The sequence below is a fragment of the Cygnus atratus genome, chromosome 5, assembly GCF_013377495.2.
Source record: "Cygnus atratus isolate AKBS03 ecotype Queensland, Australia chromosome 5, CAtr_DNAZoo_HiC_assembly, whole genome shotgun sequence".
Classification (NCBI taxonomy): Eukaryota; Metazoa; Chordata; class Aves; order Anseriformes; family Anatidae; genus Cygnus; species Cygnus atratus.
Window position 1 is genome coordinate 60,973,913 of NC_066366.1, and position 71,558 is coordinate 61,045,470.

At 40.6% G+C, this 71,558-nt stretch overlaps 2 protein-coding genes across 3 annotated transcripts; one reads left to right on the plus strand and one right to left on the minus strand.

Moving 5' to 3' along the window:
* Nucleotides 1-14,836: 14,836 nt before the first annotated feature.
* On the minus strand, nt 14,837-24,377 carry AP5M1 (adaptor related protein complex 5 subunit mu 1). Its single transcript, XM_035551525.2, has 8 exons — nt 24,040-24,377; nt 19,796-20,441; nt 18,170-18,397; nt 17,591-17,730; nt 16,787-16,872; nt 16,494-16,609; nt 16,149-16,245; nt 14,837-15,006 (listed from the first exon to the last, which is right to left on the minus strand). The coding sequence occupies exons 1-8, from the start codon at nt 24,375-24,377 to the stop codon at nt 14,924-14,926; spliced, it is 1,734 nt and encodes a 577-aa protein (XP_035407418.1). The 3' UTR covers nt 14,837-14,923.
* EXOC5 (exocyst complex component 5) lies at nt 24,251-53,168 on the plus strand. 2 transcript variants are annotated; one of them, XM_035551523.2, is made up of 18 exons: nt 24,251-24,402; nt 28,979-29,070; nt 32,712-32,859; nt 33,260-33,454; nt 37,902-37,966; nt 38,448-38,476; nt 38,649-38,758; nt 39,243-39,287; nt 39,389-39,529; nt 40,623-40,705; nt 41,157-41,366; nt 42,564-42,711; nt 44,811-44,919; nt 45,614-45,734; nt 46,519-46,605; nt 49,107-49,215; nt 50,198-50,413; nt 50,798-53,168. In XM_035551523.2, the coding sequence occupies exons 1-18, from the start codon at nt 24,376-24,378 to the stop codon at nt 50,984-50,986; spliced, it is 2,124 nt and encodes a 707-aa protein (XP_035407416.1). In that variant the 5' UTR covers nt 24,251-24,375; the 3' UTR covers nt 50,987-53,168. The 2 variants fall into 2 exon arrangements, with proteins under 2 accessions (XP_035407416.1, XP_035407415.1); XM_035551522.2 differs by lacking the exon at nt 24,251-24,402 and adding an exon at nt 24,833-24,925.
* The last annotated feature ends 18,390 nt before the right edge of the window (nt 53,169-71,558 follow it).

Sequence of the window (71,558 nt, forward strand, 5' to 3'; positions counted from 1 at the left end):
TAACAGCCTTTGCGTAGTCTTCGCTTTGCTGGGGGGAAAGGCTAATGCAACACTCACTGTGCTGCAGCTGCTGGGTGGGAATTGTCAATAGGGCATAAATAAATCTACTGCCGCACAGGAAAGACAATGAGATTATACATACTCCTACTACTGCCAATTACAGTAAGAGCAACAATTATAAGGTAGCACTCCTACAGCTACCCTAGGGAGAAAATGAGAGGAAAATGTTCCATTAGCCTAATGAAGAGAGTGTGGTAGAGCTACAGTCAAATTTTCTCACTATTAGCCCCGACTGCGTGCCACTAACACACAAGGGAAGCAGGAGTCATAGGGTAACAATTAAAGTTTCTGACAATTAACCCCTACGATGTACATGCCTCCAACCCGATGAGAAAATTAAAAAGAGGCACACTTAGATTTTCTCACCATTAGCTCCCAGAATGTACAACATGGCATTTGCTGGTGACAATGAACGTTTCTCACCACTGGGACCTGCGAAATACCGTGCGTGTTGGGGATCTGGTGTTAAATGCTCTTGGGAGCACTGGGGTGACGAGAAGGCGTGTGGAGATGGCTTAACCCCCTCGCTTTTAATGCGTAGGAAGGAGTTACTGGTACATTGCCTCATTAGCTGGAGCAGAGGATGTGAACAATTTTCTGGTGTCCAGGCCCTGCGATATCCCCAGAGGAGAAGAAAGAAGAAATATCAGCTTTGGAAGTAGCCACAGGAAATATAGGCGATACCTTGCTGGATTCACACAGGCTGTTAGTGCAAAAGGACTGCTTGAGCTCAGGTTTATAACAGATGCTACTCTCACTGAGAGCTGCTTCGTTTCGTGCAGGGTGATTTGGTCAGCACATCCTGAAAACCCACCTAGAGCAAATGTTAGGTATATCGATTTTTAATGGTGACTCCTAAGGAGGGTTGTGAAGTCATAGATCAATTTTCACATCAAAAACCCTGGAGCAAAACTCAAAACCTACGCTTGCATGGACCCAGGCCCTCTCTTCACAGCGAAGATGAACCCGGCTCCGTTTTTCATTTCTGTTGTTGCCTCTGTGACAAGTTAATGTTGGCTTGAGGATCACAGCTGGGAGCCAGATTGGCATCTGGCAGGGGAATTTGTCCTGTAATGCGGGTTGGCTTTATTTCCACACCCCATAAAATGTGAGAAGGGAAAAATCTCTTTTCGGGCCTCACACAGGCTTGTGGTGCTGCCGTATCTCCCCGCTGCTCATCCCATAATGTAACAGTCCTCATAAACCCCTCTGCTGAGGACACAGGTGAAGGAGGGACCTTCCTGGGAACACCTACAGGCCCCTGGGGGGACAACAGCCACCTTGGTGGTGGGACCTCAATGCGGTGGGACCAGCAGTGCCAGACTCCCCCGTGCTGAGGCTGAGACAACCACCCTGAGAGGGCTCCCGCCTCGCCGGTTTGGGGAGCAGCCATGGATTAGGACATGCTAATTTCCTTGCACAGCTTTAGATCATCCTCCCTCAAGCTACACCGAACCACAGTTTTTCTAACTTGCTGCTAAGCCAAGGGGCAAGCAGTTTTTGCAGCATTATCCTATTTCTGCCATGCCTACAAACACGAGTCTCTCCATCTCTCTCCCTTCCTGTACACTGTCTGCCTTCCTAAATGTCCATCTTTCCTACAGATTCACTATATTTTCTATAACTTGGCATCCATACATGTGTGAGACGCTGGGAATGAGCCTTTGGACAGGACATCCAAAGCCAGCGGAGAGGTTTAGGAGCGCAAACGAACGTTAGCTAAATCCCATGGCTGATTTCAAATTACCTGATCACAGAGCATGTCCTGGCATGCCTCCTGGATGACTTGCTGCCATAGTGAGACCTGCATGGGCACGGCTGCTTTTGAGCCTCAGTGCTGATGGAAAGAAGATGCAAACATGTAAAAAACATGGGAGCCATGTGTTGCCCAAGTTTGGCCCCATCTGGATGATGTGGATGGCCGTGCCCAGCACAGACCAGCACCCAGGGAAGTGTAGGTCCAGCCTTTGAAACCAGGCTTGGCCACGCTGAGAGCTCCTCTTGCTCTGTTGGCAGTGGTGTTGCACTTCACCTGCTCCTCAGGGCTAATGCCTTGAAGCTGGTTGCTTTAGGGATGGCTCTTTCACTTGAGCTCCATTGCTGTGGAGCATTAACAGCAACTGGAGAAGTCCTAAGGTGCAAAAACCTCAAATATCCACCCTTCTACCCAAGAAGATCCCATTCATTGACAAGGAAAATGATACCAGGATGGGAAGCTGGAGCTGGAGGAGGAAGATGATGCCTATGAGACCACATTGGTCTCCTTGGGAGAACCCTTTCTTCACTTCCAATGAGTTAGAAATGGTGGGGCTAAAACCTTCCCTGCTCTGAGTGATTTGTGTAGTAATTTCAGAGCTGACAAGCACTACATGGCAAATGCGAACTCCACTTTTAGCCCTGTTAAGAGATAAGGAATAATGATTATTATAATTACGATGTGGTTACTTTATTGGTTAAATTAACATTTCGTTGTTGGGGTTGCTGTGCAATATACAATATTATTTTACCTACTGTGCCTTCAAAGTCATCTTGTCACAGCAACAGCGTGGCAGCATGGAAAAAGCCTTTTAACAAGTAGGTAAATACATGCCTTTGGGGAAGTCAGGGCGATAATTATGTCAGCTTCAATACATTTGAGGGTGAAAGAAAAGCTAAAAATAAGTTGAAACAAAAATGATAGAAAATATTGAAGCCTTTAAATAAAGGCACTGGAATTACAAGTGTGCAAAGAATTTAATACAGTGATTTTGCTCTTTGGACCAGGTGCCAGTAGTCCAGCTATTCACACTGCTAAGGTGCATTAAAGTATCCAACACCCATTCTCCAGGGACAAGTTATTGCTATTCCTAGATAAAAAGGATGAAACAATCCCTTGCATATCTGATCATGCTTTTGCAAAAGAAATGCAGTGGATGCCCTTCCTTTGCACCCTTCTTCAGTTTATGATGGTGCTCCAAGTTTCAGTGTATAATAGAATCGAGATGCACACTCGTGGGAACACCTGTGGATTTTCATCGTGAGAGAGTTGTTTTGGTTGTGCTTGTGTGGAACCTGCTGGTAGCACTGTGCAAGACAAGAAAACAAAGACGGTCCTTGCCTTGGGGCAAGGGCATCACCTGACACAAGAGGGAATTAGGGAACGCTGGAGGGCAGCCACAGAAAGGGTGCTGTGTGCCCATTTGGGGCCATCAGAAGGAAGATGAAGCAGCCTTGTAGGCACCTGACCCAAGGAACAGGGACTGGCTGCTGCCTTCGCTGGACTTGCCTTCTACACTGCCCCCAGATGTCAAGGAGAAGTAACCACAACACAATTGAAAAATGTGTCTTTCTGTGAGTAAGAGCTCCCTTGGCTCCTGTCTGTGGGCCAGCAGGCATGAGCTGCAGAAGAGCAGAAGAGGATTTGGGGCTTAGCTTTCCCAAATAATTGACAAGGACAGAGACAGCTTTGAAGCTCTTACTGCGAAAACCATCACAGCCTTCTGCTGCGAGCCCCATCACACGAGAACCGAAAAAGAGGGTGGCAAAGGGTCTTGTACCTCTCTAGCAGCAGTCCCCAGGCTTGTTGGGTGGTGGTGCTCCCCTGCTTGGACATCCGAAGCCACAGCCCTACCCAGAAACATGAGCCCTGGCGTGGGCACCGCTGCACCAGAGCCAGCACTGCCACGAGGGAGAGAAACTACTGCGCTTAATCGCTGTAATTATTCTTCCAGTTGAAATCATTCAGTTGGGCTTTAACTGGGCAAGTTTCCCTATTTTTTTTTCCCCAACATTTTATTCTGCAGATGCATTTATGCTTTATTATCTATAAAGTAAAATCTGGGATGTAGATCTGAAGCAGGATGCTTGATGATGTGCATAAAATTTACTACTTGTCTCTGCTCCCCCAGCTCAGCTTCCCCTCCCTCTCCCTCTCCACTGCTTATTTAAAGTCAAAAGGTTCAGTGGAAATTGCAGCTATGAACATGCAATTATTCTTTTTACAAGCTAACGAATATCCCATGCATATTTGATCACTATATTCAATTACACAACCACTTAAACAATACCCACACACTAGTTTGCATCTGTATAAAGCTTTGATTGGACACTTTGAACTGATTGTTTGCTGTGTACCCTGGACTCCATGTAGGAAATCAGCGGGACTGTTGCATAAAGCACACGTCAAGTCAGCCATATACATAAAATGACATTATTTTCAAGGGAACTTGATTTGGAATCAGGAAAAATCCCCTGCACTGCACTTTTCCTAAAAAGAATGAGTCCTGGGGGAAGAAAGCTTTCTCCTGAGTGTAACCTTCAAAAACCGAATTTCCTTTCATTAGGCTGGGAGTGGGAAATGCAGTTTTTTCCCCCACAATAAACTGCTTGTTTCCACTGGTCCGAATGGGGCAGTCTGGCCAGAGCAGTTGAAGATGAGGCTAATCAATCTCCAGCACTTCAATAAATAAAATGTAAATGTTTGTCATAATAATGCCCCCATTGTTAGCACCAAACCGGGATTTTTCAACCTCTGACTCCCAGCAATGACCGGCTGAGTGGCAACGGCAGAGTGCTGAAAGAATTTTTCAACAGCAATTTGCTTGTTCCAATTTGCTTTTCAGGGCTGCTGATCAGGATTGCGGGCGAGCCTGTAAAAGGATCTCGCTCTATTAATTTGGCCCAGCCTCTCCTCTTGTTCTCCTCATATTTAGTTTCCCCGGTAGTTCCAATGAGTAAGTTAATTGAATTAAGAAGTGCCACCAGGAGCTTGCCTGCGGATCTACAGTTTCATGTAGAAAGCCAGCTCCCTTCGGCTGCAGAAACAGATACGTGCACCTGGTGAGAAGGTGAAGAAATGTTTAGGGATGACTTATTCCCCTGATGATAGCCCCTGATTCGCTTCTCAAATCGGTCTGACAATGAAACTCCCATAAGCTGGCACACCAGGCTGTAGCAGTCATTCTCCAGCCTGTTCTTCAGGTGAACACGAGAGATTGAGGAGCACAAGCAGTGAGTTGGGGAAATGATTGAAACCGCAGTGATTTGAAAGTTGATTCTGTACAAATGGGTTCATGTCACTTCATGTGGCTTGTCTCTCTCTGATTTGAGGGCCAATGTGCCTGTTTTAGCAACAAGAGGTGTTGTTTTTCTAATTGCTCAGTCTACAGTCTCAGCTCACCCACTGGTATCAGGAAATACAGGGATACCAACTGGATTCTGACCTCATGCCTGCTGCTGCAGCAAAGCCTGCTGACTTCCAGTTATGCTCAGGGTTAATTACAGACATGCTTCCATCAGAAAATAGATAAATGGAAATGAAGTCATAGTCTGTGGTTGCCGTTGCATTTTTAATGGGGTTTAGGGGTGAAAGGCACATCCTGAGTCTTGCAGGTGTGGAACTTGAATTCTGGGAGAAACCTTGGAGAAGCCCTGCAAGTGGTAAAGTGATTTCATGGCACTTTGAGAATATAACCCTGAGTCCATTTCAAAAGTGCCTTTTGCACACCTCGTCATAGTCATCAGAGCCTTACCAGCATGACACACCTCTGCTCACCTGGACCATGGCAGAGAGCTGCTGTGTCCCCAGCTGAGGACATGTCTGCTCTGGGCTCAGAAGGGATTGGAACTGCTACAGCATTAAGCTGAGAATGAACCTCACTCTTTGCAGTGGCCAAGCTTTGGTTGCAAAGTCATTCCCAACCCTCCTTCGTCCCCCAAAGTAATCTACCCCATAGCCAGACTCCACGGAATATCTAGCTAGAGGAGCAGTACATGAAAATATAAAATAAAGAGGGATGGCTGGACCCAAGGCAATAGAGAGATGGATTTTGCAGTGCTCATGCCAAAATGTGTCTGCAAATCAGTGATCTGCTGGCTAACCAGCACGACAGGCACAAGCAACACAAATAAATGACAACTAAGAACCGTTCCCTTCTTGCAAGACTTTTTTTTTGCAGCTCTAGCAGTGGTTTGGCATCACCACCGGGGGGCAGAAAAGGCCTTTGAAGAATAGGAGCCTTGCCCATCAAAACTGCAGCGTTTCTCAAGTAACGAAAGTTTTTCCTTTCTTTCTCGCATATTTGTACCCTTTATTGAAATTAGGAGGTTGACCTATTGTGCGCATGGCTCGTAAAGCAGTGGTCTGTGCAGTGGAAGGTAGTTTAAGGCCTTTGTGCTCTAGAAATACTCTTAAGGCAGAATAGCTGCACAGTAATGATGGTGAAGATAACTTCTGTTTTGTGAATGAATGATATTTATTAGGACATTAAGCAATAGATTAATGTGATGAATTAGGAAATAGATTTTAATGTAATTGGGACAGATTCTGTATCATATATCATATGATGAAAGTTTGTTATTGCTTGACTTGGGAAAAAAAAAGAAACTGATTAATGCCCTTCAGATACTTTGTCTTAGATATTTCTCATCTTATTTTTGCTATATACTTATATATGTATATTACATACTTATATACATAAATATTGTATTTACAAGAACACAGACACACACAGCAACTCCAAAGAAAGCTCATCCTCTCCACATTTTTCTTTTTGCTTTAACACGAGTGATGCAGTCAAGGCATTTTCTATATCTTGTATAAATTCAACCCAATCTTCCTAAATAATTTAACCCAGTCCTTAGCTAAATCGAGTAAAAATTATCAACCCCCAATGGGGCAGTGCAGAGATCAGCATGGGGCTTGTGGGGTTTTGGTTTGATTGTTTGTGGTCACTGTGTTGTGTTTGCTATGTTATAACGTTGGGCAGGCAACGTTTTGGCTTATTTTCAAAGCTCGTTTTCTCTCCCTCTCTGGCTTTTTGTGGAGTACATATAGTCATTTTGGTAAATATATACAACCTTTTAAAACTCTCCCTTTTTATTTTCACTGAATCAAGAGGAGATGCAACATTATATTTACCAGAAACACCCTAAGTGTTCCCTCGGCAGTCTTACAAACGATCATGTTACTCCAGATTTTGGCATTTCTTAAAAGGGATTTCTTTCCTAAACCCACTGCACTGTAATGGCTCTTAAGAAGCCGTTACTGTCTAGAGTGTAAATCCTTCTTAGTTTGTGTATTATTGACCTGATCAAGTGCAATGTGGGCTGCACATGAGCCTTAGGGGAGATTTTGTGGCTGTCATGAGCAAGGAGTCTCACTTGGAAATGCTTAGAAATTGGAGGAAAATGAGGAGGGGACAAAATCCAGGTAGGTGGACCCCAGTGCAGAGTGTCTTTTTAAAAACTCGACGTACTTAATATAAGGGAATAAACATACACACTATGTATCTAGAGAATGGTTTACAGGTTGCCTGCAGAACATAGAAATCCCAAATACAGCCTCAATTCTGCAGTAATATACATCCATATTTTGGCTTTAGGAGCTTGGTTTTAACAGATCTTGCTGACAGGAAATTAATTTAAGAAACTATCTAATATCTCAGGATGTGTAAACTATAAAAAGTGGAAATAAATATTTTTTCTTCCCCTCTTAGGCACATAATCAGCATTTACATACAAACAACCCTCTTCAAATAAGAGAGCTCAGAGTGAAAATCCTGGCAGTTGCTTTAACAAAAATAAAAATAATAATAATAAAAAACCCCACAAATGATATTGTTCTGTCCTTCCACTTGCCATAAGAAAATGTAACGTTGTGCCCAATCCTAGCTGACCCAGACAAAAACAGGCCCAGGACCTTGCTCCAAGTCTGGCTCCGTGCAATATTTTGTAGTTTATGCTTGTACACAATGATGCAATAATTCAGCAAAAAGACAACATATTGGTAAATGGAAAAGAAAAAAAAAGTACAAATCTAGCTTCAGATGTCAGATGGTTCGAAATATTTGATTTTAGTGAATGACTTCTGTAATCTGCTGTGATATATTTTCCTTGTATTCATAGGACTGCAGCTGGAGAAGGAGAAAAGAGATTTTTAGCAAAATACAACGTGAATCCTAAGGAACAATATTTGATCAGATTAAACAGGGAAACGGTGTGCCTTATCGGATTTTCAAAAAGGAAAGCTCATTTACATGCGCCACACCCTAATCTGAAATAAAACAGCAGCTTTGTAAGAGCAAGGAAAAACCTGGCTGCAAAGCAAGGCCCCGGACAGGTCAAGTAGCAAAAAATTGCGGCTAGCTGGAATATCGCCTTTCTGAAGACAATGTCCTGAAGCCTTGTTGCCAAAGAGCGAGAGGAGCCGCTTGTCCCGTTATGTAAGAAACAAACCCCATTCGGCATTCAATTGACTTTCTAACTCGGGAGACAGGACTTCACATCTTCAAATACTGAAAATAGATTGCATTCTTGGCCCTCGCTTTGAAAGGTTGGGGAGAATAAGCGCACACCCTGGTCGTGTTCTAGTGATCTCGCTAATCTCAGTTGCACTTTGTCAGAACGAGGTAACTGGTCGTTAAGTGAAATACCTTAGATCAAAGGGGGATTAATCGCCAACTGAATCCTTGCTGAATAAACCTGTCATTCAAGAAAATTATTTCCACCGAACTTAGCAGAGGATTGAAGGTATTTGCATAACAGGGACCCACGTACTTCAGCCAGGTTAAAAGGTTCGGAATTCATCCAGTGTTTAGCTTTTTGGCTCCTTTGCCTTTCAGCGGCCCTGTACAATGGTTTTTAATCTGATAATGCAGCTAACTATCTAAATGATGTCAGAACAGGAAAGTATTGCAAAGTTTGGATGAGGGATGGATCAATTTCACTTTCAGTAACTCCTAAATCTGATTTGTTGGAATTTAAGATGTAATCCTTAAAAAAAGTCCCTTAAACCAGAGGGCTGTTTATTAACATCCTTTTTTTATTTGACCTTTGTCTTAGAAACAATGCTTCTTGCCTGCTGCCTTCCCCGGGGCTCTCCCTGATAATTCAGTATAGGTTTATACATGGGGCTATAAGTGAAGCCCACGTATCTGTGTGCCCACTGCGTCTACGTATCTGCACAAACACACACACACAAACAGATTTTCAGACCTTTTTTTTTTCAAGCCCGCCTTTCTGAGGTCACAATGAATTCAAATGTAAGTGAGATGGGTATAATTAAATAACTGAACCAAATAGGCTTCCATAATTTTCTAAGGTCAGTCCTCGGAAGAGATTCAACCACCACAGCCTTGTTCAGTTTTTGTTGTACAATTGCATCAGTGTTTATAAACTAAATGAATTACCTCTATTTTATTGTGACTTTTTGTGGAAAATTAATTTGCAGTGGAAGGGAGACAAAGGGCTCTTCCATGGCTGTAAGGCAATGGTTTTTTAATCTGCACTATAAAAATTGGGGAAAACACTTAAAAATGCTGGTTTCTGGAAGGTGCTTTCTCTTCAGCCCTCCCTGGGGTTCGTTTGCAAGCTTTTCCACCTCTCCTACCTTTTGGGCATATGGAAGGATGACAAGCTACATGGTGGACGTCAGATTTCATAATCAGATTTTGACAATAAATGGAATTTAGCCACTTCTGCATCTAGAATGTGGCTGACACCATTCATTCTTTCAGCGGGCACAGTTCATATTCACAGCAAACTCAAAGCATCTTTCAAGTTAAAAAAATTGCAAAGAATGGTTATCAAAGAAAATGAATAAAATTCATATTGAGATAATTTTTTAGAAAATGATTGAAGTTTTAACCCAAGAAAGGACTCTTAGAGTTTCTTATAGCTTAGAATAAGAACATGTCAATCACGATTAAGCTTCTGGAATTGGAATCCCTTTGAAATGCAGCTGTTTCTTCTTTAATTGTGGCAGCGGACTCAAAAGAAAAGAAAGGTCCAGCCTTAAAGATGAGTAAGGAATACAAAATAGCTCAGGATTAGTTGTGGAGTTCAAAGGTCGCTAATTACACTAAGGAGTTCCCAGACACAGGGAAAACATTAAACAGGTCACCTACCAAACGGGAAACAGACTTTGACTTCAAAAAAAAAAAAAAAAAAAAAAAAAAGATCCTGAAGAGATAGGTTTCTAGAGAAAATCAAAAGCATCGCAGTGCAACCAGCTGATCTCAACGGGGAGAAAATGGGCTGGGTTTAGTTCTCTGCTGTTACATGTCTCTACAGATGGCATCAGACTAAAAACAAATTATCTAGAGTTTAGCCAGGTTTCTAAGATGCTCCATGAAGGCAGAAAAGGGAAAGGAGCAGGCCTTTGCCCTAAAATACAGGTTTTTAGTTGCTTTGTGGGATCTGAGTCCCTGAAAAAACTCCATGTGGCTTCAGCCTTCCCCATCATCATTTGGCTTGATTCATAGAGGATGAGCCATCTATGTCGACAGGTGCAGCTTGGACAGAAAACCTTTGGGAGAGCCACAGGAGCCACTCTGGGGGTGGCAAGGCAAGGTTTAGGGGACAGCAGGCCACCCCTTCCCCTGGAGGAGCACAGCTACTCTGTTTTCCAGCTTCTCCATGACCCCACCAACTTGTCTGGGAATCCCTCCAGGCATCTCACACATGGTGAAGCTCCTTAGGGACCAGCACTTAAGCTCCAAGGATTCTGGTTTCTCCTGAAAGCCTTTGGGGGACACGCTGCTGTGTCCTATCTGCTGGAAGGGCAGCAGTAGGCCGTGAAACTTTGGTCCTCTGGGCCGGGGTGTGTGGGCAGAGGGCCAGTTGCTTTCCTTCCCATCTGTTCACAAGTAGGAGAATTCACATTTTTAGGAGAACAAAGCTATTTATTTATTTATTTATTTATTCCTCTCAGATCCTCCTCCCCTGCATGAATCATCTTTCCATTCCTGCAAAAATTGGTGGGTTGGAGCATCTTAGGGCAAAAATTCTAGATAATCCTGGAGATGCACCTAGCCAAGTAGCCCACGTCAGGTCCATACAGTGTCTTATTCGTGCCCAAGGAATTTTTAGCATCAACATCAGTGGGAGTCAGACTGAGACTCAAAAGTGTTTTCTATGCCCTGTGCCTGAATAACGTGGGGGTGGCACGATGGGAACAGAGCTTAGGAACAACCCAAGGTGCCCCCATGGGATTCCCACTGACAGCCATACAGTGCTATAGCAGCTACCCCTGCTACTTCCCCGACTGGGATCCGTAAAACTCTTCGTGGGAAATAGTGGCAGTAAAATAAAGCTCAGAGAAATCCAGTCATGGGGACGAGGGGTAACAGGACCAAATGACAGTGGGAGTCTCTAGGCAGTAAGTCAGAGACAAGGCTGCCCAGGGGAATGGGTCTTTTCTAAAGGAAGAGGATGAGAGAACGAGGGTAGAGGTAGGTGATGATGAAGGAGAAGGCAAATGTAATGAAGGACAAACACAGGCTTGCTCACAAGCTGTGCTATGACCTGAAAGTCAGCAGGGCTTGTACAAATAGGACAAAGTGTGGCAGATTTCTAGGCTAGTGCGAACAAGTAGATGCTTTGTTCTTACAGTGTTTACTCATTGCCAATTGGCCAAAGTAATTAACACTGTTGAAAGAGAGCATATAAATGTAGAGGAGGGAAGGGATAAATGGGACAGTATGTAGAAAAAGTAGCTGCTTACAAATTATCTGAAGTAACAGGATTTACCCCTAAGTACTTGAGGAACTGGCAGAGACTATCTTGGAACTGTCACCAAGTAGCTTGGTAGGAGGAAGAAAAATAGAAAAGCAACAGGTTACCTCTAAGAGGAGTGGTGATAACAGGCAGCACAGATTTGACAACATCGAGCCATGTTAGGTAGACTAATTCCTTCTGCAGTGAGAGGAACAAGCCCTGTGGATTTGGGGGGGACACCTGGTGTCTCACACATGTGCACTGGTGGTGTTTTTGGCTTGCCATGACTGACATGACTAGTAAGTGAGGAGATATGGTTGAGGTGACAGAGGTGGTAGGGTGCTCCCAGGGGGCTGGGAAGCTGCTGTCCAGCCATAGTTTCCAGTCGAGGGAAGAGGGACTTACTGGTCCTGTCTTGCTTCTGGTACAGCTCAGGATTTGGAGGGGGAAGAGGTCACACATGACAACCAAGGGGATGTCTCTCCTCACCCCAGCACCTTGGTACACCCCAACCCTTTGGACATCACACTTTGAGGGAGAGGCAGGTCTTACTGAGGGGAGCCAATGGGTGGGGGCATGAAGAACCAAGGAGACCTTGGCGAGGGCTCCCAGATTCTCAGTAGCTTCAGTCTGGACATTTTCATAGAAATGGGGGCAGTGTGGGCTGGTGACAACTGCACTAGTAATAAATGCTCCTGTATTTTTCCTCCTTAAACATTCAGTGATTGCATTGGCCCTTCTGGCCACAGCAATGTGCATCTAAACCTCATGCCAGGTCTTGACGCTTCTTGGTCTCCTCCCTCTCACCATGTATCAATGGCATCTGTTCTCAGATTGGTACCTTTGCACTTGTGCTGGAACATCTACTTTTTTTTTTTTTTTCCTTCTTCCTACCCCCAGAAACATTCAAACCATCCTGAATGAGGGTTTCAGCACATTCAGTAAATATTGCATCTTGGTCTTCGCACCCTCTGTGAACTTCATCAATGCAAATTCTCTGTTTCCTTCCACACCTTCCACTAAGTGCTAAATAACACAGCTGGGATCCAAAACATGGTTGATGATGGTTCCCCACTGCCACTGTGGTTGGAAATGTCAGCCAGTTTTTATATTATATATGGATTTTGCATTATTTTAATTTCTCAGTGGTCTGTTACATCAATTCTCTTTCCCAAATAAATGTGCAGTCTCATTTAAAAACTTTGTTTGGTACTGTATTTTTGTTTTAAATTAATGTTAATTTGCATTAGTTACATTACCTCCAAATTTTTTATGAGATGGTGAGTACACTTTATTAATGAAGTCAGTTCTGTATTAGATTTTTTTTTGCTATTTATGTCCATAATTTTATTTGAGAACAATGTTGGGTTGACAAACAATACTTATTTACATCCTCCTGTTTATTCTTTTCAAAGATTTGCATGTTAGTTTTCTTCTAGTCCTCTGAAATGCAATACTAAGTCTGGCAAAATCCATGGCCAGTTCTTGAAAAACTCTTTGCGCAAAGCTATCTGTATAGAACTCATACAGTTTACACCTGTGATGAAATTATAAGCTCTTCAAGCGCTCTCACAGAAGAAACAGTGCTCTGTACCAAAAGTGAATTCTTATTTTTTCTCTTTGACACCAGATCCATGAGAATGGGCCCTTCACCAAAGACAAGTGCAGCCCCCAGGCCGGGGGAATGGCCTCGCCTGACCCTCTCTCCACCAGCATTGGTGTCTCATGGTTGTCACACAAGACCATTTGATTATGGCATGTGACAATTAGAAACATGGACAAGAGGAAAAAGAAATGGAACACGACTCGTGGAGCCTCCTCCCCCCTCCTTCTATTAATTGCAAGGTGATCCTCCTATTCTAATGCACAGCATTTTGACAAGAGCATTTCTTGGGGAGTTCTCTTTGAACACCTGTGAAGAAGAAAAGCCATTCCTCCACGGTGCTGCAGTGCAGAACAGACAGCTCCCATCTTTCTTAGAGGTAGGCTGAAAGCGAACACCACATACTGAAATTCTGCATTGAACGGTGCAGAACATGATCCACACCCTTTCCAACAGAAAGACCTCTTTCACCACTGACATTGTGGTGTTGAGGCATGCAGACGGCTGTAATGAGTGGGGGCTGGATTCTGGGCAAATTCATTAACTCACCTTTTGTCTGCTAATCAGAACAGATGCATCACTTCTGTGAAACAAGTCATAGCACAGCGCTCTCGTGTATGTTTGCATGTTTCAGCTGAATGTCATGGTTCACATGAATTAATCCACCCTTTAGAACATTTAACCAACCAATTAGATTACTGTCTCAATCTAAGCATTTTTTAAATTATAGCCTAAAACTTTTCTCTGTACATAACCATTAATCTTATTTATCTCACAGCGTACAGTTAAACAAGAGGTATAGCAGGAGCAGCCGGCATGCTCGGTTATTAGACGACATTCTTCTCTTCTTTTGTGCTGCTCTCCAGGTTCTCTCAGTTTTTCACCAGCCTTTCAGAATTTGCTCATTTCCTGATAACTCTCTTAAAGTCCATTTCCTGTGTTCCTGCAGATACCAATTTTCTTCTCAAAATTAGAGGTCTGCCTCTGTAAACTGAGTCCTTTTCTTTCTTTTATGCTTATTTTTCTAAGGTAAAGGGCTCAGTGATGTTTTTTGGAACCTCCAGCAAGCTTAGCTGCTTTTGCCTCCTCAGAGTTAGTCTTGTGATTTGAAAAAATGGGTTCACAGCTCTGGATCCTTACTAATTAGAGTTTGCATGCATGTATGAAAGGGAACTCACCACTTTTGCTGACAGAGGCCATAAAGATTCCTATACTGTCTCCCCTTTTAGAAGCACTGCTCCTGTCATACTGCCTCTCTTAAGATTCTTGTTAATTATTGACTCATATATTCTGTACGTACACGCACAAAATAATCTTGTGAAAAGAAGAGAACTCTTGCTTTTGACTGTCCTGCTAATCAGGAAACTAAGCAGATTCTTGTAACTTCAGGAAGGGAGTAAGACACTGAAAGCTTTCACGTCTTGGTAAGATTTTTGGTTCACAAAACCAATGAAGTAAATGGGTGTCCTCCAGAAGACCTGCCCACACAGACCCGTTTGTATCATCTGTATCACTACGTACCTATATTGCACCAGTTAACGTTAGAATGGAGAATAAAAATGGCCAGGGAAAACGCAATTCAAATCGTCTTCTCTAGGCTGTTATCCAGGACTAAACAATCTAAAATAAACTTATGTTTTTAAGAGAAGTGAATTCATTTGTTTTTAATCACAACAGACATTTTTAAACAAACAAAAGAACGCTGGATCAAATTTATTTTCACTGTATCATGGTATTACTTTAATTTGCTATTTTGTTTAAACACAAAAATCATTCACAATTACATCAGTAATATAAACTTTTGTACATGATAGGTGCTGATGCTTCAGAATTCCAGATGTAATAATCAGATGAAATCAGTTCCCGGGCTAAAAAACAAACGGGGGAAAAAAAAAAAAAGACAAGAAAAACAAACATTACAGGGTACTTTACAATCAGACATATCTTCATCCAAGTTAAGAGGCTGCTAATACATCCTTACTAGTTTACAGAAAAGATATAATGGCCTCTTTAAACTGTAAGACTCTTACTATTATTTGAAAATTATTTCTGATAATAATACATTTAAAGTCTCAGCTTCAATTACCTTTACTAATGTACCAGTCAAAAGCTTAAAATTCAGAGGTTAAGTCAAAAGCAGGTGGATGTCTTGGATTTCATTGAATGAGTATAAATTGCATACTTGATATAAAACACAGTATGAAAATGATGCTTTTTTGTGTTACAGTTTAGGGCTGAATGTGACCCGTCACAAACTTAACAGTGTAGATCACAGTTTTCAAAAGGCATTTACAGACTATTTCTAACATGACCAACAGAAGTTACAGCAGATAGAAAGCAACAAATAAAAATGTTGCTATTAAACAGTAATGCTCAGATTTAATGACTGCCAGATTTAATGACTGTGTTCCCATTTAGTATATTTTTGTATATTTTAGTATATTACGCAGACTTGGAAGAAGTGACATGTTAACTCCAGAACAGGCGGTGGTTTCTGCTCCACAGATTTAATGCAGAACCACATCCACCAACAGGTGTTGGTATGATGGCACTGACAGACAGAAACAGTCTCAGCTTGCATGCAAGAGCTGAGTTCTGTGCCTGCGGACTGTACTTCCAGTCCATACATATCTTTAAATAAAAGCGTCCTAAACAAGAGGCCAGACTACAAAAAGGTGTTCTCTGTCCCCCCATTATTATAAAGTCCTGCCATTACGCAGAACATTGTAAAACACCACAGGGTGAATGGGAGAGAGCCTGAGAGGGATTGACTTGGTCATTTAGCAGTAAGAGCTTTCATCTAAAAGGGTGATGCCAGTCTCTACTCGAAGAAACCATGAAGCATTGCAAGAAAAAAAGTACAAAGCAGAAAACAAAATTTCTGGGATGTCCCAAGGAAACAAGGAAAAAGATTTGTGCAATTTTAACTACATAATTTTAATTATTAATATCTGATTTATTTAACTGAAACTGCATACTGAAGTTATAATTGACATTTTTAGCAACTCACATGCAGTAATTTTGGGTTTTCCTGGTGCAAAGATCTGGACAGAATGCTGGTCTACGTAACATCCAGTAAGTGTGAAGTCTGGGATCCTAAAATACATCTACAGAAAGAGGAAATACACGGTAAGATGCATAGTATCATGGCTGCTGTGCAAATACTGGCAACCTGTGTTAGATGCTGTTGGTGTACAAGCCAACCCCAAAATGACAGGATGTCAAATCTTGTAAGCAAGACAACAGGCGACTCTACACTGAGTACACCTCATTAAAATCAATGTATTTTCATAGCCAGTTTAAAATAATAAAAAATTGGCTATTCAGGCAGCATTTCACAGAAACTATGACTTACTTTTACATAAGCTGTGTTCCCAGTGCAAACATAGTCAGTTGGGTGCTCTTCACCTGCAGCACCAAAAGTCACAGTTCCAGTAAGAGAAACTTCTGAAGATTTAGGGAACTTCTGTCCTAAAGCCAGAAACAGCATCTATAAGAAATTATACAGCTGTGCTTACACTAGAGAAAACCAAGTCGGGGAGGAATCACAGAATTACAGAATTGTAGGGGATGGAAGGGACCTCAAGAGGTCATCGGGTCCAATCCCCCTGCCAAAGCAGGATGAGTGTACAGGGGTATTCTACTTACCAATGACCCAAACCAGTAGGCTCTTCTCTCGTGACAAATCCAGTTGGCCATAACTAACTTTGTACTCTAAATGAGCGATTGGGCCCCTACAGTATGAAAAAGGAGCAATAAAGCCACTGGAATGAATATCATTTGGTTATTTGTTAGCAATAATTTTGTTAAAGAAAGCAACAAATGCTGACAGACATTACTTATGTGCATACAGACAAATCATACATATCTACGCACACTGCTAATTTACGGAAAGAAATTACAGAGCAGGAGGAAATCACTGTGGTTTCAACCTAGTAATCATGAGAGCTGTTGATATTTTACTGTCTTTAGTTCACTGATAGCATTTTACTAACACTATGATCACCATCAGCAACTCTGTATCATTTCATCTATAAATTTTCATTATAATTATGTGACAGTGTAGTCACGGCAGTTGTCAGAGAGGCTTATGTGAAAACTATCGTTTTAATTTTAAATAACTATATTTTTGATAAGCTGATCTGTAGCTAGGATTAGCAGTCTTAAGGAACAGGTAACCCTGGTTTAGTGATCTCAAGACTTAATCCACCTGGAGGATTGTGGCAGCATTTCACATGGAAAAAAATAACACAGGGAAACAGGATACTCAGTGGAAGTATTGAGAATGTTACCAAATAATTCTGGTCAGAAGTTACAAGAATTCCAAGGCTGTTTCCCAATATTTGCAAAGTTGGTGTCTTTGATGGGGCACAACATTGACTCCTGACAGGTCAATTTTTGGAAGATCACAGAGAAAAGGAAGAAATGTATTTAGGATTCCTTTATTCTTACCTGTTGAAAAAAGGTATACGCGCTTCACAGTATTCAAAAGAATTCTTTATGCTTTCATGAAGCTTCAAATTAATTGTTAATTTTAACTGTGATCCCTCTTCAATGAGTTGATAACATCCCAAAATTGGTGGAACAGGCACCTGGAGAAAACCACATTAATTCTCAAGATATGTCAACAATACCATTGTAAGATGAGTTACATGCTGTTTTAATTTCTGAAGTACTTAAAAAAATAAACTTGTTAATTGCTGACTGGTTTTGTACAGTATCCGCCAAACTCTTTGGGCTGCTTACAACACACGGATTTGTCATATATGTACTTGACATCTCAGCCTGGACTCATTCTGTCTAATTCAGGCATCTAAGTTGCTCACAAATTAAAAGCAGTCAAAGGTACTGGCACCTTCTGAAAGTGACGCAGATGACTCAAGTCCTGAAGTGCCTTCCAAGCGGTTTACGATATAAAGAACATTTACCTGCCTGTATTGGACTGAAAGTCATTTAGATGCATTCAACACCACGCGTATTTTTATTCCTGTTTGAGGGCTGGAAAACAACAAGGGTCAGGGATGTTATTACCTGGGAAGTGTAGTAACACAAGTTGAACGAATCTGAAGGAGGAATGAAAGGAAATTTGTAAGGTCCACTATACACAGAATCATCCAGTGGATCAACACTGCTGGACATGAGCATGGCAGGGTCAATGGAAGTCACGCAGTGATGGACCAGGATATCTTGGAGTGGAGAGCCATTAGTTGGGAGATTCAAAGTGAGGGTTACATTTGGCGCAGCTCCCTCTATATCACACTTGAAAAAAATGAAGACAAAAAGTTATTCCACAATATTTCCCTCAAGTCAAAATTAGACGTTCAAAAATCAAATAAAAATATTAAACCTTCACACTAAAATTTTTCACCTGGCTTCAGCAGCCTTAGCTAGATGTCTCTTAATCAACAAGTGCTCTTTAGCAGCAAAACAGTACATAAGCAAGCCAAGGACTTACTGCTATAGCTAAATCATTTTGAACATTACATAAACAGTCTTGGTGACAGTCTGATTAATTCAGTTACTTTTACAACATCCACTTAATGGATTGAAGCATGCTATTAATGGCCACTGTGGTCCCACGTCAGCTTTCTCACAGCAACCATGTGCAGTGCATCCATTGTCTCGTCCCTTCGCGTGCCAGCTCAGCAGCGCATGATTATACCAAGGCTTTCATTTATGTAAGACCATCCACTCTGCAAGATGACCTAGAAACTTGTCCCTCTGAGAGCAGGATGCTGTTCACCCACATAATCCCTACCAGCATGGCTGGTGGGAAAAAAGCAAGTCTTCAGAAGTGCATTACTTAGGTTGGCTTCCTTTGGAGACGAGTATCCCACCTCTTACTAATAATTAAATTAGCATGATCCACTTTTTATTACGTCTTTCTCCTCTTAAAACAATGGCAGTTACAAACACAGTGTACTGTGATAACATACGGAGTATAATTTGGAACAAAGAACGTTAAATACATCAATTATAGATTATACAAAAATATTAATGTATTCTGTAGTAACTATTAATCTATTTAGTCAACATTCCCCAAATTTTAATATTAAACAATAAAAGTCATTGCCATATATAAAAACATTCAAATTAATTGTACTACTGGTTTCTTTCCATGGATTCTGTGTCAACAGTTCCTATGTGGGTTCAAAATTTTGTTGTAATTGAATAGAAGGTTAAATTTTTGTATGGTAAGAAAATTAAGTAAAAATGCTCACGTAGAGACACTCGCAGACTAACTATTTCTGAATGAGTCTTGTAATTATTTATTAGATAGCTGGAAACAAACATGGTGTTAGCACTACTATTTTTTAGTCTTTACATGCAAAAGCTGTACGAAATGACTTCTCCCTATTTCATTTAGAATACAAGAAATGGGAAAATACATGCAATTTAGCTACTGCTGGAGATTTAAGTCCCAAAAATAATTACTGAAAAATGTATGAAGCGTGCAGAAAAAAAACCAGTAAAGACCAAAATAAAGAACACTGCTAACACACTAATCTAATACGCAATAGTTTGCTATGCTTTCAAATTTTACCATATTAGAAATTCACTCACAACATATCAGGGTAAAATGAAATGAGAATTCAGTTTCCTAGTGCGCTTACATGGAAAGCACTTTGGTGAGACTGGCACAAAAAATACTCTCACCTTGCAATTCACCACTCCGTAAACTTGCCACATATCCACAACATCTCTCTTGTCATACTGCATGCACTTGACTTTTTCAGTGATACAGACATTAACCTGAGGTTTGCCTTTATATGTGTTGGATCTCCAAACCGGTTGCTTCTCATCTGTAGGAATAACCTGAATGTCATCAAAAGAGCTGTTTAAACTGCTTATGTTTGTGTTCAAGGGGGTGCCGAGCGGACAGGCCTGTATAAGCAAGTTTCGAAGCTGGCCTATTTTTGCACTCATCTCAGCTTCATTTTTCCGACTCGGAGAAATGTAGTCCAGAATGCCGAACAGAAGAGCAAGTCCTTGCGAGAGCCCACTGATGGTAAGGAGGGGTGGCCGGGGCTCCAGGGTCTCTTCAACCAGCGGAAGACAGGCATAGATCAGACCACTCTTCTGGAAAGCCACCACAGGCCAGAGATCCCCTCCTTCGACGCGAACTGAACGTACCGAAGAATGATCAATTCGGGTACACGTATCCCGATGCTCCACAAAACTCTGGTCATCTGTGAGCCTAAGTTCAAAGAGCAAGGCTTTAAGAAAATCGCTGTCGGATGGGATAGCCACATGCGTCGATCCATTGAAGGCCTCTGCACGTGTTTCAACGGTGGGGTAACGCCTGCAACATGGAAATAAGAGTGTCTTATCTCAACTCTTCCCACCCCAAATATCATACCAACAGGATTCCGAAAAGCAGAAGCACATCATCCCTTTTCTGGCTGTTAGAGAACGCAAAAACACCACAAAAATCTTTGGAGTATTGATGTAGTCAAGGATGTGTTTCAAGTATCAGCGTAACTCCTAAAGGCCAAACTCCTAGAAGTAACCTTGTGCCAGCAGACACTGGCAGTGTCCTGACAGAAAGAATGAGAGGATCACAATCTAAACCACAGTCATTATAACCATTTCTCATTTAATTAGGATTCATACTAGCAGGTGGATTTTCACTGGAAACTTTGAGCAAATGATTTTTCTTAAATGGCATGTGTATCTGTCTGTCTACTGTCTTGTTGCACAAAGGTATACAGGATGTTTAAATGACACTAATGAACCCAAGCACGACGCATCAGTGCAATGAAACTTCAACAACAAAATATTTCTAAGAGGTGAGATCACATGGAAGACAAGGCACTTAAGAAGATGGATGCCACATGTAATCAAATTCAACTACAAGAGCTTTTTCTCTACCTATGGTATGCTACTGCTATAACTCTGCTACTCTGCTAAACACTGTAACACAGTATCACTGAAGTTACTTACGTACAGGCTTTGCATTGCTGTTCTGAACTTGCACAATAGATCTGCAGCAGTTGCTTTAACTAATTAACAAGATTAACTACAAATCTTTACAATACTGTAAAGCCAAAAAGACTTCACTGTGCACAAGTCCAATAATTCCAGCAACAGTTGCATGGTTTTTGTAAGGGGGCAAACTGGATTCTACAGTGCAGGTGCAATATGTGTGACTTAAGAGCTGTTACGACTGTTTGATCATTTTGTTTTTTTGACACTGGAGTATTAAAGATGTAATCTTAATGTTTCAGAGACAAAGCTTTGTATATTTTAAATTTGCTATGTTGCATCAATGTGTGTATTTCACTTCAAATTTTCTAGAGATAATGTTTGCGAAAAATCTTATTCTCTTCTGAAGCAGTATTTTTTTAAAGGAAAGAGGGATGAATTTCTTCTTAAGCTAAACTAAATCTATCAAGAAGAACTAAAGAGTTGTCTTTTAATAAATAGCAGAGAAAAGAAAAATGATTACTTCCACTAACGCATTGGTTTTCACCCTTTTTGGAACTACAGACTCCCCTGACTCTCCCTTAATTTAAGTTTGATAACGGGCTAGCTTTTCTTTATTCTTCTTTGTGGATTCCCATAGTAGTTACGTGTGGACCCTCAAAATTTCTATCACAGGTTACATGCAGAGAACTAGAAAAATCACTTCATGAATCACCTTGCAGTTGATCTGCTCTCAGGCCATATGCTTGTTTGTGCTCAGGGCCACACTTACAAATGAAAATGGGAGAAACAAATCCACGGACACGTGAACCTTTACTTATTCTCCTTTTTAAGCATTTTTTTAAAGACATGTTGACAGGCTGTTTCTTAAATTGCCATGGAACTTGTAATCCCAGCAATGTAGTACTTTGTTTTATCTGTGACCTCCACACGTAATGTCCCCCTTTGGTTCCTGAACACTTGCATGGCTCTTATCCCATTGCCTACAAGTCCCACCTACATCATCTTTTCTTAACTGCGTAGCAGAGTCTTTTGCTGGAGGCAGCTATGCTTCCTCATGCTTATTTTCACTGACTGTGCTTTTTTGTTTGATTCTTAATCAGGCATCTAGGGCTTCTTTTTTTTTTTTCAGTAAGGAAAAGGGAAGTGTATGCAGAGAGAAGCCTGAACTACAAAATTCATAAACAGGATACTGATGACAGTAAAACGCCTCCCTACAGTCTCATGTCTATTTTGAACAGCAAGGAAACTGTGATTTTGCTGCTTGGAAATTTATGAGGACTTCCTGAGCAAGGTTGTTGATAAGCTGCTGCACGAATGTTGGTAAGAATCTCTTATTTTCAGCTGCTGTTTCCAAAGCAAAGGAAGAGGACATATTTCAGTTTAGTTTTGTCTGTCTTCTGTCCCAATCTGCCTGCTGCATTTGCTGAACCCGTCCCCACACCACAGCAACCTTTTCCTCTTCCTACTGAACCTTCTCAGCTTTAGCTGAGTCATTAGATGATTAGTTAGCCCTTCTGATCTTGGTTTTTCAGTATTCCCCTCTAGAAAGTGATGAAAACTTAAAAAGATGAAAGTTTCCATGGATGAATGAGCTTTGGTGATTCAAGAGAGAGACCGTACTTGTTGCCTGAATTAAGTTATGATCAGCTCAAAAAACTGGAATGCTTTGATGTCCCAGATGTCTTCTCTAAGGTTAAAGATCAGGGCTCACGTATCTCCAGCTGAGTGCCTAAGTCCCGAAACCAACAGTTTCCATGTGATCCAGCATTCTTTATATTGTCTACACGCTTTGTTGAATTTAAGGTCAGTTAGGAGGATAAACTTGGGGTTTCCACAGCCCTATTATTTCCTCTGGGAACTTGAAAGATCTAAGTCTGGAAATCACTTGAAGTATCAAGTCGAGTTTGCCCTTTTCAAAGGAGCGCTATTTCTTGTCTCTGCCGCTCACTGTGTGACAAGTTACTTCACATATCCCTGCCACCCGCCCCCCCATCCTCCATGGTGATTACACTCGCAGACTTTTGGGACAAGGCTTTCTCTTTCTCTGTGTTTGTAGAGGGGAGGCCTCATCTCTAGTCCCATAGGTAATACAAGGACTACAATACTAATCCTAAAACAATCAGAGGAATGCCCAATGTGGAGAGCTGTGTCTGCACCCGAAAATGGAAGATACTGCACTTGCTCTTTTTTTCTTTTTCCTTCTAGGTTCTCTCTTCAGCTTTTCTGAATTCAGATGAGGACTGTAAGTCACATCTTTATCCAGGTCCCAGCATTTCTTCTTTCCCTATCCCCCAGTTGTTTTTCCTCTCCTTCTTTGGTACCGAGTCCTCTGGAATCACAGAGTGCAAAGAAAGGGGCACAACATTTCCCAGACTGACAAAACCAACTCTCCTAGCCCAAAGTCTTACTTAAAACTGTGTAAGAGTTCTGAACAGTAACAAAAAAAAAAGTCCTGCTTTGGTTCACTAACTTAAAAACCTCTTTGTATGCAGAGATTAAAATCAAATTGAAAGTTAAATTTCTGCCTGAAAATGCTGTATTTCCAGTACAATTACTGAGCAAGATTAAGAGTTTATAAACAAAATGCGTGCTCTGTGCCCTGCCTGTTCCTCTGACAGTATTTCTTTATGGCTACTTTGGCTTTTTCGTCAATATTCTTATCAAGGCAGAGAGCAGCTTGGCAAAATCTTTTAAAAAGGTTAAGATTTAGAAAAGAAACCAACACAGAAAGAGGAAGGGAGACAAAAGAGCCCTGCGCAAAGTACAGAAGTTGTTAAAAATAACAAGATAACCACACAGCGATAACAGCAGAGCGCTGGGGCTCCGCAAGGCAACGGGGGGCTGCAGAGGGTGCCCGGAGCAGCCTCGCCCCGCTACAAGAGCGGCATCCCACCGCTGCCAGCTTCCCTTTCCCCTTCCAACCCCACACCGAGCACAACCCCGGCGGCAGCGGCCCCGCAGAGGGGTTTTACCTGGAGAAGAGCACCGCGCCGCCGGCCCGGGGGTCGTGCCTCAGCACCCACAGCGCCCGCAGCGCCATAGCGCCGGGCAAAAGGGGGGGGGGACGGCTGCGGGCAACGAGGGGCGGCCGGGGCCGAGCAGGAGATGGCGGCCGGGGCCGGGGAGGAGCCGGGATCTGCGTGCGGCGGTGGCCGCCCGGCGCAGGCCCGTTTCCGGCGGGTGGAGGCGGTGCCGAGGCGGCTGCTGCCGGTGGCGGCGGTGCCGGGGCTCCGGGACACAATGGGAGGCGGCCGTGGGGCGGCGGAGGGCCGCTGAGGAACCCCCCCTCCCCCCCCGCCCTGCGCGCCATGGCCGCCGCGGCCGAGCTCTTCGAGGTGGGTGCGGTGGGAGTCGCGACTGGCTGCGGGTGGGGAGGGCCCGGGGAGGGAAATGGGGCCTCCCGCCCTGATGGGGGGCGGGGGTGTGCACCGAAAATGTGAGGAAATGGGGCGGGTGAGGGGGTTTGGGTGATGGGCGGCGGGGGTGTTGTCCCTCGTCGCCCCCCTGGTGAGGGCTTGCAGCGCCCCTGATGCACGGCACCCTTCTCCTGGGGGTCCTGGGTCTGTGAGGGCCTGGCTGGCTGGTAAAGTAACCCATCTCCTCCTGAACACGCACATCTGGTTGACCCTGGCACCGTAGTGTCCAAGTGCAATTTGTGCCTTTGAGAATAAGGAAATACCTCTGCCCTGCCTTTAGCTGCCGTGGAACTGAGGTGCAAGAAGCCAATTTGCTCGCCCAAGGCCACAAGCAGGAAATCTAACAACACGCCGGCAACTTCTCTTCTGGCCTGGACCGTGGCATCTCGGGATGGGACCTGTGGTTAACAGGCGGTGTTTGTCCCCATTGCTAGTGCTGGGGGTGAGGTATCGGTACCAGATATCCTGTGTTTGCTTGTTGAGTCACTCGAGAGCCTGGCGTTCATTTGGTGTGTTAACACCAGGACTCGCTTTCCCCAGCCTTCAGGAGAGGTCTCATGTCTCGCTGTAGGGTCCTCTATATGCGGCTTACATAAATGCATTGTGCTCGCTTGTATTTATGAATCACTATTCTGACACATGAGTGTTATGATTCATGTCTTTTTGCTTGCCTGGTTTAAAAAAAAAATAACAAGAATAATATAGTATGTTCTAAGCAGGTAGATGCCAGGCTTTATACCTTCTCTACACCTCCTTAATACTCTTCTCTAGGAGTCTGTTCATTTCTCAATGTGACGACTGCGGTTCTGTTCTTTGTGGGATGGTGAATATGAGATGACTTGTATGTGGAAAGAAAACTGTCTGTTTTGGCAGTTCTGGATCTCGCAACAATGTGTTTCATTTTGCAATAGCAATAAAGATGGAGTTGCAAAGTAGGCGAGAGCTTTGCCTAGGGATAAGGCTTGAAATGTTTTTCAATATGGAAACCCAGATTTCTTTCTCTCCTGCTTTCGCTTCTCTTTCACTACAAAGGCAGGAGAGGTTATATGGACATTAACTAAATTAATATTGCCTGGTATTAGTTTGAGGTGACTGCCATAAAGGTTAGAACATGAAGATACTTACTATGGGAGTAATCCTGAGCCAAATACTGAGGGTGGTATTTGGCTTCAGTGTTTACATGAAAGCATGTTTGAAAGTAACTTTCAGTATAGATATATAGAATTATGCAGAAGGATCTGTGCTGAAAATGGACATGACAGGGACTCATTCTCCTACGTATAATTCAAAATGTAATTTAAAAATAATTATCGCTAAACTGGATTTTAACATTGCTAGGTCCAGTTTAGTTTCCTTTATACAGACCAGATCAAACCAGGTTATCATCCACTTCAGGCCTATCTCTTATTAAATCAGTAGTATTGGCTGAATGGATAGGATCACGTTAATTCATCTGGAGCTAGAGCGAAGTTCAAAGCTGTGAAGAAATTGACTGTTGAGGCTCATCAGATAACAGGCAAAGAACTTGCAAATGACATTTGTAAAAGCTGATTTTCAGCAGTTTCTGCAGAACTGGAGAGGAAAATTAAAATAGGAATTAGGCTGTCAGATAGCTATAGGTGACCATATTATCAAGATAACATTAAAAAGTCTATATTAGAGGTATTTTAAACAAAACTAAAACTTTGGATTTACAATGGGAACATTTGAAATCATGGAACCATGTCTTAAAATGATCATCCCAGGCTTCATTTATTCTTTATAAATCAAAGAGATTATTTTTAGTTTACCCTTTGTGAAAATTCAGAAGAAAGAGCTCATTTCTTACTCTGTTGGTCAGCATGCTGCACACCATGACATCCCCTACGGTTACCATTTGAGTAATACAGAACAGGATTTATATGACAAAGGAGACCTGACTTAAAGCTTCTTTTAGTCTATGTAAGTGTTCTTGAGAAACAGACGCGTTCCAGAGTAATGCCCTTTTAAAATACTATGGCTGCATATAGTAGTGATTCTGCCATCATTTAGGTTTGACTAAACTAATTAACACTCTCTGTTGCTGTGTCAAATTGTTAAAACACAATGCAGGTTTGCAATGCAGATGCTGCAGAAGGAGGGAGGCAGGAGGAGCGTTGCAGAAGAGCAGGGCACACGAAAGGACAGCGGAGGGGGCACGGGTGCTGCAACTTAGGTTTGGCCTTGTGGCTGGGCAGCACAGTGTGATTAGGAGTTGACCGAGTTGTTTGTTGCTGGCATTTGGGATGTAGGGGAGGGAGCTGCAGACACTCTGCATTCACGTATATTCAAGGGAGATTTAGAGGAGAACAGAGGCGTAACGGACAGGGTGATGTTGGCACAGTTATTATTTCTTGAGGTTCTAGGGTGTGTATATCAAACTTCCTTAGGAGACAAAGCTTTGATACTCTGGCTTGCAGAAAAGCCCTGTAAATATTGTCTGACCAAAAAAAACATCACTATAAGCACTATCACTATATATATTTATGATATACATATAGAGAGAGTGTGTATATATATGCATCCGTAGATGTATGCGCACAGCATCGCTAAACAGTGCGCCCTCTATATAAGGGTCTTCCACAGAGTTGTGCTTGACACTGGTGTCCTTGTAAGTGGAGCGGTACTCCAGCTGGATTACGGGATCTTCAGAGGAAAAATTGTGGTTGTGATTTTCATATAAAGGAAAAGTGCTGAGAAGAGCCGTAAGGTAATTATGAAGCTGGAGGACTCCCCTGAAGGGAGTGTTACTGTATTGAATGGCTCGTTTCGCCTGTAATTAAAGTTGCAAAAACATTCCCAGACATCGAGATGTAAAGATGACTTAAGGACAGAGTTTATACTTAGTATGAAAACATTGCATTAAAACTTTTGATGAAAAGGACTCAGGTGAAGGAAACAATGTTGTGTATCAGGAAGAACTGGGGCTAAGAGCTGAGTGGCTTGTACCAAGTACAAGTCAGCCTAACTGGCTGAGCGAAACAGTTACTCTGGTCAGTCTTTGAAAGAGGAGTTACCGGGTGATCTGCTGAAGTTTCTGCCCTGTCTAGCAGGATTCTGCAAGTTGCAAAATATATTTTTAAAGCTTTTATGTTTCTATTTAATAGCTGGGCTTGACTGGATGGGGCATAATGTGTTTTAGGAGAACACTATAGTGGCTTTGTTAATGTGAGCAATGACTGGCAATATTTGCTTTCCAACCCTTGCTTTTAGTTATGAAAATACTGTTTTTTCCCTCCCTATTATTTTTGTCTGTCTGTCCCAAGCTTTATCAAAAGCAGTGATGTTGTGTTTGTGTGTTTCGTTATCAGAATGGAGTTGTGGCAAGTACCACTACCAGCCAGAGCCACTCCTGGCTCGGTGTTGGGTTGTGTTGCACAGTTTTAGACCCATTGCTGCGTGTTCTGTAACAGCTTTCCGTGAAGTCCTGAGGTCTGCAAGAATACTTCATTTACCAAGCTCAGATATGCTAATAATTAGCACCAAAGCGATACAGCTGGGTTACCAGTGAATTTGAAGGGATAAATAATAATGTGGGTTTTATTTTAAAGGATAGACGTCATTATGCTTTGTTTTGGGCACTTAATGTTAACTATGTGAAGAAATGTTTGAGCTGATATAAGTAGGAGGTCAACTAGAATATGAGTTCTTGGTTTTATTACGAGGTCTCTGCCTTCAGAAAACATTGTCACGTGGGAAAATAATCTTCTTAGCTCTTCACTGTTGTGCAGTATTTCTTGAGGAAGATCTGGCAAATATTATGGGATAAACTTGTGTAACCTTGTTTTTAGCATCGTTCAGGCCCCGCTTTCTTGGGAGAGTAAAGTCCGTTGTCTGTTTTTATGCTTCCTTTGTTATTTTCCCTTTTATCGGCTTTGTTTCTGCAGCTGCAGTTGGATGTTGCATAGTGTCCCGTGGCAATCTGGCACTGTCCTTGTCACAGGGCAATGCCTTGGTCAGTTTTGCTTGTGATGACATGTTGCGAACTGAATCAGAGAATTGAGCATCTGCAAAGAAAACTTACTTTGCCCCATAATTTTTTAAACAAATCAGTTCTCTCATCTGGTTTGCTGCACAGTGAAAAGCTCTTGGGCTGCAGCAGAGTCTGGTGATCTCTCAGTTCTCAGTGTCTCAGATCAGCGTGGCTGCTGCATGTGTCAGATGCTTTGTAATGACAATCCATAAGCTCACCTGGAAATGACTGCAGGTAGCGTAGAGCCAGCTCTTCAGACTGTTAGCAAAGCACTTTCTGGTAGTCTGACAATTGCTAGACTGGATGTTCAAACCCACCATACTAAAAACAGTGCTCTCTCTTAAATATGTAAACATAAGAAAGAGGTGATGGGGTAATTGTCAATGCTGTACTTGCCCTTGGTTGTAGTAAAGCTTCTAAATACTTTCAAAATGATGCATAAGCAGCTGCCTAAGGAACAACCCTGCTGTGGCACGTTGTAAAGAGTTTTTATTCTGTGGCTAGGAGCCTTTTGTGGCAGATGAATACATTGAGCGCCTGGCATGGAGGACACCTGGAGGAGGTTCCAGAGGTGGAGAAGCTTTTGATCCAAAAAGGTAAAATAAAATCGCATAATGGTCAAAATGAATGCATCTCGAATTGTACTGTTCTATTACACGCACAACAAAAAGCCTGTATGTGGCACTGGTGTGTATCCAGTGAAATACTCATCTGGGAGAATTGCTAGAATTTGTGACCATGAGTCAATTATTCAGAATCAATTATTTAGTAACAAGAGTAGGGAAAGTCACTTTCTGATTTAGACCTTTTGAATAAAGGAGAATTGATGTTGTTTGTCAGACATGAATGTTCCGAAGCACAAAAGTTTCTGGATTAAAGCATAATATTAGGCTTTGCTGCTATGATAGTTAAGTCAATTTAATGAGTTTCTTGCTAGTTTAGCTCCCTACACTGACTTGTAGGACCCAGTAGTTTACAGTATTGGTGCAAATAAAAGGCACAAACAAACAGGATGGGAGGAAAGGCCAGAACATGGCAGTGTTGGCTTAGATTGCTTTGAACTGAATGTGTGCGCTTTAGTCTGAACCAAATGAACAGCTTGCCTCTGCTGAATGGAGGTGGACTTGTGCCCCTTTTCCTTGCACTTAGCTGCATGCTGTGATGGCTCATCTTGAGCCAGCTCTCGGCATGTGATCCTGGGATAAGCTAATCCACTTGACTAAAAAACTAACCTGACAAAAAGTCATCTTCTTTTCTAGCTGAGTTAGCAATTTTGGGGGAACAGAAAAGCCTAGGAACAGGTGTGAAGGGAAGAAGATGGTGTGTCTGTGAGCTGGTGGCAAGGAGGAATGTGTGTGAGGAAAGGAGCAAGGTCAGGAAAGTGGAGAAGGGAGAAGCAGAGCAGGACCTTCTCCTCTTGCTTGTGGTGAGCTGGCTTGGCTCTGTTGAGAAACCTCACCCTAAGTTAAGAAAAAAGCTTTCTGGTTTTTGGGCCAGGAACAGGTGGGAACTCAGATTCATGATTTTATACAGCAGTTTTCAACACGGAAGCTTCTGTGTTCTGCACTTCTGGATCTTCTTCTGTTTTCAAAAGAGCGACCATTTCAAGTAGCGCTGCATCTTAGCTTTTGTACCGGTATTAGTATTCTTTCTGGAGATGCAATTAATTTAAGTGTTTTCATTTTTCAAATGGTTATAATTAAGGAGGTGAGCTTGATCATCCTCCTGTTATTCTTCTGGAATGCTTTTGAGCTAGGAGGCTCAACAAAACGTTTAGCTACCTGAATGTTGATTTACATTATGATGGTGAATTAATTCAAAGTGCAGTGGTTTAGTGACTCCTCATTCACACAGTCTTGTTCCAGATTGAGGTTGTTTGTAGTAACCTAAGCTGGAAGTCTTAAGAAATCTAGGAATTACCAATCGTAGACAATCTGTTGTTATTTGAAACAGATACGAAATGCTTCTTTAGCACAGTCAAAGGACATTCATTCTTGAGCAGTCTGGCTCTATGGAGAAGGGGGGATGTTGCTGGAGTTCCTAGCAAGATGATGAACTATTAACATTGAATTTGAGGCCAGTATCCTATGGAGATCTTTACATGCAAGTTAAGCAGGAAGAAGCCTGGAAATACGTAGCATTGCTTCCTCTAGCTCTTTCTCCACAGTTGTGTCTGGTGTATACTTCAGTGTAGTTAGTGATTGGTACTAACGCCAAGTCAATTTAACTTCTTAATTTGTGTTGGCTTGCTTGTGTTCACTTCTGTGATGTACTTTTGTATATATATCAGGAGAAGTGGGAGACTCCTGCCCAGTAAATAGTTTATACTTTTTGGATCTTCTAGTATGGGGAGAAAGGGAGGTAAAAGTAATACCAGAAGGTTTCTGTTTCTTTTTGGTATATGTTTTTTCTTTTCCGTTTTTAGAAAGTGGTGCTTTCTTTTGTTGTAGAAAGGATGTTGAATTCCTTATTTCTGGTCTGAGAAACCTGACCAGCAGCTACCTCTTCTATTTGAGTATTTTCCTCTCTTGCTATATGTTGAATGCTATTGCTGACTAAATGCTGAATTGGCACACTACCTACTTTAAAAAAAATAATCAACCCCCCAAAACTGAACTGAATTAGCTTGTAAAATGAATAGAAACTTTCTGTACTTCCCTATGCTTTTGTTTGAAAGTATGCTTTGTGTTACTTAATATCATTAAAATTTTATTTTAAAAATAATTTTCAAAACTCAAGCCTATTCCCCATAGTTTTTTTCTGGAATCTAATGCAACATGCTTACCTTCTGCGCTTCTAGCAAGCAGGAAACGGAGGAAAGAAGTCATAAGCATCTGCCACAATCAAGGTTCTCTTTAATAAGTCGTGACTTTTTCTAGTCACTTACTGTTGTAAAAATACCATTTGAAATACTAATTTTTTTTTAGTATTACTAATTAGTTTTTTAAACTAATACAGTGAGAAAAAAAGGTGCTTCAGATGGTCTAAGCAGCAAGATAAAAGCCAGTTCATTTTAGCAGCAGAAATTAAATCTGAAAATTCAGTGACCCTCCATGCAACTAGAGAGAGTCACTTTATGTTATTGAGGTGTTGCTCAGAGAAAGCCCTCGATGTTGGCCAAGAGAGCTGCTGTAGTCATGAAGTGCTGAAGGAGTCATGTGAGGATAGAACAACACGTTCCACTTTTCCCTTCTGCTTGCTGAGAGTCTCTGTCAAGTGCAAGGGGAGCCAGGAGAGGAACAGCATGCTCGTTCTGCCTTTCAGCAGTACTGCACGTTGGAAGGGCATCAGGTTCACAGGATACCTCCTGAACAGAGTATATGTGAAAATGCGGATTCCTCAGCAATCTAGAAGAAGCTCCCAGGAAAGGATTCTGACTTCCTCCCAATTCTGCTCTGACATGAAATATGGACAGCAGACTTCTCCAATCTTTCATGTATTTTCAGTTGTTAGTGTAAGTTTTATGGCTATGGAGGATGTGGGAATAGTCCATTTCCCGTGCATCAGTGACTGAGATGTTTAGAAAAATAGGAGCTGAAAAATTGACTGGAATGGGACAGAATGGACAAAAACAGGAATGAAAGAGGAACACATTGAGAACTGAATGAAAAAGAATAGAGGAAATTGAAGAACGCGTTCAAATATACTGTGCTGGGAAAGAGTAAAATGTGAGTCTGAAAGTAAAATGAAAGTGATGGGAAATGGCAAGGAAAAAGCTTTAAATAGTGTATGTTATAGGAAGAAAAGAAACAATCAGGAAGCAATATGGTTATAACCAAAACAACATTATTAGACTATGTAGTTGCATTCATTGCCTATTAAATAGACAATGATTTACAAGTTTATTATAAAATCTAGAGTACAGTAGAAAGTACTTTACTGTTATAACCCCTACATTGAAGGGATGTAGCGGCCTAAGCTTTCTTTGCTTTGATAAAATGTATTTAAGGAAGATGGGGATAGAGGGATTCTTGTGCCAGTGAGAGAGCCAGGTTCTTGAGCAATCAATGTTTAACCATTTCCTCCATTCTCATCTACCATTTACAAGATCACAAAGCTTTTATGTAGACATAGAGTTCTACACAACTAGGATGGTGCAGTTTAAAACAAAATAGCCTTCCGAAGGTAGGCAGGACTATGTCAGCCTTGTGAGGTTTTTTATTTTTTTAAAAGCTCTCTGTGTAAGACGATGCCTTTCAAACTAAAGTCTGCTTTACCGTATTTTATTTTAAATCAGATTATTGGAAGAATTTGTAAATCACATCCAAGAATTACAGGTAATGGATGAAAGGATTCAGAGAAAGGTGGAGAAACTCGAACAGCAATGCCAGAAGGAAGCAAAGGAATTTGCCAAGAAAGTACAAGAGCTGCAGAAGAGCAACCAGGTAAAATCTAAAGCGTATAGTCAGTGCTAAGCTTTGCAAATTTTAAAAGCATCACATGCTCCATTAACATTTCCTGGTACAGTGTGCTACTGTTTGGGGTGAAAATAGAGGATTTGATGGAAAACAATTTCCCCTGTCAGAGGGTGCTTATCTGCATGTTCCATTAATGAGCGTTAGCTAGTCCAGAAGTAGTGAGTCTTCACAATAGCTTAATGGAAGGCACTAAACTTTAAGCAGTTATGTGCACTTAATTAGCAGTTCCGAGTAGTTCTGCAGTTTGAGATAGCCTGGAAAGCTGATGCCTGGATTCCCCGTGCTTCTTACTGATGTAAATCTCGTGCTTCCTAAAGCACGGTAAATGGAAACGATGAGAATTGTGTCCGTGTGCATGTTCTCCCAGGTTGCCTTCCAACATTTCCAAGAGCTGGACGAGCACATCAGCTATGTAGCAACTAAGGTCTGTCACCTTGGAGACCAACTGGAGGGGGTAAACACGCCACGGCAACGGGCTGTGGAGGCTCAGAAGCTGATGAAATACTTTAATGAGTTTCTGGATGGAGAGCTGAAGTCTGATGTTTTTACAAACTCTGAAAAGGTAAGAGCTGTCAGCGGGATGAAAGCAGTTCAAAGCAATAAGCAGTACTGCCCTAATTACAAGCTGCTACCATGACTTACCATGGTCAGACTTCAAACCAGTGAGTGACTGACTTGTTAAAGTTGCATTGTTCTGAAATGTAAATTAACAACACTAGGCTGCAGATTGCTGATAAAGCACTTGTATTCAGTGATGCTTAATGTGGCAATGTTGGCATTTTTCATTTTATGAAATTATCAGAGATTTGAGAAATGCTGGGGAGGCAACTTTAGAGCCTGTACAATATCTGCCTTTTCTTTGAACCCCTTGCCTCAGATCCACCCTGTAATGCAGAACGTTTCTGAATACAACTTCTTTGTGAAACTTTACTCTGTTGGGTCAGTCCACTGGCCTTGGATACCTTTTTGTCACAGCATGCCTTGGGGCTTTGTATAGTCCTGTGGTTATGTCTCCACCCTCTGAATTTAGAGGAACCAGGCAGGAAAACTTCAAAGAAACGTTAAAGCATCTTGTTTTTCTTATGCTTCAAAAGTATGTTCGTGATGCAAATATAATCTGAGGGGTCTGACTAATAGAAATAAATTGACGGAATAGTGTCCAGCTGTAAGCAAAAAGACTCATTCACATTGTAGTAAGATAAGTAGTTTTTTTGTGTGTGTGTTTTGGTTTTGTTTTGTTTGTTCCCCCCAAGTGTGTCCTGAACAATCATCCTGCTCTGCTTAAATTGTGTGCAATGGTATGACTGTAGTCAGGAAAAGTTGCAGTGCATGGGAACAGCAAAAACTTGGTTTGCACATTCAGCAAAAAATGTTTTTTCTTGAAATGCCTCTCATAAAGGACCTAAGAAAAGTTAATGTCATCCCTTCACTACTAAGCCAAAAGTGTCTTTCAGGGAGTTGGAAAACTAGTAGCTTCGTATACTTTTATTTCCAAGAATTCAGTTGCATAGTGATTTTTGAATCATGGTCTGTGGATATATGGTAATTTGCCAGTTGATAATTTGCCCTAGTCTGCGAGGGAGTGCAAAAAATACTTTTCTGATTTCCAAGGAAAACAGAAAGGTTCCAACATAACAAAAGTTCTTATGTAGATAGTCTGTTCAAGGTTGTCTTCTTTTTTTTTTTATTCCCTAAGTAGAAATAAAAGATGCATTTCCAAGTTACTTTAAAACAGCATGGTAAATAACAAAGCATAATTTAAAGAAAGTTGTATTGTCTCCTGAAGAGTCTCGTAAAGAATTCAACTTTTACTCAGAACTTTGTTTTGTAATATTTCCCATTGGAGGGTCTGAAAATTCTGTGGTAGATATATGTGGTAAGGCTGGAAATTGTTAAACAAATTAATCTTTGTACACCCTGAAGGCATTCAGCAAATCTGGAGGAAGACGAGTGTAGGAAAGGCCAAAAGTCTTATGTCAGCCTGCAAAGGAAGCATGTGAGAACACAAATGAAAATTTCCGGATATGTTATTTTACACGGAGTATTTTCAGCCCTGGTGTGTTAGTACTGCTCTGTAACTTTTTGCCTCCAAATTTAAATAGCAGGTAGCAATAGTGTTAATAAAAGAACCTGACTAGATGTGTGGTGTGACATCTTAATACATCTTTGAACTAAAAATATTTCTGAAGCATGACATAGTAGCAGATACTCTAAAACGTAAATCACTAATACTTTATCAGTGTCTTCTGATTTTCGAACTGATGTGGTTTTAGATTGTATTTTGGAGGATGCTGGGATTTCTTATACAATGCCGTCCCTCACAAGTGTGAGTTTTTCTCTAAGACATTGAGGGCAAGGGATGCTGAGAAAGGAGAGGCAATAAAGGAGTTGTGAAGCAGTTATTTTGTCAGGGATTCGTTATTTTCTCAGTGATGTCAGTTTTTTAAAACCTGTTGGATTCTTACCTCCTCTTTTTTTCTCTGTATGCAAGCTGTTGTTTCTCCCATTACTTTCTCCTAGCTGTACTGAGTAATTTCCAGATATTGTCTCCATGATGGCTTTCCTTTGCTCTCTTGTCCTAAGCTGTGTGTTGTGTGTCTTCATCCTCAGAGTCGTTACGATTTGCCTTGCGCTGCCAGCTAACCAGGACCTCCTCTTCACGGAAGTGTCTTAAAGCAAGCAAATCACTCCAGTTAAAACAATTCAATTACAAAATGGTGCAGCACCTCACTGGTTTGTCATGCAGTAGCGTTGTCATGTTTAATGTTTACTGTTATTCCTACACCCTCTTCCTCATTTATGTTCTGCATTCAACATCATTCCATTATGCCTTTTAACTGGCTCATAACAATGTTTTCTCTTAAAATTTTCTCTTGCTATCCCTTGTCCACCTTTTCTTCTGTTGTTTTTTTTCAGATGTTTTAGTCTGTGTTTTACAGAATCCATATTTATTTTGATGTAATAGTTTACAGAAGCATGATTCAATTAAAAATGAGATATGTCTGGATTTAAGCAGAAACCATGTAGAACTGATTTGTCATGGCTGCTGTAGTGCATAAGAAAAGGCCACAAATTCAATAAAAATCTAAGAAGTTAGTTAACAGCTATTGTGTGAAAAGAAGAGAGAAAATGTTCCATTTGTCGGGTGACTTTTTTTTCCCTTTTTGATTTTTTCGTTTGGTAATACTGATGAATAACTGCTAATATATAGACTATCCTAATGACATCAGTATCAAACAGAAAAGCTCGTTAGGTATTAAGGTTGCTTTAAGCTAATAGAAATAACTGCTGTTTCATTGGATTTATTTGAGGAGCGTGGCTGCTTTTGATTTAAGAGGCTATTGTAAGCTGACAGTTCAAAACATAAGCTGCTCTTAATAAGCAGAGTGACTGCGCCTTGTTAGAGCGCCTGTTTTTGCTGAACAGCCAACCTCATGCGATGACTGTGCCCTGTTTTCTTACCTGTGTGTGTTGTTCCATTCCTGAAAAGTTTTAATCCCAAACTGCTCTGAAGTGGTGGGAGAATAGGATTTCGTTACTTCCATTCCTCTCACCCTAGTTCCCTGGAACGTGGCTAACAGGAAAAAGGACACAATGTGCACGTTCTCCATGTGATCTATTGTGCCAGCGTATATGAGGGCTTTGCCTGGATGTGGTAGTTACTTTTCATCACTCCCTTTGAGGGGCCTTCCAGTCACCAAGACCAAATAAAGACTACAGCTGTCACAGAGCCGTGGTTTGGACCAGTCAACATTGTCTGCTAAATTCGCTGCTCTTAATCACAGAATCGCAGGCTGGTTTGGGTTGGCAGGGACCTTACAGCCCATCTAATCCCAGCCCCTGCCATGGGCAGGGACCCCTGCCCCCAGCCCCATCCAGCCTGGCCTTGGGCACTGCCAGGGATGGGGCAGCCACAGCTCCTCGGGGCAGCCTGCGCCAGGGCCTCACTGCCCTCAGTGTAAAGAATTCCTGCCTAACATCTAACCTAAATCTACCCTTTTTTGGTTTCAACCAGCTCTTTTTGTGACACTTTCAAAATTAGCAGTTGCCGTTTTCTGTAGTTCTAGTTAGCCTGGTGAAACAGTCACTGAGCACTAGTTAGATGCACTTGCCATGCTGATTGATCATTGAAAGACAAATGGTAAAAGGCCTTGCTGTTCAGGGCAGCAGAAATCTGCATGCTGTTTTACCTTTATTCTCTAGTTTTTGTATCCTTGAGACTATTCATATTTTGTCGATGCATGATAAATGAAATTTCATCTTAATTTTTGCTTTAGACCTCACAGTTTTTAATTTCTAGTATAGCTTCCATTTCTCCTTTCTGGGGAGAACGTTAGCTATGCTCTGCCATGATCCCTTTTCCCCCCTCTTTTCCTCTTCGTGCCAAGCATAGTCATGGCTTTTCTGGATGCAACTATCCTGTACTTTCTTCAAGAATTCATTGGTGCTTTTCCTGGGGTGTCTGAAAGGGTTGTTAGCCAATTCACTTCTGGAGCTCAACAGAGAGCTCTTCTGGTTGGGTGCAAGTCAGTCTGATTTTTATCTTAATTCATGGTAAAGTATCATGTTGCAATTCAGCTGGCTGTGCGTGTTATATTTGTGTATTTTTTTACAAAATGGAAGGGTACTTATTGATGTGAGATTGCTCTAGCCACGTTATTTGGGGCTGATTAGCTCGGAAACTAAGTCTATAAGTCTATAAGCCTTGTTGGCCTGATGTGGTGCTGAGCTATGTGTCCAGACAGCTTAAACACCTGTAGAGGTGTGTCCCATATGAACATATAGTGAAAGAATTTTTCTAATGTCTTGACCTATATAATTGTATATTAGAATTTATCATAAGCATCATAGAAGTGCATACTTTAAGGAGGTGATCTCTTCCGCAGGTATATCGGTTAATTTTAGAGATAGGAACTACATGTATGAAAGCTGAACAGTGGAGATGGAAGAAAGGAATAGCCCACAATCAGATCTTTAGTAATCGACCGTCATGTTTTTATTTCTAACAGATTAAAGAGGCAGCTGATATTATTCAGAAACTGCATTTGATTGCACAGGAACTACCTTTTGACAGGTAAAATTCTATCTGAACATCTCTTAAAAACAAAAAAACCCACCACAACTACTTCACAGCTGTAATTTTCTGATGCTTCTCTTTTTATGGGGGTGGTGGGGGACATGGGGAGGGATAAGATGGGAGAGGGGCTTTACTTCACTTGTGATTCCTGTAGTTTTTGAGATGGATCATGTGCTTATTTCTGTCCCTTCTATTCTTGAATTCGTGTTCATGTACTCATGTTGCAGGATCATCTTTACATACACATCCTAAACTGCTTAACAGACTTTTAATGGGGTAATTTTGGTGTGCTGACTTAATTAGATTTGGATTAGATGCTTGTAGGTTTTTATGGTTATGAAGCATGTAACTTTTCTGTCATCTTTGTGTTACATATTTTCATTTTGAAATAGATCATGGGTAACAGGCACTCTAGGATGTCTGATTTCTCCTGTGATGTGGATTTGAATTTAATCATGGTATTTTTTGATATTAACAGGTTTTCTGAAGTAAAATCGAAGATAGCAAGTAAGTTATCTATCCAGTTCAATCCATACTCCTATATATGAATTGTTAAAACTGATCAAAGAAATATGCAATACTGTTAGTGGTACCATTTTTGCCAGTGCTTTTATTACATGGCTTGATGGATTTCATTTTTTTATTTTTATTTTTTCTTATTTTCTCCATTCCTTTCCAGGTAAGTACCACGATTTAGAGTGCCAGCTAATTCAAGAGTTTACCAGTGCACAGCGGAGAGGTGAAATCTCCAGAATGAGAGAAGTAGCAGCAGTCTTGCTTCATTTTAAGGTAAAAGCAGGGGTCTTAATTTAACAAACAACAACAAAAAAAAAACACCAGGATACAATAAATGCCTCTTTTAAGTGAAAATATTTGCACAGGCACAATGACCATATCAGATAACACATACACCTTTACAAATACTGAGGTGTTCCATCTGAAATCAAATGCAGGGGAATAAAGGAGGCATATGATGAGGAATCAGAGGCAGTGTCAATAGAGACCATTCTGAGATAATCTTTTCTTGAATGTGTGTGAGCTGACATTCATGCTTGAGGAATGTTAAAACCTGTGCTGTATAACCATGGAGAGTGATGATTATTGAAGCTATGCTAGATTTGTGACAAAAATGGATTTGAAACAGTCTACGCTTCAGATGAATGTATTTTTTTTGCAATAACTTTTTCAGAGGAGTTGTATTTCATTAATTTCATTCTGTACCAAAACCACGGAGAACCTGCTTTAACATTGAATTGTTTTTCTCCTTCCACAGGGCTATTCCCATTGTGTTGATGTGTACATAAAACAGTGTCAAGAGGTAATGCATTTTTTGTCTTGCATGCATCTCCTTGGGTGTTGATTTATTTAGTCCTATAGGTAATTGTAAATATAATATTAAATTTGCTTCTGAAACCCTAGGGTGCATTCCTGAGGAATGATGTGTTTGAAGATGCAGCCATTCTCTGCCAACGAGTGAATAAGCAAGTTGGAGAAGTCTTTAGCAATCCAGAGACCGTGCTAGCCAAACTCATTCAAAATATCTTTGAAGTTAAACTTCAGGTATTTCAAATTTAACATGTTAAAGTTATTGAGCAAGCTTTACCTCCATAAGTGTTTTATCTGGTAATAACAATTATTGTGAATTTACAATATTCATAATCATGTATAAGATGTGGAATCACAGCTGATTGCCCTATAGCATTTCATACAGATATTCAGGCCTATTTCAAGTAAAGCTACTTGTACTGCAAATACAGTGCAAATGAAAATGCTCAAATGCGGTGTGTAAAATTAAGGGAATCAATGCATTCATTAGCTAGTTCATAAGATATCATACACATTTGATTCTTTTCTGTATGCTATCCCCAGAACATAGCAGGAAAGGAAGTTTCACATTTAATAGTATCTCTTTCCTGTTCATGCTTGGAATTAAGTTTCATGTATGAGGCTAGCTTTGAATAAGGAAAGATAACTTATGCCAGGAGTATTTTCCTGCAGCTATTACACTGTTTATATGAAAGTTTGTAGTAGTTGAAAATATTGTTACCCATCCTGCAAATACACTCTGTTAAGTGTGTAAAGTCAATAGCATGCCTACTCATTGCAAAAAGCAATTTCCCTGTCAGCGTTATTCCCCTTATCGACAATAATATAGTGTAGGGATTGAGCTTGTGTTTCATTCCCAAATTTGTGCATCAATTTTGACTTAATATTTTATGGTAAATAATATTTTTGGCCAAATATTCAATTACAAGAAGGCTCTAAGCTTGTATGTACTTTGTGTATCTATTATGGTAAACAAATATATGTCTTTTGCTTATTATCAAATGCAGAAATGCATTTAGACCTCTAGTGGTTTTGATTCTTAAAGAGAAGAAATCTAGTGTTTGGTCAAGTATCTTTTCAAAGCAGTCTCTCTCTTGTATTTGCTTCACATTCTACTACTTTATATTATTAAATCACTTTCTTCAAAAAGATGCATTTAACTATCTGCAGGTGATGCAAGGGCTGTAAATCAGAGACTTAAAACCAAAGAATACGTGAATTACTGAAAATGTGTGCATTGAAGGAAACATATGTAAACCTAACAGGTAGTGAGTATGACCTGAGGTTTGATATCTGTTCTTCTAACAGATGTACCTAAATTTTGCAGATTTATGTAAAGGACCAGCTAGAAGAACACAGGAAATCAGATGCAGAGCAGTATCTTAAGAATCTCTACGATCTGTATACAAGGTATTTACATACTGATGATGAAGTTACTGTTGTTGATATCCTCTTGTAATAAACTGAATGTGTCATCAAGATGTAGGACGAGAGGACAAAAAAGTAAACTCAAAAAAAAAAAAGAAAAAATTAATGGCTGTTAACCTTTCCAGTGATCACATTCCTAAAGAAAACTTTAAATAGCCATTGTTATTTTTAATGGGAAATAGTATAGTGGTCTTTGAGTGTAATTTTAAATCTGGGCAAAAGCCAGTCCTCTATATCTCACTTTGATTGCAATTGTGCTGTATGTAATCAAACATGAATTATGCAAAGTTCTTTACTTAAATATAAAGCTGCTAGAAGTCCTAATCACGATCAGGATTCTGTTGTACTATGTACTTTACAAACATTTAATGCTGTAATTCATACAAATTCAGCTTTCTCCCCCTCTCCCCTTCTTTGTTTCTTTTGCATAAAGAACTACTAATCTTTCAAGCAAATTGATGGAATTTAACTTGGGTACTGATAAGCAGACTTTCTTGTCTAAGCTTATCAAATCCATTTTCATTTCCTACTTGGAGAATTACATTGAGGTGGAAATTGGTTATCTGAAAAGTAGGAGCGCTATGATTCTGCAACGCTATTATGATTCCAAAAACCACCAGAAGAGGTCTATTGGCACTGGAGGGTAAGTTCTTTCTATGAAGTTCCCTACTTCTAAAGTGGAAGGGAGGTGGTAAGGGGAGAAACGTAGTATTTACCATGCCAGATATGCAGTGATCAACTGCAAAAGGGCAAAGTCACTTCTAAAGTGACCTACAGCTTTTTATATTTGCTATCATTTTATGTTAACTTCCTTTAAAAAGCGTATTGCTCTTGATACATGTGAAAGGTGATGCATGGTATTTATATACTCATGGAAAATGAAAAATACCAGTTAAACCTATGTTTCAACTTAGGATCCAGATCCACAAAAGGACTGAAGCAAAATTAAGGTACCTAACGCATGTGTATGTGTGTATCTAAAAGCATACATTTTTTTTCACCTGCCCAGGTCTTGTGGTCCCCTCCCAAGACCTAGGAAGGGGAAAAGACCATAGCAATGTCAGTGAGAAAGCTCTTAATGAGCCCAGAAGATGCAATGGACTTAGAGAAAGGTAAAAACAAGACTTCATTATCCTCAAGGTAGAGAAACTAATAAACGAGTAGTGAGATGTGGGAAAGGAAGAATTAAAATTTATGAGACAGAAGTGATGAGACTACTGCACCTTTCAAAGAGTTGTTGGGGTCAGTGTGTCAGGCATGAAAAGTGATTTGGAGAGAACAACAACAATAACAAAATAATTAAATGAATTAAAAAGCGAAGATGAAAATTTAATTTTCTTGGGGAAAATTAAATTGATTATAATGACAGACTTTATGGGTTGCATTATGCATGGAAATGTGTTGGAGCATGCTCGACTAAGTCAGGACTGCGTAGATAGGAATGAGGATGAGAGGCCTTGTGGGTGTGGATGAGATAGAAAGCTCTTATTTGTGTTTTGAAAGTAAAATGTGTCAATGTATGAAAGCTAAACTTTGTCCACAGAGCATACATCCCAGAGGATTTAATTGAAATTATTTTTATTCCCCAGCGGGGGAATAGCTGCTACCATGGTGCAAATGTGCCATGGTAGAATATGGCTGACTCTGGGATCAGAGGTGGTTGTTTTGCATTTACTAGCAATTTTTTTAAGCTTGCAAGACTGTCTTAATGCTTGCAAATCCTAAACTGTGTCTTGGGTTCTGTTTTTGTGAGTTAACAACTAAAACATCCTAAATCACTGTTGAATATGAACATCAAAATTTCCATCCAGTGAAATCTTTTGGTATTTCTTTGTCCTAGTATTCAAGACCTCAAAGAGAGAATAAGGCAACGTACAAACTTGCCGTTGGGGCCGAGTATTGATACCCATGGAGAAACCTTTCTCTCACAAGAAGTGGTGGTTAACCTTTTGCAAGAAACTAAACAAGCCTTTGAAAGATGTCACAGGGTAAGTTTGCTTCCTGTAATCTCCACTAGTGATATAATTGTGTGTAGGAAATTAAATCTTCAGGTTCAGTTTTCAGTTTGATAGGGAGGGCTTTAGTCTATTAAACAGATTCTCTTTTATAGTTTTCACTGATTCAGGGTCATGATGGGGGCTATAGGTTTCCTTTTATATGTGTTCTTTAATACTGTCTGCTTTTTTTTTTTTTTTAAATAAACTAGACCTAAGAACTGGGAAGCATTTAGTGTATTTTTTTTCCTTTTTTAAGAATACAGAGAGTAGTTCAGCAGTTGTTCTTTTGTGTCAAATGCCACTTGTTCTAGCTTAAGAGACCAATCATCCGTATCACCAGCAAAATTATTTATTACGTGAGTAGAAATAATCTTTAATATTGTTTGCCTTGGTAACTTTCTACTGTTCTTTAAAAATACTTTAAGATTAAAAAGAAAACAGCTTTTTGTTTTAATTAAATCACTTGTTTTACTGCCTGCCACTTACTGTTTGGTATTTAGTTTAAACGAAACCCCTTTTAATTTAATTGCAGACTTAAATCAATAATTGGGATTTTTATTAGCTAAACACACTTAATTCTAACGATATTTTATGCCTCTAACATTCTAAATTAGTTCAGTGTATAAAAGCTTTTACCATTTTAGATATTCAGAAGCTTTAATATTTTAGATTCTAAGAGGGGGTAAAGATGTAACAAAATACAGGTACGGCACAGGCATGACAGACATTCCTAGTGGTGGACGGCAGTGACTGCAAGACACACAGGTAGAACATCTCTTTTTCTCAGTATGGTAGTTGCTACAGACTTGTTAAATTCATGATAACCACTTCTTGTAATTGTTCATGCTTTTTTTTTCTTCCTGTTAGGATCAGATTTTTTTTCATACTTGGTCTAAAACCAATTGTACTTTTTAGGGCTGGGGGGTGGGGGGGGCAGGGAAGGGGAGCAGGGAAGCAGTGCAAAGTGGATCTTGGCAAATAAGGAGAATTTTTAGAATTACAGGTACATAAAAACTTCTTTGTCATCATACATGCTGCTAAGATTGTCATGGGGGCAATTCACTATGCAAAGGAAAAAGTTAAACAACACCCTGGAACCCTGGATAGCTTATTTTAATATTTGTATTATGTGACAGATACAGATACACTGTTTGTCCTGACTGCTTTAGGAAAAATAAGTCGACAGTTCTGAACGTACCTGTATATTGAAATATTCCTGTGCTTAGAAATTTCTGTAACAGGGTGGGGTTTTGTGTGGTCGGTTTTTAGGCATACAGAGGAAATCTTTGGGAGTGCTGTTATGTAAATTGACTTGAATTGCAATAGTAATTTTATTCCAAGCTTCATAAATCTTCACTTAATTCCTTAGAAACCAAAGCCCTATTTCTTATGTGCAAAAGCCCTGTCACATTTTTCTTTAGAAAATGGATTTACTGACAGGTTGCTGTCCAAAATCCTGTGTTGCTTACAGTTCATGAAGGTATATATGTGAGCATTACTCTACTTAATAAAAATTTTCATGCTCTGACTCCAGCTGAACTGTGATAAATGGAGCTGAGGTTCGGTCTGGATTATTTTTTGAGGTATGGTGATGGAAGAACAGCTGTGGTGGCTGACACTGAAGGTCCATCTAACCCAGCATCCTGTCCTCTAGCAGTGGTTAGTAGCAGAAGCTTAGTAAAAGACAAAAAAAGGCAGGGCGTGTATAGAGTCATTTTTTCCAGGTACCTTCTCCCAGCATCCTGCAGTCTGTGGTTCAGGTGATTACTGAGATTACATCTAGATGCTTGTGTTTTAAGAACTTAATGAATAGCTTCACTGATTTATTATTATTACTATTAGAACCGGTTTATATTTTTGCTTTACATAACATCCTGTGGCATATTATCTTCATTTTAACTGTAGATGCTGAAGAATTTGTTGATACTAAACGCTGCTCCTGAGTAGTTCTCTGTATGGATACTTTTAATTTAGAATAAAATTCCAGTTATTTTGAAGTATTTGCTATATTTTAAGCTTATCAATATTGGATAAACTTTCAAATGTATGTAGAACTGACCTTTAGGATATTTTTTTCTTCTTCTTTAAAGCTCTCTGATCCATCTGACTTACCGAAGAATGCTTTCAGAATTTTTTCTATGCTTGTAGAATTCTTATGTACTGAACACATAGATTATGCATTAGAAACAGGCCTTGCTGGTGAGTACAATATCTTTTGAACGCTTCATCTCATTGACCTTTTTGTGCAGACCAACTTTACAGATCATTGCCTTGCCTTATTGATTGGCTTTGTTCAAAATATATTGGCTAAATGAAATTTGGTTTGTGTGTTTGGGAGTCAGTGTTTAATGTCTTCTGAAGTGTTACTTCTACTTGGAGAATTCATGCGCAGATGAGAATGTGCTACTGTCTTCAAAAACATTTGTATCAGAGATCTGGACATCAACACTACCTCTATTAATTGTTCTCTGTGCCCTAGCAGAATAATATTTTTGTATGAAGGCTTAGTGTTTCACATTTTATAAGAGCTCCAAACATGTTTTTATAGTTGTGCGTTTTAAAAACTGACACTAATAAGAAAACTGCTTGTATTAAGAAGTTAAAATCTTGACAATGAGAACCAGTCTTTCCTCAGTGAAAGCATAAACACTGTGTTCTGAATAAATATTTAAATTGTTTCATTTTGCTTTCAGAAACTTTAAAAGCAAGATATTTCTATGCTTACCTGATATAGCTAAGAGAAGTATTCTATATATGGCACCATGGTAAATTTTTCAAACTCTAAGCCTGTGATCTAGTAACCCATGGAAAAATTCTGCATACTTAAAATATCATCGTGCTAATTAAAGAACTGCATATCATTACAATCCTAACGAAACCTTCTTTGCTTTAGGCATTCCCTCTTCTGATTCAAAGAACGCAAATCTTTATTTCTTGGATGTTGTCCACCAGGCCAATACTATTTTCCATTTATTTGATAAGCAGTTCAATGATCATCTAATGCCATTAATCAGGTACCTTTATATTGATTGTCTGTTCCTTTTTGTGAATGGTCATTTGTGGTGAACAAAGCAATTTTTTTATTCTTCATCTCTGTTAAGAGGAGTTTATTCTTCGAGTGGTTCCACTTGATGTTGCGGAAGATAAAATACTGTACTGGGAGGGGGAGGAAGGGAAGTTGATCTGTATCTTGGGTAACCAGGGGGAGAGAGGGAGCTCCAAGAGTATTGATAGGAAGAAAAGACAAGTTGCTCTGCAGAGACCTCGCTGCTATATTTAAGACCTGGACTAAAGGGTTTTTTTGGTTGCATCCTGGGCTGAGCTGGCAATATCAGGGCTGCAGAGATTGCTGGGGGCTACATCAGTCTCTGCAAAGGAAGAAGCTCACCAGGCCATGGAGCCACATGTGAGCTACATAAAAGCTGGATGTTGTTAAGGAGCCACTGGTTGGAATCGCTCAAGGTAAGAGCTCACAGATGTTCTGTGAAAAGCTGGGTTTGCATGCGAAGTGTGGCCGGAGCTGGCAGCAGCGGAGAAGCACCGTGTTCAGTAGGCACAATGCTGCCTGAAGTGTCCTGCAGTACTGCCCGTCAGCACTCCGCAAGTCCTGTGTGTAGGGTCAGATGGCTTTTAAGGCTGTTGATTTGCTGTTCTAAAGACAGCTAACTCCATCTAAACTAGTCTTTTTTATGATGGGATGGTAAATCTTTGCACATTTTTGTTGTAATTAACAGCCCCAGCAAACAAATTTGTTTTGGTATTTTAACCTCACTTATACAACGCTTTATGCTGTTGCAGTTCTTCTCCTAAATTGTCTGAATGCCTTCAGAAGAAAAAGGACATCATAGAACAAATGGAAGTGAAGCTGGACATGGGCATTGATAGGCAAGTAGACATTTAAGCTTTCTGTTAATCACTGGTTCCTGTAAAACTCCTTTGTGATGTATTACTAGTTTTCCTTTTTTTTAAAGGTGAATTATTTCTGAACACAGAATTGATTTCTTCTACCTTTATTCTGCATAGGAAGTTTAGATTTTGTTTGTTTAGAGGGTATATTTTCCTTGGCAGTTTTCTGACCCCTGGAAAGATATTACTGACATATTTGGTTATGCTGAGAGAATGCTTTTTATTTTATTTTATAAAATTCAGTTTTATCTTATTGTCTCACGCTAGCTTTTTTTTTTTTCGCTTTAAAGGCATAAGGAGTGATGATTGAAATAGGTTAAAGGATTGCAGAATTTCCATAAGGAGCAAAGTTTGACAAAAATAGGTTAGATGACTTGTTTGAATCTGTGCGGTGCTATGGATTAGACCTAGTCATAGAAGTCTGTAGACCTGGAATAATTTTGCTTCTGACGTTGACTTGCTTTGAGGTTGTGACTCATTTAAATCTTTTTTCCGTTTCTTCGTATAAAAATGAGGGGATAGCCATAAAAATTGTAAATGAAAATCATAGCTGTTCTGCAGCAGGGGAAAGTAACAAGCTTAATGTTAGGAAACCAAGCTTGTGTGACTGACTGCCCTACTTTGCTCCAGGAAGGAAGTAGTGTTCCAATATTTCAAAGATGGTATTCAGCCTAGAACCAGTTACCTAACCTTTACATCGCTGTTTTGTCTCTGCAGTGATGGAAATAAACCTTCTGGTGGGAAGTGAGGGCTGCTCTGGAAATTATCACTGAAGTTTTTATAAGAATCACTCCGTACTGGAGAGGGGTGAGAACAGCATTGCATAGGAAAAGCAGGCATTGCATTTGTGTCCTACAGGGCACTTTCTGCAGAGATAAGGAAGAGATTTGATATAATATATTTGCAGAGAGCTCAAAGAGTTATTTCTTAAAAGGCATTTTCTGCATGTGCAAAAATAAAGGTGGAGGTGGAACATGTGCAAGTAACAATCGAGGTTTGAGCTGCTCCTGCTAGAACTTTACCTAGAGGCTTAAATTCAAAGCTTGAAATACTTGAAGTATTATTGAGGCTGTATGATTAGGTCTAGCAGGCATGGGTCAGTCTACAGCATTAGAATAGTTTGTAGCTGTTTGTGTAAAATAACTGATCTCTAAGAAGTGGCAGTGAGACTTTGGAGAACAAGTCCCTGTTGGAAAAGAGTACATTCAAAGGTTTGTGGATGGAGTCTTCAAAAACATTTAAGCTTTGGCACGTGCAAACAAGATTAGTTTTCAGATGAATGTTAGGTGTAAAATGTGTTTACGTGCCTGCTTACATGCTGCTTTGTAGTACCAGTGATGCTGTTAGGAACTGATTATCTTGCTTAAAGAAATGATCTAGTTTTTTTTTTTTTTTTTTTTTTTAAAAAAAAAGGCAAATTTCTCAGTGTTGATGGTTTCAATGCCACCCAATCTGTACAAGTCCTACAGCACATTCTGGAATGGCATTCCCTACAGTTGTCTACCTCTATAAAAGTGATTTACTCTATGCATAGAAAAGAATGAGTTTTAAAGGATCAATTTAGTCCCTCTTTGGACATATGTGGTGTTCTCTTCACCCATAGAACTTGACTCCTTCAAGTCCCATAACAGCCTTGACTGTGTGTTTTGGAGGGGAGCAGGGGAAAGGAGGGAAGTTTGGGTGGAGGGTGAGGGGGGGAAAAAGCACGGGGAGAGACAGGAGGAGGTTCCTGACAAAGGTGGGTGCTGAGACAGGTGTGCAGCCTCTCTCAGCCGCTTTGGTGTTTGACTTTTAGGTTGCGCTCAAAAGTAAACCAATGCCTTGGCCTTAGATAATGTTCTGAAAAAAATATATCTGGAGAGGGAGGAATAAAAGACACTGTAAAACTCTACTAGGCATTTTAGAACAAGAGAAATACCAAGCTCTAGCACAGAAAGAGGTGTTGCCCTCACCCCCCCTTTTTTTTTAATTTTTTGCAAGTGTTTTCTGATGCAATGTGATCTAATTCTACTAAACTAAGTATTTGGAACGCTTCCTTCAGTTGTCCAGTTCCCTCAGCAATGAAGAACGCTCTCCAGTTTCTTTGAAGAGCTGGATTTGAATGGCTTACTTCCCTGTTAATGTGTCCCCTGTAAAACTAGCTGGTCAGCATGCTGTGTGTTGGTCTTGAAGATACCTAACTTAGAGCAAAGAGGTGTTTGGTTTTTTTTCCCCTCGTTCTCCTTTTCTTAACTGCTTATTTAAAATCAACTTTGTCTTCTCTAGAGAATTGCATTGCAGCTTCAATCCCTTACTGCTTATAATACATTTGCTTTTAGTATATATTGTATAGATTACAGAAATGTCAGGTAGTGAGGTTTTTTCCTCATCGTTTTATGCTGCATGCTTTTGCATAGAATCACTTCAATATATGTACATATAAAAATCAAGGAAATGAAAGTGTTCTCTTTAAAATCCCAAATTTATTTGTAACTTTAAAGGACGCTGAATTGTATGATTGGACAGATGAAACACATCTTGGCTGCAGAGCAAAAGAAGACAGATTTTAAACCAGAAGATGAAAACAATGTTTTGATTCAATATACTAATGTAAGTAAACCAAGTTCCAACTCACCCGTATAGCTTCAAATGCACTTGAATGATATCAGGTACAGGATTATGTTAACAAATATGCATTTGACAACATTTGTATTTGATTAATTTACTTAGCAATTCCATTTTGTACTAAGCAATTGCAAACTGTTCTGAAACTCTCTTCCCCAAGCTGAAAAGGAACATTAGGAGTTTTGTATCTAGTGTCAGACACAGATCAGTAGGTGCTGGACAAAGTGTCACATTCTTTCCTTTCCCAAGAGGCCCAGATTTAAAACAGGGTTTTTAGCTGATAACTAGTTTCTGAAACTCATAGCTTAAAGCTAATTATCAGATACTCCAGTTGCTGGGTGCTTTTTCCCCTTAAGATGTCAGAAGCATAAGAAAACATGATGGGTATGGCAAGAACAATTTTTCCTGTAAAATGTTCTTTACCACTGTATCTGTTGAAATCCCAGACTCCAGGCTGCAGAAATACAGCTCAAGGGCTGGGTTACATTAGTCTGTTGTTAGGGAAATGCAGAGAGGTGTAGAGAACAGATTATTATTAATGGAAAGAAGTAGGAGGACTGCCTGAATACCTGAAGCCAGACGGAAATGGGAAAAGTGGAGAAGTAAGATTGGTACTTTGTGGGAAGAGTGAAGATGGCTGTTAATTTGGGCTTATAATTACTGCTGATGAGGCTTGTAATCACCTTGTTTTCCCCCTTGGTCAAGCATTGCTTAAATTAAAAGCACAAACAGAAGTGCTCTCTTCTGAACTGACATGAAGTATAACTTAGTGGAATATTGTCTTGCATCTGTCTTTCTACTTGCATTTTTGCCTCTGTGGCAAATGAAAAACTGAATTGTTAATTAGAAAATAACTAATGATGTCGTGCTTCAGGAATTTTAAAGAACTTAGTAACTGATGTTTAGCTTATGATCTAGTAGCCACTTTATGAGAACAGGTTTCTAGAATTTATTTATTTTTTTAAAGGCTTGCGTTAAAGTCTGCAGCTATGTCAGAAAGCAGGTGGAAAAGATTAGGAATTCTATGGATGGTAAGAATGTGGACACAGTTTTGATGGAGCTTGGAGTTCGTTTTCATCGACTCATCTATGAACACCTACAGCAATATTCCTACAGTTGCATGGGAGGCATGTTGGCTATTTGTGATGTGGCTGAATATAGGAAGTGTGCCAAAGACTTCAAGGTAAGCTATGTGTATGTTGGTGACGTACAGCCATGTTTCGGAGTTAGATACTATTTTTCACCAGAAGTTTTCATAAGAAGTCCTCATAAAAATACTCTGTTTCTGTTTGAACATCAGCATTTCACATACCGATGTTATACATTCTGTTCCTGTAATGGTAGTTCTTTATCATGTCCTAAAGAAAACAAAAAGCCACAAACTTAGAAAAGCATGTGCCTGTATATATACTTATGCACACATGAAGAAAGAACGACTGCAATGCATCTTCTGTAGGGATGAAGTGTTTTGGGAATCTAGATGGATGTTGTGTTGTAAGACTTAAAGTAGCTTTTATTCTTAATACCCATCTCTTTTTTTTTTTTTTTTTTTCTCTCTTAACCACAGATTGCACTGGTGTTACAGCTCTTTGATACTTTGCATGCACTTTGCAACCTTCTGGTTGTAGCCCCGGATAACTTAAAGCAAGTTTGCTCAGGAGAACAACTTGCTAATCTGGACAAGAACATCCTTCACTCCTTTGTTCAGCTGCGTGTTGATTATAGGTCTGCTCGTCTTGCTCGTCACTTCAGCTGAGAGCATGGAATGAAACATTGTACCTTTGGGCAGTCCTCAGTTAGAAAGCACAGGGAATGATTTCTTACCAAACCATGGTTGTAACTTTTGTGGGATAATGACTGTTCAGACTAAAACAGCAGCCATATTTAGACATGACGATGTAGAATACGAGCAGGTAAAAATCAGAATGATAGTTCATGTAACCTAAAGTTCTCCCACTGATGAATTTTTGCAAAACTACTTGCTACTGTTTGTTTTTTTTTATTGGAAATGTTGTGGGAAAGCAAGTGGTACATTGGAAGTATTTTAGTCTTCAATATTGAATTATCAGACACCATTTGTTAGACTTGAACTACAGAGCATAGCGTAGGTAATGGATTACATAGAATAGACCACTGTAAAAACATTCTTCATCAATTTTAATGACTTGGACTTCAGCACAGCTAATCATAATCAAATTATCTTTGATTGGTGTTTCTAAGCCATTTCTTTCATTTAAAATGTTATCCTGCTCAATGTAATTTCTTGCTCTAATTAATTAGTTTGGAATTTCTTTGAGATGTAGAAGTGAAAGGAACGCTATCCCAGAAAGATGTAATTTATTCATTGTGTAGCATCCTAAACAGAACTAAAGTGGTGAAAAGATTTTTAATTTTTTTTTGTACCTAACAGTCAAGGGCCCACTGGGATATATTGTAGTTGTGACATTCTTGTTTCTGTTTGTTTGATATTGGCACACTGAATTTTATATATGCTTCTAAAGTAAATGCGGCTGCCTTGTCAAATGCGTTCTTGCTACAAGGCAAAGGTTCACATGTTTGGGTTAATACAACTTTTTCCTGTCTCTTGTTTTGTATGTAAATAAATTCAGATTATAACAAGTGAAAGGATAAAATGTAGCCCAACTGTTCATTTGTATGTGGGAGGAACGGACGGCAGCTCTAGCAAAAAACCTAAAGGTAAAATTTCTTGTGCTGAAGATAATTGATCCTCAGTGCTTGAGCAATATGAAATGGTGAAGTGTGCAAAAGCTTCTCTTCCACTGCTCTTAATTTCAATATTGGAGACAGACTACTTTTAGGTCAGTTATGTTCCAGCACTTGTTGAAGGTGCTTCTGAGATGGACCCAGAGCATGCATATAGTAAACTGAAGCAATGGTGTTGTTTGAAACGTTTGGGGTGGCTTTTCCACAAACAGTTGAAAATTATTGTGAATAGACCTTTGTTCAGAATAAGCTCATGTGGAAAATGGGTTGGAACCGCTGTGGTTTGTGTCTTCAGCCTGACTTGCATCATCCTTGAACAGATAATCTGTAACACTTCGTTTTATTTCTACAGTGGGCTCAGCATATATTATGAAAACTTCTTTCTTTCCCATTGTTAGAGCAGCATTTCTATAAATTTACTTTATTGGCTGGTCAAATAAAATTATTTTCGTCTTTTGTTAATGACTTCCCAGGTGTAGTCAATATTGACAGACTTGTGTGGAACTTCTCTTGGTTAGCTGAGTTTCTTCTGCTTCATTTTATATTTAGCAGAGCATTATATCGGTAAACAAGAGAATGGGTGCCAGACTTTCTCAAAGTATTCTGTGAGACTGGCTGCTTTGTTGAGCTGCGTAGCTCTGTTCCTTGGCCATGGCAGAGCCACAAAGAGGTTTGGACACTGGAGGAGGCACATGCTTGCACTGCTGCCATTTTTTTTTTCAAAAGCTCTGATGTGAATTCAGATGATACCTCTCTTACCTCTGTAACTGAAAGCCAACAATTTTAAGGCTGTGGTTTTATTAACCAATACAAAATCTTTCTACAAAAAGTGTCAATTTGTAATAAAGACTTAAGAACAATGAACATCATTGTAAGATTGCAGATCACAGAAGTGCTTCAGAATTTGTTGTATGATTGTTTTATTTTAAGGTTGTATGAAATGTATTTACCATATTTCTTGCTTTATTAGCTGTGTTTCCCATGCATATGCTCAGTGCAATATTTTCATTATGCCTGTTAACAGGAGGCGGCATAAAGTAGGTGAATACTTAAAAACGTAGATATGTAAACTCTTCCTCAATAAAAAGAATTTGCTCCAGATACTTTTTTCATTTCATTTCCACGTTCTACAAATATCTTTATACTCAATTGTAAAAAACCCTTCTATTTAAAAATAAAACAAAAAAAGAATAAAAGTAACTTTACTGACCAAATTTATCACTGGTGTGAGCTTTCCCTTTCCCCTTTCCTTGAAAAACCTCCCCAGGCAAACACACACACAGAGTTTCTATTTCGAGAGAAGACTGCGTTGTCAGTAAGTTTACTTTGCAATACAACTGGGGTTGGGATGGGGCAGGGAACTATAATTTTCACACATTTTTAAGTTTAGAGCTATTATAGCGTGTAATTTGGGAAAATATTTCCGCTGGTTTCTGAATACAATAAAGTACTATCCAAAATACAAATATGCATTTTAACGCTCATGTAATGAAGTAAAGTATTGCCTTCCTAATGCTCGCTCCTAGAACATTGGCATTTAACAGGCTGGCAGCCAAGTGGATGCCTGAGAGGAGGTGTGTGAATGTGTGTGTAATTATGTTGTCTACAATTGGTGAAAATGGCTTTGCAGTAAACTGTCGTAGGCTGGAAAATAAGCTGTGTTTTTAGAAGTCCTATAATTTCATAACATTATTTGGTGTTGTATAATGTTCGCGAGCACACAGAGCGCAAGGAGGAGTTGGTGCTCTGTTAGAATACTTCTCAGTGCAAATGAAAATGAAATCGGGAAATGGAAGTGCTTGGAAAAAGAGAAGATCTAGATATTTAGAGTAAGAAGTGGGGACATTAACTAAAAGGATATGGAGAACAAGCATTTTTAAATGAAGTAGCGTGGCACGTGGAAGAAGGAGGTTAAAGTGTGATTAATAGAAACCTGGCGTACACGTTAACCTGCGAGAATAAGCAGGATTGGAATTAAAGTCTGTTTTTCAGCTACATCCCCACCCTGAAATGAAGTGAGCTTCCAGAGGAGGGGGACTGGCTAAAACACTGTGCCTTGGAGCTGCTTGTTCATCTCGAAACTATTGGATTCAACAGCAAAAGGCTTTCCATACTCGAGTGTCAATCTGCTCTGAAGGACAGGTAATAATGCTGTAAACGTGAGCTCTGCTTATTTCTGCCATGAGTAGGAATGCTTCAGCAATGTGCAGTCTGATTGGATGGAAGGAAAAATTGCCAGAGTTGAGCTTCTTTTATTAATTGTATTTTTATTTCTTCCAAGACTGCAGAGATCCAGATAATGCTAAGTGACTGACTTGAGAGCTGCACAGTATTGATGGGGGCAGGTCTCTTTAATCTCACAATCAATAAGAGAACTTGGTTTGGATTTTGTTTTCTTTTTTTTTCCTCTCAGCTTTCACTAAGTCACTTTAAATGACTGGTTGCTTCAGTGTGTGACCGCCACAGATAACAAATTTCTGTTGCCCAAGGAGGAATTCTCATGAGCTGTCTAGTGCTGGAGTGTTGTGACTGAGTGTTATCTGAAACAGTTGCTCCATTTCTGTAGGAAATGTGGCAAATGGGTGACAAAAAAGCTGCATCTCGTGAAGTGCCATGAAAAGGGAGGGGCCTTTGGTTCCTTTGTGGCTCCAGGTGTGCATTGGCCTGCTCTTCAGAAACCCTTAGTTCCAAATTTCGTAAGGAAATTTCTTAAGGTAAATTTCTTAAGGTATATGCATGGCACTAAATCTAGTGTACTCAGATGTCGTAACAAATTCCAAAAAGGAGTGGTGCTCTTTGGATTATTATTATTTTTGTTGTTGTTGTTGCGGTAACTATCCCATTTTGGAGTAGCACTGGAGTTAAACTGGTCACGGACAGGAAAACCAGTCCAGGCTGAGCTGCTCATTCCTTCTCAATGAAGGAAGCAGATCACGGCAGTTGCTCATCTAATTTCAGATGCAGGTAGTGGCTCTGCTTTGTACTTCCTGGCTCTAGAGCAGCAGGGAGGATAAACCAGCTCTCCATGCCAAAAGCTGCTCTCCTAGAGGACATCTGAAAGGTAGGAGTATCTCTCCTGCCCTCTTGTTCTGCTAGATACTGGCTTCAAGGCAACATTTCCCCAACCCCCACTTGTAAGCAGAGGCAGATTTGTGTCTTGCTATCTGCATTGGAGTATTTTCTCTCTGGACATCAAGTGGACAGGCTGGCACATTGTTTGGCTTTTCTTTCTCAGTTGTTTCTACACCTGTTCAAAGGAGCGGAGGGAGGGAGATTGCCTGCCCAGTCATGTTCGCTGCTTAGCTTGGCTTTTCTTTTTTCCTCCTCTCTCCTAATTTCTTTTGGTGGCAGGAGATTTCTGTACTATGTCTTCTGCTTATCTTTGAGTGGAGAAGCAGCTGTGTTTGCCTGTCTTCTTTTCACTTGTATGGGGCGCTGCTTATCCTGTGTCAATACAGCCTTTAGTCTATGTGGAAGCCCTGCTTTCTACTTTTATTCTATTAGCTTTACCTCTCTGTGTCCTATTTTCCTCTCCAGATCTCTCAGGACTGCAGTCCCTTCCCCAGTGTCACAACATTACCAGAGAGTAAGTCCTTTAACTTTACAGCGTAGCTTCTAAAGACCCCTACACACACTGCAGTGGTTCTTCAGCTAATTGTAGCCCGGTCAGTGGAGGAGTTTGTCTCCCTTCCCCTTTATCTTGCTACCTTCCCCATATTCCATCACCTTTGCGGGTCAGTGGTTTCAATATGCTCTCCCCTACTACCTGGCTGTGCAGTGCATTATATGAGATATTTCATGTAAGGGACCAGCCATGGGGAAAAGGTGTCCTGCATCTCCAGTGCCCACTAGGTAATGTCCAGAAAAATAACAGATTTAAAGCTGAGCCCTGTCTGAATAGTATCTTTAAGAATGGCTTAATAAACCAAAATGAAAAAAAAGAAATTATGCTTGGGGGTCCAAATGTCTCGTTTTTAATAAATTCTTCATAATGATTTGAGATAAAAATCAATTTGGGACTTCCTTTGAGTGGTCCTAAATCCTGCGTATCTGTATGTGCAATTTCCCCTCTAAAAATGGAGGGGACCTTGGAACAGAGGCTGCAAAAATGTCCCAGTGGCAAGCTGTGGTAGTTCCTACCCTCGCCATGCTCAAGCCTGTCCTTGTCCTGCTGACAACTCACCCCAGTGGGAAGGGTCAACACACACACTCCTTGCCTGCCCTCGTCCTCCCCATCTTGTGTAGCCTTGGTACAGAGCAATGTGAGGCCTTTGCGTTGAAGGAGAGACTTTGGTTTGTCCTTCCTAGGCTGTCCAAAAGGTCCAGTAGCTCCACACTACATTTTGTCATCCTTGCAGGGCCAGAATTGGTCTCATGAGACACTTAGCTCGAAGTGCTGTATTGTTCAGTTCATCTTACAGTACGTGACGTTCTCTGAAAGCTGATATTTTCTTCCACTGAAAACCAAAACGGTCTCGTAAGGCTGCTGGGGCCAGAGCGTGAAGAAAAACAAATGGTATTTGGGGATCGTGGTGTGTGAAGGCCAACAGGAATTGTGGCAGCACTGGCTGTTGCTGAAAGCTTTGGCGTGCAGGTTTGTTTTTCTCTAACCTGGATTTAAGCAAGGCTGGAGGAGAGGAAGGACTAAAAGGCACAGTGCCTTTTGGGTGTGAAATGGGACTCTAAATCCAGGCTGTTTCTGCTCACAGTCTGTTCTTTCCTCTCTCTGTTGTACGTCTGCTTTTCCCACCTCGACCATCGGCCTGCTGGAGATAGGAGCTGCTCTTCCACCAAGTGCCCAGCCTCCTCGAGGCCACCTCCCTGTTTGAAAAGAGAGGTGAACCTGGGGAGAGGTGAACCCCCAGCTTGATTCCTCGCTGGATAAATGCACGGTAACAGAGCCAAAACAAGGTCAATAACTCCCGTTGAAAGACGTGGTTACAGTTCAACTGGCAGCACGAACTGAGGTGAAGGCAGTCATTTTGTGGTGTTTGGGTGTTGCAGAGAAGACAGCCGGCATGAACTTCTGCTTGAAGCATTTTTATAACGTTCATTTTGCTGTAAACAATTCATTAAAATAACTTGCTAAGTCTTAGGCAAGTGGATTTTTGAAGGTTGCTCATTTCACTTATCCACCCAAAGTCAATTTGAGTATGAATATATAACATTTTACTCATAATAACAAACAACTTCAGAGAAGAGACATTTATTCTGGAGGCAGAGATTCGAGCTAGACAGCAATGATGCATTACAAATATATAATTATTTGCACTAATATTTGAGCAGGTGGAATGGATTAGTACATGGTCAACATTACACTGCTGATAACATGTATTTTTCTATATTAATATGTACTGTGCAACATGTATTAAAATTGTCAATAATTCATTTTAACAGAGATAGCAATATTTATATTGCTGTGTTCTACAGACAGCAGAGTGAATTGTTAAAATGTGCAAAGCTGGGCTAGATTTAACTTAACTTTGTTTCCCTGTGTGTGTGTGTTTAATTTCTCATTAAAAAATAAAATAAAATAAAAGGCAACCTTCAAGCTAGAAAGATTTTTGCTCTTGTGTGGAATTTTTGATCCAAACCACTTTCACTCCTGCTCTCCCAAGCCTGGTAGGAAACATCTTGAAATGAGACCTCCAAGGCTCAATCTGTTGTATTAATACTGGCATACAATTTTAGGTGCTTGATAGGTGGATTCCCAGTGGAGATTTTCCTGATTTTTATTTATTTATTTATTTATTAGGACCTGTTTTTTGTCTTCTACCATGTAAACTGTTGTTTTTTCCTCTTAATGCATTTTCCTTCTGGAAGCCTCTGAAGGCAAAGATAGCCTGTTTAGCCAGTGAACGTCTCTTTTTACAAAGGAGGAGCAAGAGGAGAGGTCTCTCTGGCCCTTGTTAGCACTGGCAAACCCCGCGTTAAGCAGAAAGCATGACGTGGGTTGAGCCACTAAGTTTTAGAGGCATGTCTTGAGTCATGATGTCTGCAAGTGTTTCTTGACAGTCGCTTTGATCTGAGATGTGTTCCGGTGGCGTGCAGGCCTGGGGCAGGTGTCCTGTTCAAGAAAAAATTGACTTAGTTACTTTTCCCTCCCAGGGATGTCTGTCTGCAGGCAGGCAGCTGGGAGGTGAATGCAACAGCAGAGTTCAAAGCAGCCACAATCCATGCATCCATCTCAAGACACTAAAATGAGTTCCCTGTCCAGCCTAACAGAAGTTGATTTTCAACCAGACCAGTTAATCTCTATTTTTGTGTTGTGTTCTTCTTATTAAGAAAGAGAAGTCTTGCCTAGATGTTGAGCAATAACTTGCTCTCTCTTTTTTTTTTTAATGCACAATTTTTATTTTTTTATTTTTCCCCCTGTAATGGTGAAAGCCTTAAATAGTAATTTTGAAGCAGGGCTTGAAGGAGACCAGAAATAGCCAGCTTATGTTCACTCAAAATGTAGGGCGCCGTGCCAAATTCTCTGCTGGTGTGAGCAGCTGTAACTTTGCCAGCTTCAACGAAAATATGAATTTTTACAAGTCCATAAGCATGTTAGACACATACCTTTGTCTCTTCACAATTAGTTTTGTTGCTTACATAGCACAAGGCTTTCTGTAGTACATAATCCAATGCCTAAATATAGTAATTCCAATGCACTTGAGATCAATTAGATTTGTACTTTTAAACTCAGTTTTGTCTGTAAAGATAATGTTATATTGCTGAAGGGATTTGGTATTTAAAGTGTCTGAACAAGTCTAAGTGGCTCTTGGGCATTATAATTTTTATTTAGCTGCTTTTAGTCCAATCACTAATCGAATTAAAACCTACCATGACTGGTGTGTAACTTGGAGAAGACAGTGGAGCATGTTTAGCTGATAGCACTTAATTTGTTGGTGGGTTAGGTGCTGAGGTGCTGCTTTTGTTCACAACAACAAAAGCCTTTTTTTTTTTCTGAAAATGGAAAAGTAGGTGAAAGTGCTTTCTGGGGGACAAAAAGACAAATCCCAGGTGCAGTAGGTGGTAGTCTCTACGGAGATGGGCAAAGGTCCTTTTCAAGTCTTTACTCCACAGAGGTGCTCCGCTTTAACAGAAATTCTAAGGTTTTGATAAATAACAGTCCTGTAAGAGTAGTATTGCGAGTTGTGTGCATGCAGAAGGAGAAGGGTGGGAAAGAGCTGTCACTTGCCCTCTAGGACAATGTTTACGAATGTACCCTAGGATCAGACCACCAGAGGGAGAATGCCTTGTACAGTAGTGCTATGATCCTAAATGTAGCTTGTTTCCCATTTAAGACACTGCACAAGTGGAGAAAACCCAAGCTACTCTTTGTGCAACTTGTAATTCTATCCATGTTGGTGTTTTCAATTCAGACCCACTGTATGAGATAATGAACAGGAAGGTGGGCAGTTCTGTGTTTTGTTTCATGTAAAAATGGTACATTTAGAAACGTTAGGGGCCTAGCTTAAAAAGAGAAGGCAGAAAATAGTTCAACGGGAGTGTTCGGTGCTCAACTGTTCGCTCATGTTGTGAGGGCAGAAATCAACAGCAGTATCAGCCAGGGCGGAGAGTTCATCTTGATTCTTTATTTCCAGGACTGAATAAAGTCTTAATCAGGCTCAGGAAATGCCTGCCCTTTACTTTTAGAAACTTGTCAGAGTCTGTCAACTTGGTTTAAAAAAACTGTGCAAGTGATATCTTGTGCTGTTTCAGACACTCCTACACTTGTCTAGAACTTTGGAGTGCACTTTCTGTTAATTTTTAGTGCCAACAAATTGCTTCGTGCCAGAAAGATGAGAAAAGGCTGTCATTCTTGAGCAGAGCTCTCTTTATAAAATAGATGTAGAAAGGTCTGGATATCCTGAGAAAACAAGGAGAGAGTGGCATAACATTCCCCTAAATTTAAAATAATAAAAGTTATTTTGGGATGCAAAACTATGTGGATTCCAAGGGGAAAATGTAATGAAGCCAATACTGTGATGAAATAAGATTATGGAGGAGAGCAATACTAGAATGGAGCTACAAGAGGCAAAAGTGGAACAGTTCTTAAGGTACAGAAACACCATCAGGCATGGGAATCACTGTATTCCCTCTCTGTGACGTTAAATATGTAATATGTTAGTTGTATAGGCTTGATACAAAATGGACTAAGAGAAGAGAGCTATTTCAAAGTCTGCTTCATCCTGGCATTTAACTCAAGTAGGACAGCTGGTTTGCTTCCTAGGAGTCGCAGCTGCTTTATCAGTTATACAGGTAGCAAGAAACTTGTTTAGAGCAGCTTAAATGAAATGCTGAAGGGGTATGGTTGCTTCAACTACTTGGAGAGGCCAAGAAAGCCTACTGATACTTGTTGTTTTTACCCCTGAAGACTGTCTGTCATGAATTCAGCCCTTTCAGGTTGCCTGGCCCATTGGATTTCCTTTTTCTCTTGAAAATGGAATAATCTAGAGGTGGTTTCCTTTTGCCTCAAAGTCTGCTGATAGAGAACAGAGAATGTAATAGCAGGCAAACACCGCCTTTCAGTGTTCATTAGTTGTCTTTACGAAGGCTGAACAGTAGCTCTGGCTGCTATGGCATGACATTTCTTATGGATTTATCTCCCAGTGACAGTGCTGTGTGAAAAGACACATTAGTGTACATGGTGATGCAGGCATGAAAACTGTGCTTCCCAGGTTGCTTTGATCTTGGTTTCTTTGGTGATCTGAAAGCCAAAGGATGAGTTTTTTTCTGGAGTGGCTGTTCTGTTGCGACTGATGAAGAAAACGAGCAAATGGAGGAACAAGAGGAAAGAGGTTAAACTGGACAAAAGGCTTGGACTGAAATCTGAGAGACGCTTCCTTTATTCCTCTTTGCTTTACTCTAAACAAGTCTTTGATTTGTTTAATCTGACACTGGCTAACTTCAAACAGAATGAGTTTTCTTCTAGCTTGGTTCCCTTCTGCTTGGCATCTCTCCGCTCCCACACCTGCTGGTCCTTGGCAGAGAGGAACAGGCCCTCTGGTTTCGCTCCCCCTTGGATCCCATCTCTGCCTGCAAGAGTGACAGCTGCTGTCTGACCATTTGGTCGACTGGTGATTGTGCATTTGTCTAAGGCTGTGCAATGAGGGACGATGCAAGTTAGACAATATACAGATGCCATCCGTCTGTTCCATCACCATCTCCTCTTGGAAACTGACTTTCTTCCATTGTCCTTGGAAGTTTGTTTTCTGGATCTCTTCTTCCACATTGAACACAACTTTCCTTCATAGGTGGAATTCTGCAGTGCTGGTACTGTCTGACTTCTCAGGCTTTTTCTTAGTTTAGAGCTACCCTGGCAGTCTGTTGGGGTGCACCTCATGTCTGTCTGCTTCCTGCAGGACTCTGTTTATGAGCTGCCCTTGTATGTCCTCACTACTGTAACCCTCTTGCTTTCCTGGAGCTATCTTTTGGCAAATGCTTGTCAGGTTGTAATAGGAATAAAAGTGATGCTGTGCTTCCCAATGTCCCAGTGACGCTGAAGAATTAGAGATATTTTTTTTCCCTGTGCAGCAGGAAATGGGGTTTCTAACCATCATAGTTGCTCTTTTCTGTGGTATGAACTATGAATTATAAAACTTTTTCTTTTTTGTCCTGTCAAAGGATCTAGCTACAGGAGAGCTTCCTGAACTTTTTTTTTTTTTTTTAATATATATTTTTTTTAACTAATTCCCTGAGGTTAGGGCTTTGAGAGTCCATAAAAGTAAAGGATACCTCCCACATCAAGGAGAAATTATTTATCTCCCTCTGAGGAAAATCCTGGGTTTGGCTGGACATCCTCTCAGATGTCCAGTCTCTCCTAGGGTGCTTCCATCTGACTTGCCATTCTCTTTCGAATCTGCCTTGGGCCTACTTTACCTGGAGACAGTTTTGATCCTCAGTGCTCCCTTCCCTCTCTTCATCCCTCCTCCCAAGCCACCACGCACTCTTCAGCCAAGGCATATTTGGCAGAATAGACAGGAACTAGTCCAAGAATAGGATCTTCATCAGTCAAGCAGTTGCTTGTCATCTTGTCCCCTCCTGATGCACAGGTGGCTTTGAGCTTCCCCGTCTGGCAACACAAGAGGCAACTGCTAACGCAGCCTAGTTGATTCAACTCAACAAAACCAAAGAATTTGGAATGACAAGATGAAAGATCACCTTTTTGTGCTGTGGTACCCTGAAGGCAGGCTTCTTATTCTGCAAAATTTTGGAAATTGTGGTTGATGTCAGCACTGATGGAATGAAATACAACTCCTGTCCAGCCCAACCCCTGCTGTGCTTCATGTTTTAATGTTTGATAGTTGGTTCATTGAATCCATATTTGTTTTCTGTACCCATGAGAGTATGCCAGAGGCTTGCTGTGCCAGTTTATCACAGGTGAGATTAATCTTTATTTTTTTTTGTTTTGTTTTTGTGTAGTCTAACCTTTAAAATGGCCACTTTGGCTGTGGCTGTACTTATCTGCATGGCAGGTGTAGGTCTTATGGTTTATATTCCTAGGTATATCATAAATATGGAACAATTCAGATTGATAGGGAACTCAGAAAGTCATCTGGTCCTACTTTAAAAGCAGGGTCAGTATGGGATTCAGGCAATAAAGTGCAATACCTCTTTTCTTTCTGTCTGCCCAAGTGCAATCCAGTGCTATGCTTCTCTCCAGCTTTCTGTCCAGGTGGTGAGTGAGAGAGACTTTACTGGTCTGTGTTACTGGTATTCAGGCTAGCTCAGGTATAGTTTGTGTGAAAGGCAGTCCCTTTTTGTATATAAATAGAAACATTGGTTTAAAGCATATTTAGAGGAATAGCTCCTTGGTTCAAGAAGAAAACTAGACATTTTTGAAGTTCTTAGACAAGGAGGAAATTATGAAACACTTCCCCAAGTGTTTTATCAATGTAAGTTCCTGATCCTTTACAGGAAGCTTTTTCTTTTTCTTTTTTGTTTAATTTTATTTTTTTTTCAGATCTCTGCTCTTATTTGGTCCTATAACAAATTTCAGAATGTGGCCTTCATCTGAGGCTGTAGGAGCATGGTTACTAATTTCACTTTACAGTATGTGAAATAGGGAAGGTGCCTTACTTGTAACCCAAGCAGAGAAATAGTTAAGTATCTTAAGCTGTGTAAGCAAAAAAAAAAAAAAAAAATAAGAGAGAGAGAGAGAGGGAAAAGTTGCCAACATATTTTTGACAAAAGACAGGAAAATGACAGGCTGTTTGGGGTATGCAAAAAATTTTCTTTTCATACATATTGACAGCCAGAGGGGGGTTATTATTGAGAATATGGGTAAAGTTACTGCCAGTTTCTGCTGGTACTCATGTTTAAAAAGAAACTATGGAAACCAGGAGTAGGAATATTAATTAAGTTCAAATTTGGAATGCCTTTGCCAGGAGTGGCTGCATGAATTCAATGAAGCAGCCTGTTGGGTTGCAATTCACTACGTTGTTTGCAATTTAATAGAATGCTGAACTTTTCATAAATTAACATGTTGTTTCAATAATCTGATTAAAAGGTTATATGTTGATAAGATTAGCCTTAGCTGAGTTTTTTCCCCTTTCTTGCTTAAAGAACCAGAGTATATTTTCTTTAATCAGTATGCAGTCATAAACTGTACCTTAGGGGCAAGATCACTGCCTCATTTAGATTGTGCAAGTATAGATGAAGTCAGTTTACACCAGCTGAGAATATGACCCTTTTCCATGGTTTCTGGTGAGCATCTTAAGTATAAAGATATACCAAAAATTTAGATTTTGATTAGCTGTGGAAGTTGATTTAATCCTACTTTTTATAGAATAAGATAGCAGTGGTGATACTTGATTTTCTTTTAGTTTGTCTTTTTCTTCCTTATGACTTGACTACTTCACATCCCATATGGTTAGGAATGTTACAAATGTGTGTGTGTAAATATACACAGAGAGAGAGGAAGAGACACACACTCATGAACAGATGCAGGAAGAAAACTTTGCTTGTGAAGGGTCACTTCCTAGGACACTGGAGCAGCCACGAGTAGGCTCAACACTGCAGCCTCCATTTCAGAAACTTAGATCCACCAAAGTGCCTAGATGTTCAAATCCTGTTGTTTTAAGGGGCTTTACATGTCTGACTTTAATGAGTTTGTGCCATAGCATGGCATACCTTAGTGCTTTGCAAGCATTAGCAGGGTCCACGAGGATGATGCGAGTGATGGGATGTATGCTGCCGACTGGTGCCCCACAGAGCCACACGTGGAAACACCTCCAAACAAAGTGGCAGGTCCTCAGTTGTGTAGAAAGCTACCTTCTCTGCCCACTTCCTTCTGTGCCTTTTTGTCCGTGTGGATTTAGCCACATTTGAGTCTCACTAGTGTTTTTCTGTGTCCATCACTCCATATAACTTGAGTGTGCAGGTACGTAAGTTGGCATGACAGTTGTTAAGTGCAATTAACCAAATGCTCGAGGAAGATCTGAATTTTACATCAAGTATGGATAGCCACGTACCTGATTGCCTGGAAAATGAGGTATTAAGTGGTGATTTAAGGACCAAGCAAAGCAGCCAGCCACGGCTCCCAGTTTATGATCCAGTCCTGAGCTCAGTTCACTGAGCTATCATACACATCCAGCACTAGCATTTGTTCACTATCTCCCCCTTCCATGGCCTTTTTTGACAATGGAGGAGAGACTTTGAAAGTATCAGCTCTAGCTCTGCAGAACTGTCTTGTAGTTCGACCAGAGAACATACAAAGATGGGCAGGGGACAAAATAGGAAGGCTGAGAGTTTGCTGTCTTGTGTGCAGAAGAGCAGGTGGAGTTATCCATGGGATGCTGCTCAGTTTTTAGGAGTACAATGAAATATGTTCCGAGTAATTCTCTCAAAACCTTTCAAGTGAGAGGCAGCGATTCAGGAAGGCTGCCAGTTTTGTATAAGAATAGGGTAGCTGCTTTGGTTTTTAACTGCCTTACATCTTTGTGATAAGAATGGTGACTGTGTTCAGAAAGCACTTATTAAGCCAAAAATAACCCCCCATTTTTCTGTGAAAAGCGAGTTATAAATATAATCACAGTCAGCAGTAGATCTCAAATCTAAATTGTATGCTTTGCTGAGACTTTTTTTTCCCCCTAGACAGGGGTTAGCAGATGGTAAGGATGCACTTCCCTGAGACGGTAGAAGGGAGGCAGTCTTGCTTCAAGTAATGCTATTTCTGGGCGATAATCCAAAATGCACAGTAGGCAGAAGTTAAAAGGAAGTGCTTGCTTTTAGGTTTTTAAACTATATCCCTTAATCCTGGGTGATGATTGACAATCATGATTTAGAGTATGAGGTGCCCCTTTCTAATCCGGCAAGTTTGATGTTATTTGCGTATCTAGTATGGCTTTATTCAACTAAAACTAAATGGGAGCCTGTGCAATTGATGCCACATGTCAGAGATGAGTCCTGGACTGGGAGTCTATTTACAGATTAGTGGATACACAGTATCCATAGTACTCGCCTTTTTTTAATGTGCCCGTGTGTGTAATTTAAAGACTCCAAAAAGCAAATTTACAATTAAAATGTTTCTTGCTGGGTAAGAATACTAGTGGGAGACTTTTTACATAATTTAATTCACCGTGAAGGGAAGCAATATACAAGATTATATTAATCCTAGTTTGATAATTATAGTAAAATAAGAATACATGTTTGTATTTAATAATGATGAAAAAAGCTATCATTTATTGGCTTTCTGGTTGTGGTTTTCTATTTTATTTTTTTTAATATTACAACATATGTGCTCGATCTTAGTTTCAACAGAAATGCCTTTCTCCTTGCTGAAGTTTGCAGTAAGTGAATGTAAAATGAAGAGGACAAAATAGTTAAAGAATATTTGCCCATGGTTTCTTATTTGTAAAGGTGAGGTGGCGCTTATCTTCTGTGATCAGGAGCTTTTAAATCCATTTTGCTTAAAGAAAAAAAGTAAAAGATGATGATACATTTGAAATGGCAAACAGAAGATGCCTTCAAAAAAAGCTGGTGTGACTTAAGCGTGTAAAGCTTTGCGAAATCTTCTGCATTTTATAGCTTTTACTGTTGATTTGCCAAATACAGGCTAGCTAAGATGCACACTCTTGCTGATTAAAGCTTGGCATGTATATTTAGCATTAATCACAAGCAGCTGTGGTGGAGGGAAACCTTCTTTCTAGCCAGCCAGATTATATTAGATTAAAATGATCCATATGTAAGGTGTTGCAATACCTGCTACTGGGGCAGGAGGGAAATCACATTACACTTGCAACTAGATTAACACAGGGATTGAGCTGACAAATAATTCTCTCCTGCTTTTTATTTTGTCAGGTGGGAGAAATAAAATGTTGCTACACCGGTGAACCGCCTCAACGAGGCATGCCTCTGGAATTGCTTTGGATGCGCCCGCTGGCTCCTCGGGTCAGCGGAGGAGCCCAGCAGAGCCCAGCAGAGCCCGGTGCTGTAGGATATATGCCTGTAAACCCCGGCTACACAACCCCGTCTGCAGGGAATACAGCTGCTTGTGAACGGCAATGGGCCAATTAGTGGATGATGTTGGGTGCATAGTTGTGCACCTCGGATGCTGCAGAAGCCGATTGTCAGCTGGCTGAGGGGGGAGCCCACTGCTGGGACAGTGCCTAGGGTGGCAGGAGCTGAGAAAACAGGCTGCACTCGATTGCAGTTCAGTGCATGGGAGGGTGTGCTACTGTGAATGGGGTGTAAGCACGCACTGCATGCTTGCAAAACTCATCTCTAAAGGCAGGAATATCATCCTTTGTGGCTTGAGACTGTCAGTGGAGGGGGACAACATGTGATGTTTTCTGCAGTGTCTTAGAGAAACAATAGCTCAACCAAATATTGCACGGGGCTAAGGAGTGGGGAAGGGGGGACTGAGCTCGATTTGCATAATGCCAGCACTGGAATTTGGCTGCCAGCGGGGCAGGAGAAGGCAGGGGGCTATAGAATTCACTCCTGGTCGTGAATAGCACTGGGGACTCCACTCTGAACTACTGGGATGGAGCCGTGGTGGGCCTGGGCATGCTTCCAGCATGCTCTGTCGCAGAGGAAATTCCTCTCTTCAGTAGTTTTGTCTAAGCAAAGAAGACAGGACCAGGATCCTGATTATCTGGGACTCTTGAGGAACCCGTCTATGTTGTCATCTTGTTACATCTTTTTTCCCTAACTTCTAATGGCATCAGATTTTGGAACAGCATTAGTCTCTCTCTGAACCAGGCTTAAGGCAGTGTTCTGGCCTCCATTTGTTCCCATGCTAAGAGCACCTCCTTACTACATTTCTGGCCTCATGCATTGAATGTGAGGCTCCTGCTCTCATAAATTGAAAATCTTGTACACTTGCAGAGCAGTGCAGCCACCCCCTCGTGCTCTCCGACCCTGACTGCCACCCACAGCTGTTCTGAGGGAAGGGTCTTGGAGCATGAGGAAGGGCATGGTGCTGTGCTGCAGCTTGGTCCTGTTCCCCCACAGCATCTTGCACTCATATTATGGGGTTGCAGCTGAGCACTCGGCCTTTCCTGGTCCTCTGAGGCAGCTGGTGAGATGTGACACGTCGGGAGAGAAAAATCCTGAGTGGTCTCACTAGGAAATCAGATCCAAGTTGTGGGTGCCTGTGGGATAGCTGCTTGCCATCCCAACTGAGGCTCTGGGGTAAGAATGTGGTGGCCAAAGGAGCAGTATATATATATATATATATATATATATATATACACACACATATAATGTATATAATGTTGATGCAGAATTTGATCTTCTTGTGTAAGGTAGCACAACTAGGATGTATGATTACCTCTGGACCTCTCCAGGCTCAAGGGAAGAGAGTGCCTGCACCACAGACCGGGGCTTCTGTCTTGTGCCTGGCTTCCATACATCTGGTAATGGACTTTCTCTTCTGCTTCTGTCTTCTGGTCAGCCAGAAGTTGACCCCTTCACCTGACAGCAACGAGCTTTCCTTCATCTGCTTTGTGTTTGTACTGTGCACCCCTCTCTCATTGTCAATCCCAGCTAATTTTTCATCTTCCACCTGGCCTATTTCACCTAAGAACTAGTGGCATAAGAACGTTGGGTCCTACCATACTCAAAGTGCTCTATCTGCATACATATTTTTGTACCCTTTCTAATATGAGGCCTGTATTATGTTGTATTTGAAGAGCGTACTAGGGGCTGAAGATTGCCTTCTTTCGTGCACAGCTGGGACGGTTTCCAACCATGTACTATGAGTGCTAATGCTCAGCTGACAGTTTATTTTAGCTTTGTTATTCCATACGTGCATGGCAGCTACATGGCACTAACACATTTAATCGATGTGACAAAAAATATCTGGGCAGGAATTTTTAAAAAAACAGAACAGGGAAATGAACACACAGCTTGCTGAGGAGAGCTCACCTAGAACCTACTCAGTGTCTACTGCAATACATCTCGGAGAGATTCTGGCCATCATCCTACTTGGTCTTGTTAAGTGTGACACCATAAGATTGTGGATGGTGCCTCAGGCCATTTACATGTGAAAAATGCAGGGAATGCTTTGGTTCACATCAGGATTTAGATATCTGGCATGTTTCAGGCAGTTGTCCCATTTTAGATTGGATCTCAGACAGACTGCCTCTGCAGCATATTGTTGCTGTATCATTGTGTAATAACAATGCTGCACCTGGAGGCAAAGCAGGGCAGGGGCTTTTCAGAGCACTTCCAGTAAGTCAGGGGTGGAAAGTTCTGAAAAGCAACAGGGTTTGGACCACTGATTCCACTTAGGAGTCCTTGAAAATTAAATTTGTTGAGCTCAATTAAACCCCTTCCTTTTTAATGAATACTCTGAGTACCTGAAACACATACCAGTAAAGTCTAATGTCATATCCCACAACCTATGGTTTATTTATCTTTCCTTGTATGTCAGAATATGCCAGTGAGGTATGGTATGCAGGATCAGCCGAACAACTCTGGGGCAGTAGCACTATCTGGATATGAAATCTGAAAGGCCTTTCAAAAAGCATCTGTGAAATCTGAAAATTATGTCTATTCAGTTTAAACTGTATTTCTCAAACAAAATTGGTGGGAAAGACCTTTCATACACCTATTTTTATTGGGACTGGTTTTAGACGTGTCACCCTGTAAAACCATGTGTCCTAGTACCACAGATACAGTGCAAGGGCATCTTCAAGAGTATGGATGTGACAACAAAATTCAGGAAGTGCTTGTAATAACTTTTGTAAATTATATAATATTGCATGCTCAAGAATCTGATTTATCATAGCCTGAAAATTAGCCTTTGCTTATAAGCTTTGGTAGTGCATTGAGAAAGGCAAGCTCTGTGATGATGAACTGTTTTCTTCAAATGTAGGTCATAGCTTGTCACTGCCCTAAGCTTAAATGTTGTAATTTGGCCTTCTAGGGAAACTCTGTTTTCCACTCATGTGAAAAACATCCACTCCTTGTGAATCTGTAGATTTAAACAGTGATTTTTTGCATAATTGATGTCTTTAAAAGAAGTCATTCTCTGTACTTCTCAATAACATTTAAAAATCAATCAATATCTGAAAACTATATACTCTCCACAAACCTAATGAATGCATGTCTCTGAGAAATTGCAGCTTGCATTGTATTTTGAATTAATTGGCAAACAGTTACATAAAGAGATCATATTAAGGTCTCTGAAAAAGGAAGCTGGGTTAAGGATGAGCTTTCATCTTTAAATCTGCTTTTTCTGACTTTTTAAAAGCTTGATTTGTCAAGATGTAGTTGACTCTTCAGTTTTGTGTATAGATTTTCTTTCTTTGTTTTTCTTTTAAATAAAGAGGTTGTGGGGGAAGCCAGTACAACATCAAAGCACTAAAATAAAGAGCTTTAAGGGAAGGAAAAGAGAGATGTTAAGATTAGTTGAACAAGGGAAGCAAAGGTGTGGAGGAGATATAATCATATAAAGACATGGCAGTGAACTAGTCTAATGAGACACAAAGCTAATTAAAGAAAAGGAACAGATTTAATTATTCTCAGATGTTTTACAAGGCATGAGAATGAGGCTAGCTGAAATATCAGTCCTGCTCTAACCCCAAATTCTGTCTGTATCTTCCTCTGTGAAGGCACTGAAAACCTCCAAGTTCTAGCCTCATTTATCTGTATTATTTTCCTCCTGGTGACACTGTTTTAAGAGGTGTGGTGTGTATTATTTTCCTGGCCCTGTTTTCCACGTGATGCTTAGGGAACCATATCAGAAACCTGGGTATCAAACAATTTGCAGTCTTTGCTCTGTCAGACCAGTAGAGCCTTTGGTCTCATATTTCTTCCTGGCTGAGTCCTATTTTGAGATTGTCTGTGGGATGTAGCATCGTTTCCTGTTAATTTGAGCTTACCTAGAAATGCAGTGCATGTTCCTGGCCCATCCCTGCTATCCTGGGTGGAGGTAGCGGCTGGGACCTAGTCTGCATCTCTTCAGCTATAGACGTGGATATTGTTCCCTGACTGCTCTGAGGAAAGGAAGGAGAAAAAATGGAAGTGCGAGTTATTTGAACCATGCTGAATAAAGTTGACAGGGTTACTGTTCTAAGCATGAGCTGCAAAAGATGCTTGGCAGCCAGATTCAGAGGCCTCTAGCTCTCTCCATCCCTTGGGGAAGGAATCTAGGCATGCACCACAAAGCTGTTTGGGCTCTTGGGACCAGCTGCCTGAATGTTAGGCTTTGCAGCCCATAGCTCATCAGTGCCTAAGTGCTTCTCTGGGGCAAATGTGAGAGTCTGCAAACCTATGAGGGCTTGTTCTGCCTCTTCTGAAAAGGAAGGAGTTTTTGAAGCATGTCTTCTGAAAATCAGGCACATTCCCATTCAAAGCTAGGGGACGCGTGTGCTTGCCGTGCAGAGGCATAGGGACTAAAGCTGCTTCTATGGAAATTAATGGCAACCCTTCTGTAGCCTTCAGTAGGTCCAGATCATTGTTGACCTGCTCTGTTATTACCAAAACGAAAGAAATCTATGACAAGGCATCTTGTCTGAAAGCTGAACCTTTTCCCCCCTCCTCCTCACCCCCTCCTTCCTTGTCCTCCAAAGGAAACTTGTGTGTGCTCACCTCTTCTGCTGCCTTGGCACTGTGTTAGACTACTTGCAGCAAAAGGAAAGAAAGGAAAATCCTGAAAGCCATGCTTTTCCCTGTAGGTTGGCACCATCGCTTCGGCTTTCATCAGCGGGAGCAGCGTGCCAATCTCACGCCAGCACAAACAGATGTGACTCTAGAGCTTTGAGTGCCCAATGAAAGAGGCATTACTCGCTGAACCGCGCTCTGAAAGCGGCCAAATTCACCAGCCTTAGGATTTTCCATTGAGGCAGGCGGTTTCTCAGAGCTTTGCTTCAAGGTGCCGGGATTTGGGCTTGCTTTATTTATTTATTTCTCTTTCCTTTATGCGCTGACATTATTCCAACATTCAGCATATGATTTCTGTTTCCTAAGAATGTTATCAGACCAGGGTAAGTGCACGGGAAGGCTGTTCGCTGCTCTCTGAAAACCTCTATATACATAATGCGGGACTGTATATATAGATGGGATGAAATGTATTCCACATGCATTGGGAGCTCACGTGTATTGAAAACTTGTGCAACAGATAAACTGTATTTTAATTTCCACAAAACCAGCCAGTTTTTCATGCT

Bases quoted from the DNA above. Each gene is read 5' to 3' on its own strand.
- AP5M1 (XM_035551525.2), bottom strand. From the start codon at position 24,377: ATGGCGCGCAGGGCGGGGGGGGAGGGGGGGTTCCTCAGCGGCCCTCCG. The intron at 16,873-17,590 runs GTAAGAATAAAG...TTCATACTGTAG, and splicing joins CGTATACCTTTTTTCAACAG to GGGCCCAATCGCTCATTTAG. The intron at 15,007-16,148 runs GTGAGTTGCTAA...TTTGTTTTTTAG, and splicing joins AAAACCCAAAATTACTGCAT to CCCGGGAACTGATTTCATCT.
- EXOC5 (XM_035551522.2), top strand. From the start codon at position 24,875: ATGGGACCTGTGGTTAACAGGCGGTGTTTGTCCCCATTGCTAGTGCTG. The intron at 32,860-33,259 runs GTAAAATCTAAA...ATGTTCTCCCAG, and splicing joins AGCTGCAGAAGAGCAACCAG to GTTGCCTTCCAACATTTCCA. The intron at 40,706-41,156 runs GTATTTACATAC...TTTTGCATAAAG, and splicing joins CTCTACGATCTGTATACAAG to AACTACTAATCTTTCAAGCA.